Source organism: Vicia villosa, unplaced genomic scaffold (genome assembly GCF_029867415.1).
Source record: "Vicia villosa cultivar HV-30 ecotype Madison, WI unplaced genomic scaffold, Vvil1.0 ctg.000854F_1_1, whole genome shotgun sequence".
In the NCBI taxonomy this organism is placed as follows: Eukaryota; Viridiplantae; Streptophyta; class Magnoliopsida; order Fabales; family Fabaceae; genus Vicia; species Vicia villosa.
Window position 1 is genome coordinate 315,203 of NW_026705384.1, and position 72,089 is coordinate 387,291.

Sequence of the window (72,089 nt, forward strand, 5' to 3'; positions counted from 1 at the left end):
CTTGCCTTCAATGCACCTGCCTTGTCCTTCAATCCTCTGCAGAAAGATGAAGATTCTTTGAGGTGAGTCATGCTTGATTTGTAAGCTAACCTTTATCCATGCATTTTCCTTTTAATTTTAATCTTAAAGTAAGATAAAATCATGCAAAAATGGATAAAAAAAGGTATGGGCTTAGTCTTGGTCGTGGGAGGCCCATAGTAACATGGAAATGATGTTTGAATGCTGAAAACTTGGCCCCATTTGGAAAAAATACATTTTTGAGCAATGTTGATTTCATGCATTTTACCAAAATTTAGCCAACTTCAACAAGGTGTAAATCCTTCAATTTTTGTCATATGAAGAAGATCTTGCACTTTTTGGAAACCTCAAAGAGTCCTCTAACCAATGTCTTTTGTCTCATGTCAAAATTATTTTTGAAGCTCCTTGTGTGTCCTTTTGAAAAAAGTGTCTTTTTGTTGACTTTGAAAATGACCTGTAATGTCTTTGGTCATATTTTTCAAATGGTGAATCCAATGACCATGGGATCAATGGCATTTGAAAGATAATTGAATTTCCTTCAAAACAAGCTTTGGTTTGAATTTTTTGGATGAAGGATGAGAGAGTTATGATCAGTCAAAGTTGAGTTGACTTTTCAGGCAAAAACCCTAATTTTGAATCTTAGGGTTTTGTTGATTTTTGATCTTTCCTTGATGACTTATGATCATCCAATGATCAAATGATGAATCCTTTGAAAAAATATGGACTTTGACAAAAAATTTCATTTTTGACTGTCTGTTGACTTTTTTGGTCAAACGGGTCGTCTGTTGACTGTTTGAGCTGCTGACGGTGCGTCTGAGTGATTTGAAGTTTGAAAATTTGTATGATGGTACTTTGAGATATATGGATGTATATGAAATCCATTTGAGCTCTCAAAAACTTGTTGCCCCTGTAAAAACAAGAAAAACCCTGATTAGGGACTGTTTGTGTAGGAGACAGTTAAGCGTACCTGATTTTTGTGCAGTGTTGAGTCTCTGCTAATCATGTGATATTCAGAAGACTTCTTTGAACAAAAATCTTGGAATTTTGAATTGTGAAAGATTGATTTGATTGATGGTACAAAACACTGAGAATTGTACTGCCAGCAGTTTGGCTGTCGACTGACTGTTCAGGTATTGACGTAGCAGTTAGAGTGAAAAATCAACAGTCGAAGTTAATTTTCTTTTTTGTTGTTTTTTTTTGTTTTTGTTTTATGTAAAAAATGAAAGTTTATTTACATGACTTGTTAGAAAAACACAGACATAATAAATAACTAATATTTACGGTATGCGGGCAAAATTACCGATAATAACCCTGAAAATCATTTAATGCACAGAAATAGGAATATTTGACTGGCAGAAAACACACAAAATATTATCTTAGTAATTAAGCAATATTATGACAAATAGTACAACATTTAATACTGACAGTACAAATATCACATACTATATTGAACGGTACGACGAATAAACGGTACATTTAAGAAATAAGAAATACGGTAAATTTTAAGAATGACGATTAATGACCCATGCTATGAACAATAACATGTAGATGATTGGGAGTGCAACTATTGCAGGTCCACACTCCTCAGGACTATGCAGGCAGAAGAAAGTCATGATCACCGTAGCAATGGTGATGACTGTAAGAAACAGTGTCTCTATCCACTTTACCATTCTTGTTAGGGAAGAAGAGAAAATAGATATGAGATAGGAATTTGAAAGATGAATTGGAATTTGATGTGAGATTTTATGGAAGAAAATGAGAGGTATTTATAGAATGGAAAGAAGGAAAGAGACGTTGGGGAATGATGTGATTCCGTACAAAAGGAAAATTTGAGTGGAAGTAAGATTTGAAAGAAAGAGTATGATAGTGTTGGAAAAAGGAGAGATTTGATTTTTGAAAAAGAGATTTGAAAAGATTTTTGCAAATAATGGAATATAGTACAAAAATTAGTGGGAAACAAAAGATAATAATAATCTAATTGTTACCAGTACAGTCTGAGTTTCCTGATTCTGCGCCTGCAAAAAGATTTAACTCTGTACCAATTGTGTCAGTACTATTTATCTGTAAATAAATAAATAGCATGTGTGAAGTAATAAACAGTATTTGGCGTTTGCGTAAGAATAAATTCAACTGCAGGCCAAATTACCGTATACGAAAAAATTCTAAAAACTAAGTGTTTCACATGTTAGGACATTTGTTGAAATAAAAATCCATGATTATATGAGACCCTTAATTTTCAGATTGGAGTTTTCTTGAAAAATATGTGGGCAAATTTTGGGGTATAACAACAGCAGACGCTTCATGAGGAGGTAAGGGATTATTTTGCACACTAGGACCAACGTCACGAAATGAAAGCATACCAGAATGAACCAATTTTTGAACTTCAACTTTTAGAGGCACGCAATCCTCTAAACCATGCCTAGGGGTATTCTGATGAAAAGCACAAGTAGCGTCAGCTTTGTACCACCAAGGGGTCTTCTCAAGAATAGGAGGTGGTGGCCTTGTTTGAAATAAATTCTTACGAATCAAAGCAGGGAACAATTCCTTGTAGGTTATAGGGATATGATCAAAGTTAACTCGAGGATACGGATTTCGTCTGGCGGGCTATTGATTAGTAAGAGCCAAAAAAAACTGAATTCATAATGGGAGTCATTGACGCCACTTGTTGAGGTTGATAAGTAGCTTTTCCTTTAGATCGACTATTCCTTCCATAAGAGACAACATTAGCATCTGATTCCTTCTTCTTCTTTTGAAAAGATGAGCCATACCTATTTGCACTAATAGATGGATTGTCATTCTGAACCAGACGACCTTCTCTCACAGCTTCTTCAAGTCTAACACCCATACCCATCATTTTAGTGAAATCTACAGGAGCACTTGTAATCATGTTCTCATAGTAAAAAGGTCTAAGAGTCTTCAGGAAAATCTCAGTCATCTCCCTCTCTTCCATGGGAGGAATCACTTGGGCGGCTATTTCACGCCATCTCTGAGCATATTCCTTAAAGGGTTCTTTTTCTTTCTGAGCCATAGCTCTCAGCTGATCACGATCAGGTGCCATATCAACATTGTAGTTGTATTGCTTAACAAAATCCTCATCTAAGTCGTTGAAAGTGCGAATATGGGTACTATCAAGGCCCATATACCATTTGGAAGCAGCTCCAGTCAAACTATCTTGGAAATGATGGATCAACAGGCGTTGATCATTAGTGTGAGTTGACATCTTTCTCACATACATCACCAGGTGTGCGTGAGGACATAAATTTCCCTTATACTTCTCAAATTCTGGTAACTTAAATTTAGTAGGAACATTCACATTGGGAACAAGTCAAAGATCATGCATATTCTTTCCAAAAAATTCATTCCCATGAAGGGCTTTCATCTCTTTCTGCAACTCTTCGAACTCATTTTGAAAACCACCAATTATGTCATGAATCCCAAACCATCACTAGGTGCAGCATCATAAATGGGCTCTAGGACAAAAGGACTTCACGTAGCTCTCTATTCTCTTGCTCGAGTCCTTCCGTCTTCTTTTTGTAGTTAGCTCGGGTGTTATACCAGTAAGACAACTTGGTTCAGTATGAAAAACACTTAATAAGATCTTGGAGAACTCTTGAAAGCAATACCAAAATGAGACATGATGCATGAAATGAAAAATGCAAATGGTTTATTATTTTTATTATTTGTATTTCAAGGAACTTTAAGATGATAGACAATTTGAAAACATCAAAAAGGAACACAAATTAAAATAACTGAACAACTCATTTTATTAATGGATAAAAGGATTACAAATGAAGTATAATCCTATCTAAAACAAAAAGAAGTCTAAGTCCTAGCCAAATCAGGAAGACATCCTAATAGTGGTCTGCAACATCTTCTTGAGCTTCCTAATCTTGGACTCATAGTGCTCTTTCATCTTGGTCTTCTCCTTGATCAATTGTCTTAGTAATTCCACCTTCTCTACATCAGAAGGATGAAATTTTTCTTTCCACTCATCTCTCTCTGTCTTCAGTTGGTCATAAGTAGCTTGAGGATCCTCCAAGTCTTCAGTAGGAATGATAGGATGATGGGAGCAACAGGAGTAACAATAGAATCAACAAGATCCACAAGAGTAACAAGATCAACAAAAGTAACAGGTAATGGAGGATATGAAGGATATGTCATCTTTAGCTTGATTTCCCTATCAGTCATCCATTTCACATACACTTCTCTAGCTACACAATCCTTCTTTCCAAGTTCTTATCTACCCTTCCTACAGATGTTGTGCCAAGCATGAAAAATCTCCTTTCTCATCTTTCTAAATCATGGAAAAGAATCCTTCTACCAAGAGATTACCAGGTTTGTCATTCAAAGGATACCCCATCTGACGTCTAGCTAAAATAGGGTTGTAGTTGATTCCTCCTTGTGTACCAAGAAGGGGTACATTGGAGAACCTACCACAACTATCAATAATCTTAGTATAGAAGTAATCATGAGAATACCATTCAATATCATAACTAGTGAGATAAATAATCCTTTGAGACCACCTCAAACACTCTTTGTTGTCCCAGAAAGCACGAGTGTCAAGAAGGTGCGAAATAAACCACCTATACAAAAAAGATGCACAACATACAATAATCCCCTTGCGGTTATCGGTCCTCAAGTGAATGGAATGATAAGTATTACCTAGAAGAGTAAGAATAGGTTTTTTGATCATGAAAATCCAGATAGCATTAACATCAACAAAATTGTTAATGTTAGGGAACAAAACCAAACCATAGACCAAAAGAGCTAGAATATCCTCAAAAGCAGCCATACTACCAGCAGTAGCAAAGTAAGTAGCCTTCCTTATCAAAAACTCAGCATCAAAACCCTTAAGGTTTCATCCTTTAGTGATGAGATTGGAATATACCTCGGTTTTCTTCAAGTGAAGAATGCTAGCAATCTCCTTAGACTTAGGAATTTCCTCCAAACTGGTGAATGAGATTTTATTGGAAACAGGAATTCCAACCAAATTAGCATACTCCTCTAATGTAGGTAACAACTGGTAATAAGAAAATGTGAAACATCGGTAGACCATATCATAAAACTGGACCAAAGTGTTAAGAAGTCCCTCTACAACTTTGGTGGATAAGATATACAAAACTCTTCCATGACGCTTCGCGACACCATCACCATCCATAACCAAAGTGGATAACTTTCTCAACTCTTCCAACTTAGGCTCTAGGAAACTGTACTTGTGAGTAAACCTCCTTCCAGGTTCCATGGTCTCTATATCTGTTAGTTTGCAAATAGAAATTCTTAGTTCCTTGAAACTCAAATAGAAAAGATCTATTTTTATGGATTCATGAATGCATGAATGCAACCACCACAGTCAAAACCACACAAAGGCACACAAGATCACACAAGCAAGATTCATAGGTTCGACGTCACGAGCATGGAGCCATGCGTGTACCCAACCACAAGGTGTGTGCTAAGGTGTTTTTGTACTTGTAAAACGGGTTCTAAAAAGTTCCCGAGGTCTGCATTCCATCTTTAGAATATTATCGATTTAAGTAATTACTCACCAACCAATTATATTCTCAAGAGAAACTCGCCAAGTGTAGTATCGCGTGACAACTAATTAGGTCTACACCCAACTAGTCTCTGCACTACGTCCTAAAAGGCTAAGATGGGTTAAGGGGTTCTAAGGTCCTCAGCTTTACAAACCCAACTAAAAGTAACAATGCTTTCACGGCTGACTCGTTCAACACTATCACCTTTAGCCAAGCCATTTTCCACTGAGTGGTGGATCTCAAGTCATCTCATTAAGGATTAACTCCACATTAGCCAAAATGACTATACCACCTCCTATTATAAAGTACACTCAAGTCCGGGTATAAGACTTATCTGATCACAAAGGAACCACCAAGCACCCAAATAAAAAGATCAAACAAATAGACAAAACGCACAATGGTATATACAAATAATAATATACACAGATAAACAAAAATAGACTTAACACACTTAGAGGAATACTCCCTAGGGGAGTCGCCAATTTTTTCTGTAGCGGGGAAAATTTGAGATCAAAGCCATTGGATTGACTTGACTCATTATTTCAATGAAAGTCGCCACTGCGCTTTATTGTTTCCAAAGGAAATGGGAAAAGAGAGAAATAAACCCAAAAGAAGAAGTTTTTGAAACAAAAACAACAAAAAGAGATCTTAGGTGTGGGTGTTGACTATACAAGGGGAAGGTTTTAAGCACCCCTCATATTCGTGGTACTCCACGGGAACCTTTTTGAAAATCTGTGTAAAAAAAAGATGTTGTGCGCAAAAGAAAGGGTTTTGTTTGTTTTTAAAATAAGCCCAGCAAGACATTACATCTTGTGCCTACATACCTCCTCGGTGCAATGGAGAAGTCAAAACTAATGTAGTTCCACTTAAAAGTGAAAAGGTTTTTAAAAAGGAATAAACACTTTATCATCATAGGAAAGAATACTCAGCCAGTGATCTTAAACATGAAAACAAATGGATCCTTTGCATCACAAATAAAAGAAAGGCTCCAACTTTGATAAAATCAACAAGTATGCCACTAACTCTCTCAAGTGGAAAAGGTTCCATCATATCAATCAATATCAAGATCGTGGGGTATCACAACTCACCGCAACAATTAATCGTGTCTAAACTTTTAAAGAAAAGCCACTAAGGGCAAAATATATTTTTAAGAAAGGATTTAAAAGAAGTTTGCAAACATAAGAAGGTTTTAGAAAAAGGGAGAAGATTTTGAAAATCTAAGAAAGGGGAGGAGATAAAGGGACTATCCTAGAGCATAAAGTAAAAGCCAAGGAAAAGAACGATCTAACCAAGAAAGAAGCCAACACTTGACATCAAGAGTCAATGTAGATTTCCCATCCTTTGGACTACCAATATAATACTAATTGGAGATCCAGATGAACTTGATTATGTTTAACACAATTGTAAAGACAAGTCTTCTACAACTTTATTTTGATGAATACAAGCTTTCAATTGCAAAAGGAATGGATCAAGTATTTTAAAGAACAAGATTCAAGATTTCCTCAATAGTTTCAAGCTTGATTGATCTAAGGTATTAAGGTTAATGGCAAAGCAAGTCTATTAATGCATAAGAAGTGTTTTCAAACATATATACATCACCCATAAATCTTACATGCATCAAAGAACCATTCCAAACCTTTAAAACTAAGTTTTTTTTTTGGTTTTTCATACTTGGGAACCGGGTTCCACTTTAGAGGAACCGGTTCCCCAAGACCTATGGCACGTTATATTTACGTTAAAAGGGATGGGAACTGAGTTCCAACTTTTGGGAACCGGTTCCCCAGTTCAATATTTCAAAAATTTTTTAACATTGGGTTAGGGAACCCGGGTTCTGATTTATGGGAACTGGTTCCCCTGTACAAATTTTGAAAAATTCTGAATTTCTCCAATAGCTTTGTGTCATACCTCTTCACCATAAATCCTTACAACCTTCCATGGATAATGACCTTTTGTAGGGGTGTCTTAGAGGCTATAAAACCCAGTTTTTCTGAATTTGACAAATTACCTCTTTCATTCAAAAATTCAAACAATTCAATTGTCCATATCTTTCACAAAATTACCAAGTGTTTATACTTCATTTTCATTGAAACTTTGTGCATATAACCTTCATTCAAATTACCAAAGTTTCGTACCATACATCCATTAAACACTTATATATAATTAAAGGAATTGTGTGCTTAAAAGGGAATATCAATCAAGTGATTGATATATTGTTCAACTTCAAAAACTCTTGTAAAAATTCAAACGTATTGTTCTTTACTTATTTTCCAGGATTGTTGGAATTAAGTGTGTGCATTGAAGAGGATTGTTCTTCTTGCACTTAGTATTGAAGATATTAAAGGTTTTAAGAGTCTTTGATCTTTCTATAGGTTAGATAGTAAAGCATCACATTTGGTCTGGATAGGCTTGTACAATTATTCTAACTATAGTGAAATCTCTTTCATGTTGAAAGGGGATTGGAGTACTCTCGGACTATGAGGGGAACCAATATATATCGTTGTGTCTTTTATCTTTCCGCATTTTATTGCTTTATCCTCACTTAACCAAACCAGAAAATAAGAACATTCTTGTCTCTAAAACCAGAATTTTTTATTGGTTCTAATTCACCCTCCCTCTTAGGCGCACTTCACACTTACAATTGGCATCGGAGCAGGTTATAGATAACCTATTCCTAAAAGATCCAGATGGCTTCCGCAAATCAAAATCCAATTTGTAGAGATGGTGGTAGCAACAACAAACCTCCATTATTCTGTGGACAATACTTTGACTTTTGGAAAATTCGTATGAAGGCTCATTTAGAAGCACAAGGAGAAGAAGTATGGGAGGCTGTCCTAGAAGGTCCTCATATTCCTGTAATTGTCGTCATTGGTGTTGGATCAGATTAACCCTAAAGCTTCATGGGATGATAATGATAGGAAGAAGGTTCTTGTTAACAAAAATACTATCAATCTTCTTCAAGGAGCACTTAGCATGGACGAGTTCTTTCGTGTTTCGGCATGTACAACGGCTAAACAAATATGGGATACGTTAGTAGAAACTCATGAAGGTACCGTTGAAGTTAAGAGATCTCGATTAAATAATTTGAGTCAAGAATATGAGTTATTTAGAATGCAGGCCGGAGAAACCATTCTTGATTTACAAAAGAGATTTGTTCACTTTGTAAATCATCTAGACACTCTTGGAAAGAAAATATCTACCGAGGAACAAAATATTAAAGTTCTAAGATCCTTAACCAGAGGTAACGACAATATCTGAAAAGAAGACTTTAACTAAAATGACTTCCGCTACACTGTTTGGAAAACTTCAAGAATACGAAAAAGAACTCGGAAGACTTAAAAAACATGAAAGTTTAGATACAAAATACAAAGGCATCGCTTTGAAAGTAGATTCTATGTACGATGATCGACCGGTGGAAGATGAAAATTTCATGTTCCTTGTTAAAAGACTTGGTAATTTCTTTGGTAAAAATAATAAATCCTCTCATGTAAAAAGAAATAACCATTTTAGGAAAAAGGAGGCTTCCACTTCAACACAAGATGTCACATGTTATGAATGTGGCAAGCAAGGTCATATAAAACCAGATTCTCCTAAACTTTCCAAGAATGGTGGTGTCAAAGGAAAAAAGGACTTCAATAATAAAAAGGCTTATGTTTAATGGGAAGATAATGATATAAGTTCATCATCCGATTCAGATAGCGACGAAAGTGTAAATCTAGCATTGATGGCTTCACACCATTCCGATGATGAGAACGACGAGGTTAGTAATGAATTTTCCATTTATGAAATTGATGCTCAAGGTGTCAAAAACGAATTATTAAATGAATGCAAAATGCTATATAGAACCATTTCAACAAAAGAAAAACAAATCAAATCTCTTGAAGAGAAAACTGATACTATGCAAAAAGATTTCGAGGTTGAAAAGAAACAATATGTTGATAAAGAGGAACAAAAATCTACATGTGAAAATTGTGAATCACTTTCTTTTCAAATTGTCCAATTAAAAATAGTTCTTGAATGATATGAAAAAGGACAAATTGGTTTAGAGGATGTCCTTAGTCAACAAAGATATTCTAATGATAAAAGTGGGCTTGGCTATTCAAAAATATCAAAACCAAGTTCTAACAAAACTATTTTCGTTAAGGCTAGTGACCAAACATCTCAAGAGAAATTTAACAAGCCTAAAATGGTTCATCACCATCCTAAGAAAAAATTTCCTAAAAAGAAACCTTATGTTCCTAGATATAGAAGTAATTTTGTTCCTACATGTTTCTATTGTGGTATAAGTGGCCATACACCTAATGCTTGCTATGTTAGAAACTTTAGTGTAGCAAGTGGGAATGTGTGGGTAAAGAAAGGTACTAATTATGAAGGACCCAGAGCAATTTGGGTACCTAACAAAACTTAATTTGTTTTGTAGGTATGCTTGAAGACCATATCAAATCTATGGTACCTCGATAGTGGTTGTTCCAAGCATATGACGGCAGACATCAAAAAATTTTCAAATCTAAAGCTTAAGGCCAATGGTTATGTTACTTATGGAGATAACAATAAAGGAAAGATTCTTGGCATAGGCAAAGTTGGTGCACCATCTTTCACATCAATTAAAGATGTTCTTTATGTTGAAGGACTAAAGCACAATCTTCTTAGTATTAACCAACTATGTGAAAAAGAATTCAAGATCAAGTTCACTAAAGATGAATGCTTGATAGAAGACGAAGTCACACATGAGGGTAAACTTAAAGGTAAAAAAATCAATAATATATTTATGATTTCTCTTGATGACTTGTCTTTGAAGGTAAAATGTCTCATGGCGAACAATAACGACTCATGGCTTTGGCACAAAAGAATGTGGTGTCCATTACAAGGCCACTACAATTGTTACACATGGACTTGTTCGGTCCATCAAGAATAAGGAGTCTCGGAGGTAATGTATATGCTTTAGTTATTGTTGACGATTTCTCTAGATATACTTGGACATTCTTTTTAGTGTAGAAAAATGATGCATTTAAAGCATTCAAGAAATATGCAAAGCAAATTCAAAATGAGAAGTCAATAAAAATTGCCTCCATAAGAAGTGACCATGGTGGAGAATTTCAAAATGCTTCATTTGAAGAATTTTGCGAAGAACATGGAATATCTTATAATTTCTCGGCACCAAGGAATCCTCAACAAAATGGAGTAGTGGAAAGAAAGAATAGGTCACTTGTGGAACTTGCAAGAACGATGCTTAGTGATTCAAATCTTCCAAAATACTTTTGGACGGATGCGGTAAGCACAACATGTTTTGTAAGTAATAGAGTTAATATTAGACCTATCTTAAAAAAAGACTCTATATGCACTATTCAAAGGGAGGTAACCAAACTTTGCTTATTTTCACATCGTTGGATGCAAATGTTTTGTCTTATTTTCACATCTTTTGATTAAAAATCTGATGAAGGTATTTTTCTTGGTTATTCTCTTTCTAGTAAAGCCTTTAGAATATATAATAAAAGAACTTTAAAAATTGAAGAATCTATGCATGTATCTTTTGATGAATCTAACCCCTCCTAGGAGGATATTATTTATAATGACGATGATGATGATGATGACGATGATGTAGTAGTAGTCCCTCAAGAAGATTCTTCAAAGATGAATAATAAGAATCAATCGGAGAATCACGAAGATAATTAGAATTAAGTAGAACCTATTTGTAACAAAACAAGGGTTTTAGAGGAAAATAGAATTAGACGCTCATTTGGGAATTTTGGTGAAAGAAGAGAAGAGAGAAGAGAGATTAAAGGTTAGAGTTGGCTTCAATCCAAATCCTAAGGTAAGGGTGGGGTTCTTTCATGCTAAAGGGATGATAATGATGTTTAGGGTGGAGTTTTGATTATGTGTTGTACCCATGAATTTGTGTATAAAATGTTAGGGTTTATGATAAAAATGTATGAATCTTTGATTGGGAGTGTGTTTTAATTAATGTTTGATGATAGATGATGACATATTTCGTGTTTATATGTGTTTAATCGATGTTTAGAATGAGTTTTGGTTGATGGATGTGTGATTTCGCAGTTCTGTGCCTTTTGTTATTTTCTGCATAATCGCACGTCCGCTAAGTGGATGCGAGGCCGCTAAGCGGACACTGTTTGTTTTTAAAAAATTAAAAGAGCTTGCTAAGCGGAAAGATTCCGCTAAGCGGATCTCAGAAATTGCTCATTTATGTTGTGGACGCTTGAAGCGGGGTTGTTGATTTTTGCAATTGCACAAGCGCGCTTGAGGGTCGCTAAGCGGACCCTGTTGTGCAAAACTTGTTCAAACTTCGACATGATGTACCTTTTGATCTGTAACTCCTTTTTAAGCACCGTTTGAACCTCCGTGAAGCTTAAATTGATGTCTTTCTAATGAATATGATTTGAAACCCCTTTAGATACCTTTTTAATTTTTCCCTAAATGAAATGGTTTGATGTTTGTGACAAGATGAATTGTGGATGTTTGTTGTAACATGATGAATTGTGACGTTTTGTGAAGTGAAGTGATGCATTCTTATGAATGACGATGATTTGTTGTTGTTGAAGTTCGACATTATGGTGATAATGTTTGATGGTGATTTAGACGATGTTGTGACATACTGTTGTGATGTATGTTGTGTTTGTATGGATGTTGCATTCATTTAGTCACATCCATTGCATAAAAGAGACGTGGCCTTAATAGAAAATAGCGACGTGTGCCTAATGGCAAACTTTGAGATGTGGGAGTTTTACTCCAAATGGTACCACATGCATTTTCACGAGTCAAGTCACATGTGAATTGCATTTGAGTCTAAATTGATTATATTGTTATGACTTGATGAAGATATGTTTGTTGTGATGTGATGACTTGAGGATGAGATGTTTTTCATGATGTGTTGGAATCTCACTCGTGAATTGCATATATTGTCATGGTTGATTGTTGACATCGTTTCCTTTTCATAAGTGATTATGTGATGTGAATCGTTATATTAAGTGTTGTGATGAGAAGTGGTGACCAATGTATGATATATTCTCCTGCTTTGAATATTATCATATGTTTCTTTATAATGAATGATATCTCACCCCTTATGTTTGAATGTTGCCCTTTGTTGGTAACGTGTAAGTAACGACGTGGAGTAGCCGGTTACCTATTAGCTCGAGTCGGTGTGTATATGCTCTGATACGTGACACTCGGGGGATGTCTAGATTTTTTTGATTATGCCATGTTATCTTGTCGTTTTGTTGCTATATTTGGATATTGTTATCTCTCAGTGGATTATGTTGTTATGTCCTATGGAGATATGTAGGATATTTTTAGTTGCCCATGTTTGGCACGTATGATTTGAATATTGTTGTCGATGTTGTTCCGCTGCGATATTATGCAATGTTTTGGTTTAGAAGTTTAATGAAGCATGATTCCTCCATTTGTATATATTATGTATCTATGATTATGAGCATGATTTGTGATTTGTTAAGTCGATAATTTGTGACACCTCAAATGTGATGTATGTTTTGAGAATTTGCACTATGATTTTCCTGTACATTTGTAGGGTAGTTTTGGGGTGTTATAATGTCCACCTTTGAACCTCAACAAATACAACATTCAGACATATATGTATATGATGATCCCACACCAATTCCTAACCCTATCCCAACTGATTTTTCTGTATATTTGCGGGGTAGTTTTGGGGTGTTACACTATTCAACAAGAATCGAATATCAATGATCTACCTTAGAAATGGAGAACTCATAAAGACCATCCAATTGATAAAGTCATTGGTGATATTAGTCAAGGTGTTACAACAAGACTAAACCTTCAAGATGCTTGCTTAAACATGGCGCTTGTCTCTCAAATTGAAACTTCCAAAGTTGACGAAGCCTTAGGAGACAACCAATGGATAATTGCTATGGAAGAAGATTTAAACCAATTCGAAAGGAACCAAGTTTAGGAACTTGTTCCTAGACCAAGTGATAAACACATCGTAGGTACAAGATGGGTGTTTAAGAATAAGCTTGATGAGAATGGAATAATTGTTCGAAACAAAGCAAGGTTGGTGGCTCAAGGATATAATCAAGAAGAAGAAATCGACTTTGAAGAAAATTTTGCTCCGGTTGCAAGGTTAGAAGCTATTCGTCTTTTACTTGCTTATGCTTGCTCTTTAAATTTTTAGCTTTTTCAAATGGATGTCAAAAGTGCCTTCCTAAATGGATACATAAACGAAGAAGTCTATGTCAAACAACCCCCGGGCTTTGAAGACTTCAAGAATCCCTCGCATGTATTCAAGTTGAAAAAGGCTCTCTATGGCTTAAAGCAAGCACCAAGGGCATGGTATGATCGTCTTAGCAACTTTCAATGCGAAAAAGGTTTTGAAAAAGGTAAAGTTGATAAAACTTTGTTTTTAAAAAAAATTAAAAAGCATACTTTATTAGTTCAAGTCTATGTTGACAACATCATATTCAGTTCAACAAACACACAAATGTGTGAAGAATTCTCATCAATAATGCAAGGAGAATTTGGGATGTCTATGATGGGTAAGATGAACTATTTCCTTGGACTACAAATTAAACAATTAAAGGATAGCATCTTTATCAACCAATCCAAGTATTACAAAGAATTGTTGAAAAGATTCAATATGGATAATTGTAAAACAATGTCTACTCCTATGGGATCCGGTACGTATGTTGATCAAGATGAATCCGGTGTCTCAATTGATATTACGAAATATCGAGGTATGATTGGTTCACTTTTATATTTGACGGCAAGTCGTCCTGACATAATGTTTAGTGTTTGTTTGTGTGCCCGTTTTCAAGCAAACCCGAAGGAATCTTATCTCATGGCGGTAAAAAGGATCATGAAGTATATGGTATCCAAAAGGTAGTATATGTGATTTACTTGGTTATTCTGACACGGATTATGCAGGTTGCAAAACTGATTGCAAAAGTACAAGTGGAACTTGTCACATCTTAGGAAATGCTTTAGTATCATGGTCATGCAAGAAACAAGCATGTGCCTCTCTTAGCACCGCTGAAGCAGAATACTTTGCAGTCAGAAGTTGTTGCGCTCAAATCTTATGGCTAAAACAATAACTCAGTGACTACGGCTTATATCTTGGATGCATCCCTCTTCGATGCGTCAACACAAGTGCGATCAATATTTCAAAGAATCGCTCATGCATTCTCGTACCAAACACATTGACATTCGACATCATTTTCTTCGCAATCATGTGCTTAAAGGAGATGTCGAAGTTAATTTCATTGATACTCATAATTAACTAGCATATATTTTTACAAAGTCGCTTGCAAAAGAACCTTTCTTCAAAATTCGACGAGAACTCGGTATATTGGACGAACATGATATATAAATATAGACAAAAGAATGTTCCATCATATAAGGTACACATGTCATATATTCTATATTTTAATCTTTTTTTTTTCATAGTTTAAATTTTTTATATTTTTGCTTTTTGGGCTTTGGAACCCGGGTTCCCATTTAGGGAAACCGGTTCCTGCGTGTTTTTTTGGCCCAGGTTTTCATCTTTTGTGAAGGGAAACCAGGTTCCTATTTGGGGGAACCAGTTCCTACAGACCAAATTTTGAATTTTTTTCTCTAGAATCCTCCCTTTTGTTGTTTTTTGGTTAAATTATATTATTGTTTTAATATGTGTGTATCTTGGAAAGAGTTTTTGGTCAAACCTCATTCATCTCTCTTCAACCTTGGTTCTCACAAACTCTCTCTTCAACTCTGGTTCTCCCCACCATTACTCATTCTTCCATTCTCATTAAACCAGACTCATTCCAAATTTCTTCCACCAAAATTTAAAACCCACTCATCCAAACAACTATGTATCTCTTCCTAACCTCAAAAATCATATCACAAATTCCTCTACTCTCCCAAATCCGAAAATCCTCTTTCAAAAGCTTCATATCCATGGCTTCTTCCTCAAGAGCATCCAAGAAAAGAAAAAGGCTACTAATGATTTTGATGAACCCACACCAGCTCCAAAGAATATGAGGCTCAACTTTCAGAATCGACAACTTTTGTCCTTAAAGTATGGTAACCTCCAATCCTTTCCTTCTCATAGCTTTATTTTTCCGGAAAAATTACAATATCAAGGAGTGTACAACTTTGTTAGTGACTATGGAAAAATATACCCGGATTTGGTTAGGGAATTTTATGAAAATTTGAGTATTGTGTTTGGTGATGATTTTACTAAGTTGGATGAAATTAAGTTAACAACTTTGGTACATAATAAGGAAATCAGGATGGATTTAGAGTCTTTTGGAAATTGCTTAGGAATTCCTACTAACGGACAAATTTTGCTAGCCGGATATACACCCGAGTGGGAAGGCTTTAGCAAAACTCAAAGCTTTCTCGATATGATTCGACCTTTTCAAACCGTTGTTGTTGTTCGACAAAATCCTCTCATCAACAAGTTTAACATGTTTGGCTCCAACTTTCCCGTTAATGAAAGAATGCTTCACTTTATAATTTCTTATGTTTTGCTCGCAAAACATTCAAATCATTCTCGTGTAAATGAGTTGGAATTTCAAATCCTTTTTTGTATCAAAAACAACATCAAGATTAATTGGGCTTTCGCTATTTTGCATCACATGCATAGGCTACAACATTTAAGTGGTGGCTTGCCCTATAGTAGACCAACCACTCATATCTTGAAAGCTGCTGGTGTCAATCTTAAGAACCATTCCTCACAACTTATGACTACAAGGGAATGCTAAATCAATGACAAAACTGCTCTAAAAAATATCGGTATTGTCTTAGCCTTGGACAGAACTTTTATTTACAAAGACGATGGTTTAACCGATGTTCCGCCACCCATTTCGGAAGGAGGTGTTACAATGGATATTCTCTTTAACAAAATTTTCTATATAGAAACCATAATGGCCAACAACTATAGGGACCAACAAGCTGAAAAATGCCTTCTTTCTCCAACAATTTGAAAATCTCCTCAATTACCATAACCAAGCCAATGAAGAACAAGAGGATAATGGTGACCAAGGGCAAAATGAAGAAGAGAATGATGAAATGGATGATGAATGATCCTTATGTCTTTGATTAATTTCCGTTCTGTTTAATGAACTTTTCGTTTTATGCATTTCTATCTTGAACTATGTTTTATGTTATGTTATGTTTTGTTATGTTTCAATTCCTATGTTGTACGACTTATGCTATTTCTTATCATTATATATTAGTTATATTTTGTGTTATCATACATGATGCTTCATTCTTTCATTCTTGTCTCTAAAACCATAAATTTTTATTGGTCCTAATTCACCCCCTCTTAGGCGCACTTCACACTTACGATAACTTGCACCAAGCCTTTGGAATGCATCATAAACTCTTGACGAAAATCGGGCAGAGTAACGGCTGTGTACAGATGAATTCCTTATCACAATGCCTTGGAATTAACCATCAAGAACTTTCAAGGAAATACCTGCATACACAAAAAGAAAACAACCCAATGCCTTGGAGTAAACTCCAAGGACATCCAGACAGAATAACAACAATATAACAAGGTCTAGAGATATCAAGGTAACAAGCATCCTAATTCTAAGTCCAAGAGGTCCAGATCTCCAAAGTGCTCAGGATAATAACCAATAGTCCACAAAGAGCCTTAAGTCTTTTAAAGATTCAAGTTTATTATTAGTGTTTTAAGCATAAAAATAGAGTATGGTCCAAATGGACAAAAGGAAAATAGCATAAGCATAAAAAAATAAGTCCAAATGGACAAAGAAAAAAAAGGACATATACATAAAGATGATGAATGATAAATGGTAAAATAAAGCGTAAAGTGTAACAGCCCAAATTTAATTAACTGACTAATTAAATTAAATAAGGATTTATTTACTTAATTTGGACGAAGTTTGATAATTAATTGGATCGTCGGTGTTATTGAGAAACATGTTCGGATTATTAAGTGAATTTGGAATTTATTCGGTTAATCGAAGAATTAATAAAGTGGAATATGTAGAGAAATAATATTAGAAATAATATTATTATTGGATTTTTATTTAATTGAGATAAAGTCGGATTTAATTGGATTAATCGGAAAATAATATTAAGGGAAATAATATTATTTGTTGGAGCATAATTATTTATTTGAACTACTCTATTTCATCAATTAGGCCTAATTAGTTAGGAAGTGGAATTATATGGGTTAAGCCCAATATGAATAATATAGTAAGGGTTGGAAGAGTAGAAGTATCATAACTTTGTTCATTTGCAAAAGAAGAGGAGAAAGGAGGCTAAGAGAGGAGAAAGGAGAAAAAGCTAGGGGAAGAACAACAAGGGAGAAAACTAGCGTTTGAAGCACATTGAAGAGGTAAGGGGGAGAATTCCTATTATTATGGGTTAGTATGATGGGGATAGTGGGTAGATTAACATGATTAGGTTTAATTTAATTGAATCTATAATGTTGTCTTGAACTGTGTTGTATTTGATTTGTATGCTATGGTTTGCTATTGTACTCACGTAGAATGAATTAGTGAATGAAATAGGAAACAAATTGAAACTGAAACAAAATACTGTATGGTGGAAAGGAATTGAATCTGGAAAATTCAAGCGTGCTTTCACCCATTGACGATCGGTATTGAGGCCACCTTGAAGGACGTCGGGCGTATGGCAATGAAGGGTGCCGTTCGACAACCCTGTATCTCACTTTTTTCTTTTTGTTCATATACTATTTCATCAATGTGATATGCTTCTGTATTTCATAAATATGATATGCTGCTACTTGGTTCTTTACCCTTTCTCGTATATGCCATGTTCTAGCTCATGTTTACATAATGTAATAAAATATAACAACATTATAAATGAAAATGAATCATGGGATATGTAATGAAAAATATAATTGAATTGATATAACAGTAAGTTATAGAAAAATGAAATGCAAAACAGTCCCGTTTGTCCGAATAGCGGAATTAAGCGGTATAATTAGTTGTCCGGAATTTGATGAAAATCTACGTGATAGCTAAGTTAAATTAGTAGGTTAACATGGTAGTGTTATTTTGTTGAAATGGTAATATTTTACGAACCGACCGAATTTGTGTGGAATTGGATATTTTATATTAAAGTGTTGGTTTTGTAAGAGAGAATGAAGTAGTAAATTGGAATTAATATAATGGGATATTAATTGGGGTGATTAAGGTAATAGTCGAATTAGTTTCAATAAGTTTAATTGATTGGAATAACTTGGAAGTAATTAGAATTAGATCGATTATTTGGTTTATCGGTAAATTGCGGTATTTTGTGAAATGAACCGAATTTGTATTTTGGCTTAAATATTTATGTTGAGGATAAACTATTGCTATGCCAATTATGTCGTTTTGCGAATGTTCTCTGTGGGTAGCCGTATGGCGTGAATACCAGTGATTAGATGATGTTTGTGAAAACGTGTATTCATTATATTTTAGAAAACATGTTTTAAAATGAGATAGTATGATTTACTAGTGTTAATTGCATTTGTGAATCATAATTGGATATTTGGTTCTATTATGTTGATTGATGTCAATGTGTTGTGAATGTTGTGTACAATTGAATATATAATTCATAGAGTTGGATTATTGTTGGTATGCGGTAAGTTAAGATTGATGAGATAATCTTAATTGCATAGTTGGTTGGTAATTGTACATACATTCATGGCATAGTCGGCTTTATTGTGGAAGCGGTGAAACTGTGGGTTCACATGGTGATAGACAGTGATCCTTGATTGGAAATAGACGTAGCAGACGTTAATCCTTAATTTGGATTAGGCGTAGTGGCTTTGATCTTGTCCGAATCGGAAGTGTGGCTTGGATTCTAAATATTGAATCGGAAAGCGGTGAAACTTTGGGTTCACATTGAGGTACCACATGCATAGTGTCACATATCTTGCATTGAGTCACACTAGAGTTATGTGATAATTGAATATGTGAAATTGATGTTGTTGTGATACGTGTATGAGCTTGATAATTGAAATGGGTGATGTTTGGATACATACTTGGTTTAATGTGTGAATATGTGATAATTATAGTTAGGTGCATGGTTGAAAAATATCGTATTGAAATTGGAATATCACACTTTTATACTTGTTGAATGCTTAATATATGTGAATATATGGAATAGTATTCTTTTACATGATTAGGCAAGGTGTGATAGATTCCTATAATTGTTGATTTAACCATTATATCTTATAATACTTTCTTCATAATGATTTGTATTCTCACCCTTCTGTTTTAATGTTACCCTCGTTTGGCGACATGCAGGTTCTGGAGTTAGTAGCTCGCGTGTGATCTTAGTTAGACTTTCTTCCGAGTTATTTGGAGATTAGGTAATGAGTCGATGGTCTGGTCATGTAACACTGGGTAGACTAGTTATTTGAACTCATGTTTCTATTCGGTTATGTATTAAGTTTGATTTGAGAACCTGTTATGTTACTACTTGTTGTTTGATAGGCTCTTAAGCCAAATATTCTGAATTATGTTTTAATTTATGTTGATATGATTATTGAGACTTGATCATGGTATGGGACATGGATCATTTTATGAAACACACGAGTATTTAGTAGTTTCCGCTGTGAATGCATATTCTGGATAAAGTATGATTAATTGAGAAGTGTTATTTGAAATGACCAGGTGTATCATATATTGTAAGTAATTGTTGTTGGTTTTTAAAGGCTTTTAGTTTTTTGAAAACATCGATGTGACGCCCTTTTGTTATATGCATGCTTATTCCCTGATTATATGCTTATTTATTTTGGGGTATAAAAGGGGTGTTACATAAAGCGTAAAAAAAAATAAAGAACGGTATAGAAAATAGCGGAAAGCAAAGTTAATTATTAATAGTTAGTAAATGAAGATCGATGGTGAGTGAATGATGAACTCAGGTTAAATTCAATGAAAGCTCGTCAGAAGATTGATAAAATCAAAGCAACTACATGATAAGCTTTCAAAAGTCTTAAACCAACCGTAAACAATCTCTGCCATTTTTTATCTTTTTTCGATTCGGGACAAGTAATGTAGCGCTATGTTAAGCAATCGCCAAGTAACTTATATAGAAGTCACCCTACAATGAGGCTGGTCAATAACGATTTGTATGCTAATGCATGCCAGAGAAACGGTATGTAGATTGTTTTCTGAAAGCGATGCCGCACGAAAAGAAAAGAGGTAACAGTCTAATCTTCATCGAGAACTCAAAAGAATTCCAATGATATCGAAGATTTTCATCAACCAAAACAAAAGAGAAGAAAAAGATGGAATCACATTAAAGGTTCCTTCCATCTTCAAGTTCAATCACATAATATTTTGGATTAGGATTTTCATCCCATCAACACCCTAAGTCCATTGAAATTAAAGATGAATTAGACCTCTAAATTAGCAATTCGATGAAAATATCAAAAGAAGAAAGTATAAGAAAAGATATAAAAAACAAGTTAAAAAGGTAAAAAAAACAGCATTCTGCCTGCAGGAAATTAATTTACCTCTGTAGGAAATCGATTTATTGCACGCAATTTTCAAATCTGCACAAATCAGCGCAATTTTCAAAAAAACAGCATTAAAGGGTACCAAACCTTGATCAAACATATCATCAAATACCTTATGATCTTGGATACCATTATACACGAAAATACCATCTAATCACCAACATATAGCACCAAAGTAATACCATAAATGTGGCACACATAATCAACAAAGGATCACATCTTGAAGGATGGAAGTGGATCTAGATATTTACCAATTTTTGCACAAACTTTGAATCAACTTCAAGGACAACCACCAAATGCTTTGATCTACCAACAATTGATGAAGAAAAGGTGAATGGATGGAGGTTTAGCTCAAAGATTAGTAAGATTCAATGTGAATCTTACTAACTTTATGAAAAGTGAGCTTTCAGTGATTGGGTTTTGGAGAGAAAAGTTTGAGGAGAAATTCTTGCAAAGTTGAGTTTGGCTCTCAAAAGCTTGTGAAATGAAGGAGAGGAGACCTATATTTATAGAATTGGGAATGAGGGTAATGGAAAATTGGTAATTGTCCTTGGAGATTAATTTGAATTTAATTGGTAAGAAATGGGATTAAAATGGGGTTTATTGTAACAGCCCGATTTTATTAGTATTTTTATTAATTATATTTGTAATTATATTATTTGATGTTTTTAATAATTATTTATTTATTTAGTTATTATGTGATATAATATATATTTGAATATTTAATTATATGTGTTTTGTGCTAATTTGATTTATTGGACTATTAGTGAATATTAGGAGATAAGAGTTAATGGGCTTAGTTAACTAGAATGAGAGTTGGGGGAGTTAAGTCTAAATGATAAAATAAATATAGTAGAGGTTAGGTGAGGAAACCTAGAAGAGGAGAATAGAAAGAAAGAGGCTAGAGCGAAGAGGAGAGAAAGAAGAGAAGAACAAAGAGGACAGGATTGGTAGATTTCATCAAAAGGGTGGATTAAGAGCTAGAGGTAAGGGTTTGAATCCAAGTTCTTGTAGAATCTATGATTGGGTAAATATTTGTTTGTGTATGTGAATCTCTTCATCTCTCAATTTTATAGTTTTGGAAATGTTAGGGTTTATGTATCTTTTGCTCATTTTGTGAATCTCCTGTTGTTATATTGTTATGTGGTGATAAATGATGTTATTGTTACATGAATTGGGTGTTTAATGAGTTGATTTGATGATTCTAAATGCTTATGTTCGTTTGGGTAGGACTGGGTATGATTGGAAATGTGTTTTGCTTTCAAAACTATCAGGTAAGAAGAGGGAATGTCCAATGAGGTAATGTTTTGAGGATGTTTTGATTCTAAGAGTGACGATGAACATACTGAACATTAAGGATTGTGTAATGGATGTTGAAATAGAATAAGTTTGTGCGAAGCCTTCTAAATGTGAGTTATGGTTGGAAGAAGTGAACTTTCTTGGATATGAGATTCGAGATGAGGTGAGTTGATGCAGATATCGACAAGTGGTAGTTTATACTTCAAGGTAATTTTAAGTTCATGAGAAGAATTATTCGATGTATACATTGGAGTTGTTTGTCGTTGTGTATTTTTTTGGAACATAAGAGGCATTATTGTTTGGATCGAGAATTGAGGCGCGTAGTGTGTAACAGCCCGATTTTATTAGATATTTTATTTATTAGCTTATTTGTGTGTTTTGTTAATTATTTGTTTATTTAATTATCCTGTGGTATTACTAATTAATTGAAACATCTAATTATATGCATATTTGTGTTTTATGGTTTAATTAGGTTATTAGTAGTATACTATGTATTGGGCCTAATTAATAATTGGATGGGTGGATAATAACATAACTAAGCCCATTAAGAGAAAAATAGTAAGAAGAGGAAAACTAGGGTTTTAAAGATAACACAATTTAGGGGAAAGGAAGAGAAAGAAGAGAAGAGAGGAGAAAGAACATAGAAGAGAAGAAGAAGGAAATTGTAGATTTCTTGAAGAGGGTGGATTTAAGAGTTATAGGTAAGGGTTTGAATCCAAGTTCTTATAGACTATATGATTGGGTAATGTGTGTTGTTGTGATTATCTCTTCATCTTTGCAATTTCATGGAAACATAGAAAAGTTAGGGTTTATGAACAAATGCATGAATTTATGATTTAAAATGTGTTTTAATTGATGTTTGATGATGTTATGATGTTAGAAGATTCATAATATGTGTTATGTTTGTGGTTATAACATGTATTCTATTGTTGTTCGTGATGGTTGGTGTTTTTCAGCTTGATTGGGTTGAGTTTAGGGGATTTGGAATGGAATTCGTATCATGTTTTCTGAGATTTGGGATTTTCTGAATTCGGCAGTTTACGCCACGAACTATTGATCGAGCCGCGAACTGCTTGGCAGAAACTCACGAATATTTGATTCACTCAGTTCGCGCCGCGAACCCTGTTTTACAAAACTTTTTCCAAACTTTGAAAGGCCATAACTTTTGATCCGTAGCTCCGTTTTATGCGTCGTTCAAAGCGTTAGGAAGCTAATGAGATTATCTATATGATAGGGTAGATTTGGTTGATGTTGAATGGTTTAATTTTGATGTTAATATATAGATAACATGTGACTTACTTATGTGTACATGGTGAATTAATGACTTGTGATTAATATTCATAGATGTGTTAAGTGATGTGATATCCATGATATGTTAGGATGAATATATATACTATTTGAATGTGCCTCGTAGATAATTATCATTTAAAGGTGTATGTATTGAGATGTGGATTGAATACATGTAAATGCTTTTATGTGCGTTACGTTTTGCTATGTACTGAATAACAACTATTGGTAAGATGTGTGGTAATATATTCATGATGATTGTGACTGGATGTATGATGGTTGTTATGCCTTGTTGTAATTGTTAATTGTGTTGTGAATGTTGTGTACAATTGGTGGATAATTCATAGATTTGGATTATTGTGGTATGCGGTAAGTTAAGATTGATGAGATAATCTTAATTGCATAAATTGTTGGTAATTGTACATACATTCACAGCATGGTCGGATTTATGGTGGAAGCGGTGAAACTTGGGTTCACATGGTAAGAGACGCTGATCCTTGAATGGAAACAGGCGTAGCAGACGTGATCCTTAATTGGAAATAGGCGTGTTGGCTTTGATCTTGTCCGGATCGGGAGCGTGGCTTGGATTCTAGATATTGAATCGGAAGCGGTGAAATGCTGGGTTCACATTGGGTACCACATGCGTAGAGTCACATGTCTTGCATTGAGTCACATTGGTGTTATGTGATGTTTGAACGTATGGAATTATGTGATTGTTATGTGTGTATGAGATGTGATAAGTGAATTTGGTGATTCATTTGATATGAATGATTGTTGTGTTATAATTGTGATATATGTGATTGAAACATATGTGATGTAGATGTGAAATTATATGTACTTAGAATCTAGATGTTGGTGAAATATGATTATGTACATTGTTTAGTAATCATGTATGATTATGTGGAATTGAATGAACCAGGTTGTATGGCATGAACATGTGAATCTTGATTAATGGCATATGATGCATGTTTATGTGAAGAGTGATGAATTCTTGAAATGTATTCTTTTTGTGTTTTACATTTCCCATATTATGTTTATTTATAAGAAGTTGAATTCTCACCCTTCTGTTTGAATGTTATCCTTTGTTGGTAACGTGCAGGTTTTGTGGATAGTGATGCTTCGAAGGAGGTTTAGCGTCGAGATTTAGATCTCTAATAGGGTGTCGTGACTAAGTAGTCACTTGTGCTCTGGTGATATGTAACACATGGGGTTGGGTTTATATTTTATAACTTGTCGTTATGAGATAATTGTTTACTCATATTGTGTTTTGTATTTGAATACGTTATTTTGTTAATGTGTGGCCATGAGCCAAGATGTTGAGACATGGTGGATGATGTATGGGAATCATCCGACTTTACCATTTATTTGATGAGATGATTATTCCGCTGTGGTTTACATGTTGTTTTAAATCCCGTGTTATTTGGAAATTACCATTGCATGTCTAAAGATAAAATTTTTGTTTTATTTTGAATTATGTGTAACGCCCTCGTGAGATGCATGCTTCTTTACTCTGATTTACGCAAATATATGCCTTATTTGTTTAGTATAGAATTGGGGGTGTTACATAGTGGTATCAGAGCACGGTCGGTCAGTTGGTCAGGTCATTTATGTTTTCCTATCCTTTTGTATTGGATTTATGTGTCTTACACGATCGATACTGTTTGTTTTTCACTCGTTGGATGTCTTAGGACAATGGCTGCAAGAAGGAATGTTGACATTAATGTTGAGGCGGTAATGAGGTGGACTGGTGCAATTGGACAAGTGCCGTAATAGAATGCCGGTTATGGAGGAAAGGATGAGTTCTGTGCTTTTGGAGATTTCCTAAGGTGCAATCCGCCGACTTTTGAAGGAAAGTATGGACCGGACAAAGCACATGCATGGATGAGAGAAATGGAAAAGATTTTTCAAATCATGATTTGTACGGATGTATAGAAGGTGCAGTTGGGTACTTAGATGCTGACGAAAGGAGCTGACGATTAGTGGAGTAATACTATGCGGAGATTTGAAAGAGAAGGTATTGAAGTCACTTGGACTCTTTTTCGTGATACATTTTTGGAAAACTATTTTCCAGAAGATGTGCGTAGGAAGAAAGAAGTGGAGTTTCCTAAGTTGAAACGATGAAGAGGACAATCTAGTGGGAGACCGTATAATATCAAGAGAAAACTATCTGGTTTTGGCAAGAAGCTAAGTGGGGGAGGGACTCCTACTCCACTTAAGTGTTTCAGATGTGGTGTTGAAGGTCATCGTGTTGCTGAGTGTAAGAAAGAGGTTACTACTTGTTTCAAGTGTGGCAGGCCAGGCCACATAGCTACTAATTGTAGAGAGGGTTCGAGGGTGACTTGCTACAACTGTGGAGAGCAAGGTTACATTAGTACCAAGTGTGACAAACCGAAGAAGGAACAAGTGAGTGGGAGAGTACTTGCGTTGTCTGGTGCTGAGACCACTACTAAGGATAAGCTAATCTGAGGTACGTGCTTTATTGTTGATAATGGTGCAACGTATTCATTTATTTCTTTGGATTGTGCTAAGAGGTTGAATCTTGTGTTATGTGATATGCGTGGAAGTATGGTTATTGATACGCCTGCTATGAGTTTTGTTTCTATTTCTTATGTGTGTTTGAATTGTCTGTTGAGTATCTTTGGTAGAGATTTTGGGAATTGATTTGATTTAGTTTATTTTCGTTAGAGCAAGTTGATGAGAATTTTGGTATGAATTTTTTGGAGTTGAAGCAAGTAATTGTAATCTTAAGAGGAATTTTGGATCTTGTTGTTTTAAGTAATTTTGAGAGTGAGTTCTGAAGGAACACTATTATGGTTTAGTAACGATGGTTTATGTTTCATTATGATTGTCGACTGTCTATTGACAAATTGAGGACTTGATCACCCTTAATCTGTTGTTGATAGAAAACGAGATCGTATTGCACGAGATAAACTTCTCTTGCTAACTTGGTATTTTGTAAAGCAACTAAGGAGAGGTTAAAGAGTCGAATTGAGGAGTATTTGAGAAGAGGTTCATTTGTCTAAGTGTATGGTCATGGAGTTGCACTTGTTTTGTCGAGTAAGAAGAAGGAATGTCCTAATGAGGTATTGTTTTGAGGATGTTTTGATTCTAAGAATGAAGATGATCATGCTGAGCTTTTGAGAATTTTCTTGTCAGTATTGAAAGAGAAGAGATTGTTTGCTAAAATTTCGAAGTGTGAATTTTAGTTAAAGGAAGTGAGTTTTATTGGCCATGTGATCTCTAGTGGAGGTATTTCTGTTGACCCGTCGAAGATTGAAGCTATATCTCAATGGGAAGCTCCTAAGTCTGTTTCTGAGATTATAAGTTTTCTTGTTTTGGCTGGTTATTATAGGAAGTTCATTGAGGGATTTTCTAAGTTATATTTGCCGTTGACGTTGTTGACTAGGAAAGGTCAAGCTTTAATTTGGACTTCGCAATATGAAGCGAATTTTCAAGAGCTTAAGAGAAGGTTGACTTCTGCTCCTATTTTGATTTTGCCAGATCCGTTTGAACCGTTTGTGGTGTATTGTGATGCCTCATTGTTGGGTTTCGGAGGCGTTTTGATGCAAAAAGGGTAAGTGTTAGCGTATGCTTCAAGGCAACTTAAAATTCATGAGAGGAATTATCCGACGCATGATTTAGAGTTGGCCGCCGTTGTGTTTGTTTTGAAACTTTGGAGGCATTATTTGTTTGGATCAAGATTTGATGTGTATAGTGATCACAAGAGTTTTGGGTATTTGTTTGATCAAAGAGAGTTGAATATGAGGCAACGAAGATGGTTGGAATTCTTGAGAGATTATGATTCTAGTTTGAACTACCATAATGGAAAAGTGAATGTTGTAGCCGATGCATTGAATAGGAAATCGTTGCATATGTCTATGTTAATGATTCGAGAGTTGAAAATTGTTGGAAGAGTTTTCGAGATTTGAGTTTGGTTGTGAAGCGACATCTTGTGTTAAGCTTAGTATGTTAAAGCCTACGTCTGGTGTTCTTGACGAGATTAGGGAGAGTCTGAAATTGGATTGCAATTGGTTGACGAGATGACATTGATTAATCAAGGTAAAGGTAATCACTTTCGGATTGACGAGGTTAGAGTCCTAAGATGTCGTGATCGAGTTTATATTCCGGATGTTATGGATTTGAGAAAGAGAATTTTGAATGAAGGACATCGTAATGGTTTGAGTATACATCATAATGCTACTAAAATGTAACATGATTTGAGGAAAATGTTTAGTGGTAAAGTATGAAGAGGGATATAGTGGAATTATGTATTTGAGTTGGACTTGTCAGAAACCGTTTAGTTGGTACAACAGTTATCTATTCCCGTGTGGAAGTGGGATCGTATTTCTACAGATTTTGTTTCGGGTTTCTCGAGAACGTCGAGTAATTATGAAGCGATCTGGATTATTATGGATAGACGGACAAATGTGTTTATTTTATTCCGATAAGGATGGATTATTTGATGGAATGACTTGCTAAGTTGTACATCGAGAGGATTGTGTGTTTGCATGGTATTCTGTCAAGTATTGTTTTGGATAAACTCCGAGGTTTTCTTTTGGATTTTGAAGAGGTTTGCGGAGTGATTTGAGATTAGAAGAGAAGATACTTGAAGGTTGAATGAAGGATTTGTACTTGGGGTTAGTGCTTGAAGAGAATTTTCGAGGACGCAAATCTTTTAAGTGGGGGAGAGTTGTAACAGCCCGATTTTATTAGATATTTTATTTATTAGCTTATTTGTGTGTTTTGTTAATTATTTGTTTATTTAATTACTATGTGGTATTACTAATTAATTGAAACATCTAATTATATGCATATTTGTGTTTTATGGTTTAATTAGGTTATTATTAGTATACTATGTATTGGGCATAATTAATAATTGGATGGGTGGGTAATAACATAACTAAGCCCATTAAGAGAAAAATAGTAAGAAGAGGAAAACTAGGGTTTTAGAGATAACACAATTTGGGGGAAAGGAAGAGAAAGAAGAGAAGAGAGGAGAAAGAACATAGAAGAGAAGAAGAAGGAAATTGTAGATTTCTTGAAGAGGGTGGATTTAAGAGCTAGAGGTAAGGGTTTGAATCCAAGTTCTTATAGACTATATGATTGGGTAATGTGTGTTTTTATGATTATCTCTTCATCTTTGCAATTTCATGGAAACATAGAAAAGTTAGGGTTTATGAACAAATGCATGAATTTATGATTTAAAATGTGTTTTAATTGATGTTTGATGATGTTATGATGTTAGAAGATTCATAATATGTGTTATGTTTGTGGTTATAACATTTATTCTATTGTTGTTCGTGATGGTTGGTGTTTTTCAGCTTGATTGGGTTGAGTTTAGGGGATTTGGAATGGAATTCGTATGCTGTTTTTTGAGATTTGGGATTTTCTGAAATCAGCAGTTCGCACCGCGAACTATTGTTCGAGCCGCGAACTATTGTTCGAGCCGCGAACTGCTTGGCAGAAACTCAGGAATATTTGATTCACTCAGTTCGCGCCGCGAACTTTGTCGGCGCCGCGAACCCTGTTTTACAGAACTTTTTCCAAACTTTGAAAGGCCATAACTTTTGATCCGTAGCTCCGTTTTATGCGCCGTTCGAAGCGTTAGGAAGCTAATGAGATTATCTATATGATAGGGTAGATTTGGTTGATGTTGAATGGTTTAATTTTGATGTTAATATATGGATAACATGTGACTTACTTATGTGTACATGATGAATTAATGACTTGTGATTAATATTCATAGATGTGTTAAGTGATGTGATATCCATGATATGTTAGGATGAATATATATACTATTTGAATGTGCCTCGTAGATAATTATCATTTGAAGGTGTATGTATTGAGATGTGGATTTAATACATGTAAATGCTTTTATGTGCGTTACGTTTTGGTATGTACTGAATAACAACTATTAGTAAGATGTGTGGTAATATATTCATGATGATTGTGACTGGATATATGATGGTTGTTATGCCTTGTTGTAATTGTTAATTGTGTTGTGAATGTTGTGTACAATTGGTGGATAATTCATAGAGTTGGATTATTATGCTATGCGGTAAGTTAAGATTGATGAGATAATCTTAACTGAATAAATTGTTGGTAATTGTACATACATTCATAGCATGGTCGGCTTTATGGTGGAAGCGGTGAAACTTGGGTTCACATGGTAAGAGACGTTGATCCTTGAATGGAAACAGGCGTAGCAGACGTGATCCTTAATTGGAAATAGGCGTGTTGGCTTTGATCTTGTCCGGATCGGGAGCGTGGCTTGGATTCTAGATATTGAATCGGAAGCGGTGAAATGCCGGGTTCATATTGGGTACCACATGCATAGAGTCACATGTCTTGCATTGAGTCACATTGGTGTTATGTGATGTTTGAACGTATACCATTATGTGATTGTTATGTGTGTATGAGATGTGATAAGTGAATTTGGTGATTCATTTGATATGAATGATTGTTGTGTTATAATTGTGATATATGTGATTGAAACATATGTGACGTAGATGTGAAATTATATGTTTATAGAATCTAGATGTTGGTGAAATATGATTATGTACATTGTTTAGTAATCATGTATGATTATGTGGAATTGAATGAACTAGGTTGTATGGCATGAACATGTGAATCTTGATTAATGGCATATGATGCATGTTTATGTGAAGAGTGATGAATTCTTGAAATGTATTCTTGTTGTGTTTTACATTTCCCATATTATGTTTATCTATAAGAAGTTGAATTCTCACCCTTCTGTTTGAATGTTATCCTTTGTTGGTAACGTGCAGGTTTCATGGACAATGATGCTTCGAAGGAGGTTTAGCGTCGAGATTTAGATCACTAGTAAGGTGTCGTGACTAAGTAGTCACTTGTGCTCTGGTCATATGTAACACATGGGGTTGGGTTTATATTTTATAACTTGTCATTATTAGATAATTGTTTACTCGTATTGTATTTTGTATTTGAATATGTTATTTTGTTAATGTGTGGCCATGAGCCAAGATGTTGAGACATGGTGGATGATGTATGGGAATCATCCGACTTTACCATTTATTTGATGAGATGATTATTCCGTTGTGGTTTGCATGTTGTTTTAAATCCCGTGTTATTTGGAAATGACCATTGCATGTCTAAAGATAAAATGTTTGTTTTATTTTGAATTATGTGTAACGCCCTCGTGAGATGCATGCTTCTTTACTATAATTTACGTAAATATATGCCTTATTTTCTTAGTATAGAATTGGGGGTGTTACATAGTGACTACAAGAGTTAAGAATGAAGTAAAGAAGATGGTTAGATTCTTGAGAGATTAGGATTTTGGTTTGAATTACCATCTTGGAAGGGCGAACGTTGTAGCTGATGCATTGAGTAGGAAATCATTGCATATTTCTATGTTGAGGATTCAAGAGTTGGAATTGTTGGAACAATTTCGAGATTTGAGCTTGGTTGTGAAGCGACGTCTTCTTACGTTAAGTTTAGTATGTTGAAGCCTACGTGTGGTGTTCTTAACAAATTAGAGAGAGTTAGAAATTGGATTTGCAATTGGTTGTCGGGATGACATTGATTAATCAAGGTAAAGGTAATCACTTTCGGATTGACGAGATTAGAGTCATGAAAGGTCGAGTTCGAGTTTGCATTTCTGATATTTTGAAGTTGGAAAAGAGAATGTTGAATTAAGGACATCGTAATGGTTTGAGTATACATCATAATGCTACTAAAATGTATCAATATTTGAGGAAAATGTTTAGTGGTAAAGTATGAAAAGGGATATAGCGGAATTGTGTAATTGAGCTGGACTTGTCAGAAACCGTTTAGTTGGTGCAACAATTATACTATTAGAGTGGAAGTGAGACAGTATCTCTATGGATTTTATTCCGGGTTTACTGAAAACATCGAGTAGTTGTGAAGTGATTCGAGTTATTATGGATAAGTGGACAAGATGCACTTATTCTATTCCAATGAGGATGGATTATAGGATGGGGAGACATGCTAGGTTTTATGTTGAGAGAACTATGTGTTGCATGGTATTCCATTCGGGTATTGGAGTGGTATCTTTTACAGCCTTGTATAGTTGAAGACGTGGAACGTTTTGTTTTGGTGTGAATCTGGAGGAAGGAGATGTGGTTTCGGTATTGAGATGGCTGTGTCGACTGAATTTTCGAGGACGAAAATCTTTTAAGTGGAGGAGAGTTGTAACAGCCCGATTTTATTAGTATTTTTATTAATTATATTAGCAATTATATTATCTGTTGTTTTTAATAATTATTTATTTATTTAGTTACTATGTGATATAATAATTATTTGAATATTTAATTATATGCGTTTTATGCTAACTTGATTTATTGGACTATTAGTGAATATTAGGAGATAAGAGTTATTGGGATTAGTTAACTAGAATGAGAGTTGGGTGGGTTAAGTCCAAAAGATAAAATAAATATAGTAGAGGTTAGGTGAGGAAACCTAGAAGAGGAGAATAGAAAGAAAGAGGCTAGAGAGAAGAGGAGAGAAAGAAGAGAAGAACAAAGAGGAGAGGATTGGTATATTTCATCAAGAGGATGGATTAAGAGCTAGAGACAAGGGTTTGAATCCAAGTTCTTGTAGAATTTATGATTGGGTAATTGTTTGTTTGTGTATGTGAATCTCTTCATCTCTCAATTTCATAGTTTTGGAAATGTTAGGGTTTATGTAACTTTTGCTCATTTTGTGAATCTCTTGTTGTTATATTGTTATGTGGTGATAAATGATGTTATTGTTGCATGAATTGGGTGTTTAATGAGTTGATTTGATGATTCTAAATGCTTATGTTCGTTTGGGTTGGATTGGGTATGATTGGAAATGTGTTTTGTTGTCAAAACTATCAATTTTTCTGCTACTATTACGTGGGAACCGGTTCCCAGATGTGCCAACCCGGTTTCCCATAGTAAAAACCAGAAACGAGCTTTTTAGGAAGTCATAACCCGGTTCCCACATGGGGAGGAACCGAGTTCCACTGTGCATCTTGGAAAAATGTTTGTAACTTAGAATTAGCATAACTTTTGATCCGTAACTCCTTTTTAGTTGCTGTTTGAAGTATATTGAAGCTTAAATAATTGTCTATATGATACAGTAGGATTAGTTGGCAATTGTTTAATTTAATTATGATGTTAATTGGGAATAACATGTAATTTTATGTGTATGTTATGGATGGATTGTGCATGATCAATGTTCATGAATGCATTATGTGATATGATAACCGTGAATTATTTGATTGATTGCTAAATGCTAGTTGATGTGGAATAGTTTAAATTTGGTGTAAATATATGGATAAAATGTGATTACTTATGTGTGCATTATAAATTAATGACTTGTGATTAATATTCATAGATGTGTTAAGTGATGTGATATCCATGATATGTTGGAATGAATATATATATTTATATGTACTATATGAATGTATCTTATTGATAAGGATCATTTAAATGTGTATGTATCAAGATGTGGATTGAATAAATGATAATGCTAGACTTGAATACATGTGATTGATTGATGTGTGCTAGGTGATGCATTGTTTGGAAGAGAAGTCATGTTGTGTAATGTTGTGCAAAGTTGTAAAGATGTTATTGTGTAGTTTAAGAGATAGAGAGATCGTCTTAAATGCATGAGTCTTGTTTTGTTGCACACGTACACAAGCATGAGTCTTTGAAAGTGGCAATGTTGGGTAATCTCGCGAAGGTTATTTACTTGTCCCAAATCTAACGAGTATGAGGTTTGAAAGCTTAACGAGTATGGGGCTTTGAGGTGGTTATCTTGTCCATAGAGAGTGGCAATCGGCATGACCGAAAATGATAAAGGAGGGATCCACATGCATATCGCACACAGTCACACTTGAGTCACACGTGTCGGTGTGAAATGTTGTTATGTGTGATTATGTGGTATAAATGTGTGGATGAGAATTTGATTGATATGCATATATGTGGAATGATGAATCATTTGATATGGATTGGTGAATGTGATGAGAATGAGATATATGTTATTAATACATATTTGACATGGAATGTGAAATATATATATGTATGGGTGATATATGTGTATATATGTAAATCATCAATATATGAGGTTGTGAATTTGATTGTGATACTTAATTGTATTAAACATGTTAACTTTATATTGGTGATAAATGCATGTTTTGAGAAGAGTGAATAATTGTGAAATGTATGCTTACTTATGTTGCATTTTCCCATTATTATATTTTCTATTAGATTTTGAATTCTCACCCTTCTGTTTGAATGTTATCCTTTGTTGGTAATGTGCAGGTTTCGTGAATAGTGATGCTTCGAAGGAGGCTTAGCTTAGAGATTTAGATCTCTAGTAGGGTGTCGTGACTAAGTAGTCGCTTATGCTCTGGTCATATGTAACACATGGGGTTGGGTTTATATTTTCATAACTCTATGATACGAGATATTTGTTTACTCATTTTGTATTCCGTATTTGAATATGTTATTTTATTAATGAGTGGCCTTGAGCCGAGATATTGAGATATGGTGGATGATGTATGGGAATCATCCGATTTACCCTTTATTTGATGAGATGATTATTCCGCTGTGTTTTCGTATGTTGCTTTAAATCCCGTGTTATTCGGAAATGACCATTGCATGTTGTTTTATTTTGAAATATGTGTAACGCCCTCGTGAGATACACGCTTCTTTACTATGATATATGCAAATGTATGCCTTATTTTCTTAGTATAGAATTGGGGGTGTTACATAGTGGCATCAGAGCACGGTCGGTCAGTTGGCCAGGTCATTTATGTTTTCCTATCCCTTTTGTATTGGATTTGTGTACCTGACACGATTGATACTGTTTGTTTGTCGGTCGTTGGATGTCTTAGGACAATGGCTGCAGGAAGGAATGTTGACGTTAATGTTGAGGCGGTGATGACGTGGACTGGTGCGATTGGACAAGTGCCACAAGAGAATGTCGATTATGGAGGAAAGGATGAGTTTTGTGCTTTTGGAGACTTCCTAAGGTGCAATCCGCCGACTTTTGAAGGAAATTATGGACCGGACAAAGCACATGCATGGATGAGAGAAATGGAAAAGATTTTTCAAATCATGATTTGTACGGATGTACAGAAGGTGCAGTTGGGTACTCACATGCTGACGAAAGGAGCTAACGATTGGTGGAGTAATACTGTGTAGAGATTTGACAGAGAAGGTGTTGAAGTTTCTTGGACTCTTTTTTGTGATGCATTTTTAGAAACTATTTTCCAGAAGATGTGCGTAGGAAGAAAGAAGTGGAGTTTCTAAAGTTGAAACGAGGAAGAGGACAATCTAGTGGGAGACTGTATGATATCAACAGGAAACAATCTGGTTTTGGCAAGAAGCTAAGGGGGGGAGGGGCTCCTACTCCACTTAAGTGTTTCAAATGTGGTGCTGAAGGTCATCGTGCTGCTGAGTGTAAGAAAAAGGTTGCTACTTGTTTCAAGTGTGGCTGGCCAGGCCACGTAGCTGCTAATTGTAAAGCGGGTTCGAGGGTGACTTGCTACAACTGTGGAGAGCAAGGTCACATTAGTACCAAGTGTGACAAACCGAAGAAGGAACAAGCGAAGGGAAAAGTACTTGCGCTATCTGGTACTAGGACCACTACTAAGGATAAGCTAATCTGAGGTACGTGCTTTATTAGTATAATGGTGCAACGTATTCATTTATTTCTTTGGATTGTGCTAAGAGGTTGAATCTTGTGTTATCTGATATGCGTAGAAGTATGGTTATTGATACATCTGCAATGGGTTTTGTTTCTACTTCTTGTGTGTGTTTGAATTGTCTGTTGAGTATCTTTGGTAGAGATTTTGAGAATTGATTTAGTTTATTTTTGTTAGAACAAGTTGATGAGAATTTTGGTATGAATTGTTTGGAGTTGAAGCAAGTAATGGTAATCTTAAAAGGGATTTTGGATCTTAGTGTTTTAACTAATTTCGAGTGCGAGTTTTGATGGAACACTATTATGGTTTAGTAACGATGGTTTATGTTTCATTATGATTGTCGACTGTTTATTGAAAAATTGAGGACTTGATCACCCTTAATCTATTGTTGATAAAAAAAGAGATCGTATTGAACGAGATAAACTTCTCTTACTAAATTGGTATTGTGTAAAGAAACTAAGGAGAGGTTGAAGAGTCTAATTGAGGAGTTAATGAGAAGAGGTTCATTTGTCTAAGTGTATGGTCGTAGAGTTGCACTTGTTTTGTCGGGTAATAAGAAGGAATGTCCTATGAGGTAATGTTTTGAGGATGTTTTGATTCTAAGAGTGACGATGAAAATACTGAACATTAAGGATTGTGTAATGGATGTTGAAATAGAATAAGTTTGTGCAAAGCCTTCTGAATGTGAGTTTTGGTTGGAAGAAGTGAATTTTCTTGGATATGAGATTCGAGATGAGGTGAGTTAATGCAGATATCGGCAAGTGGTAGGTTATACTTCAAGGTAATTTTACGTTCATGAGAAGAATTATTCGATGTATACATTGGAGTTGTTTGTCGTTGTGTTTGTTTTGGAACACAAGAGGTATTATTGTTTGGATCGAGAATTGAGGCGCATAGTGACTACAAGAGTTAAGAATGAAGTAAAGAAGATGGTTAGATTCTTGAGAGATTAGGATTTTGGTTTGAATTACCATCTTGGAAGAGCGAACATTGTAGCCGATGCATTGAGTAGGAAATCATTGCATATTTCTATGTTGAGGATTCAAGAGTTGGAATTGTTGGAACAATTTCGAGATTTGAGCTTGGTTGTGAAGCGACGTCTTCTTGCGTTAAGCTTAGTATTTGAAGCCTACGTGTGGTGTTCTTAACGAGATTAGAGAGAGTTAGAAAATGGATTTGCAATTGGTTGACGAGATGACATTGATTAATCAAGGTAAAGGTAATCACATTAGGATTGACGAGATTAGAGTCATGAAAGGTCGTGATCGAGTTTGCATTTCTGATATTTCGAAGTTGGAAAAGAGAATGTTGAATTAAGGACATCGTAATGGTTTGAGTATACATCATAATTCTACTAAAATGTATCAAGATTTGAGGAAAGTGTTTAATGGTAAAGTATGAAGAGGGATATAACGGAATTGTGTAATTGAGTTAGACTTGTCAGAAACCGTTTAGTTGGTGCAACAATTATACTATTAGAGTGGAAGTGAGATAGTATCTCTATGGATTTTATTCCGAGTTTTTTGAAAACATCGAGTAGTTGTGAAGTGATTCGAGTTATTATGGATAAGTGGATGAGATGCACTTATTCTATTCCAATGAGGATGGATTATAGGATGGAGAGACTTGCTAGGTTTTACGTTGAGAGAACTATGTGTTGCATGGTATTCCATTCGGGTATTGGAGTGGTATCTTTTACAGCCTTGTAAAGTTGAAGACGTGGAACGTTTTGTTTTGGTGAGAATCTGGAGGGAGAAGATGTGGTTTCGGTGTTGAGATGGCTGTGTCGACTGAATTTTCGAGGACAAAAATCTTTTAAGTGGGGGAGAGTTGTAACAGCCCGATTTTATTAGTATTTTTATTAATTATATTAGTAATTATATTATTTGGTGTTTTTAATAATTATTTATTTATTTAGTTACTATGTGATATAATAATTATTTGAATATTTATTTATATGTGTTTTGTGCTAATTTGATTTATTGGACTATTAGTGATAATTAGGAGATAAGAGTTAATGGGCTTAGTTAACTAGAATGAGAGTTGGGTGGGTTAAGTCCAAATTATAAAATAAATATAGTAGAGGTTAGGTGAGGAAACCTAAAAGAGGATAATAGAAAGAAAGAGGCTAGAGAGAAGAGGAGAGAAAGAAGAGAAGAACAAAGAGGAGAGGATTGGTAGATTTCATCATGAGGGTGGATTAAGAGCTAGAGGTAAGGGTTTGAATCCAAGTTCTTGTAGAATCTATGATTGGGTAAATGTTTGTTTGTGTATGTGAATCTCTTCATCTCTCAATTTCATAGTTTTGGAAATGTTAGGGTTTATGTTACTTGTGCTCATTTTGTGAATCTCTTGTTGTTATATTGTTATCTGGTGTTAAATGATGTTATTTTTGCATGAATTGGGTGTTTAATGAGTTGATTTGATGATTCTAAATGCTTATGTCCGTTTGGGTTGGATTGGGTATGATTGAAAATGTGTTTTGCTGTCAAAACTATCAATTTTTCTGCTACTATTACGTGGGAACCGGTTCCCAGATGTGCCAACCTGGTTTCCCATTGTGAAAACCAGAAACGAGCTTTTTAGGAAGTCAGAACCCGGTTCCCACATGGGGAGGAACCGAGTTCCACTGTGCATCTTGGAAAAATGTTTGTAACTTAGAATTAGCATAACTTTTGATCAGTAACTCCTTTTTAGGTGCCGTTTGAAGCATATTGAAGCTTAAATAATTGTCTATATGATACAGTAGGATTAGTTGGCAAATGTTTAATTTAATTATGATGTTAATTGGGAATAACATGTAATTATATGTGTATGTTCTGGATGATTTGTGCATGATTAATTTTCATGGATGAATTATTTGATATGATAACCGTGAATTATGTGATTGATTGCTAAATGCTAGTTGATGTGGAATAGCTTAAATTTGATGTTAATATATGGATAACATGTGATTACTTATGTGTGCATTATGAGATTCGGGTAAGATTATAATAATCAGGTCAAGGGAAGGTGTTAGGCACCCTTAACTCTTTCATAAGGTTTTGTGTTTAAGGTGAAGGTTTTATGGTTAAAATTATTAAGGTTTATAGCTAAAGAAATGAAGAGGGCAAAAACGAGATTTGAACGAATTGAGGTTTTGGGGAAGGGGACTCGCCTTGTTACCAAGTGCCTACGTATCTCCTTAGGGAGTATACGCCTTAGAATTACTATTAACAAATAAATTAATTAGATTAAATTTATTTCTCGCCAATGCGACCAATAGGTATAGTCGGCTCGAAAAGAAAATTGATTAGGGATTAATGTTTTTGCCAAATGGCCAGTGGGATTGGACAAACCCTAATACCTCGGTAAGGTTTCTAGGTTTTTTATAATTTTTTAACAATTAAAATTAATTAAATCAATTAAGTCGAATAATCGAAATAATCGAATAATCGGGACATATTATAATCCTAACCCTAATCCTAATTTTATCTCTAACCTTATTTAAAATAAATTAATATAATAATTCAATTTACAAATAAATTAAATACATAACAAAGAATATTAAGTGTAAATAATATAAAACAAACCAAGAACCTGGTTTTGATAGTATGTGCCTGGGTTGAATGTCCATGGTACGCATCTCCATCTTGATGCGTTAGATTACCTTTAATTGAAATCTTATGGTCGTGATGATGAGGGCGCATGATGGACGAACCTTGGTTGCACGCACCAGATCTGTAGGCAAAGGAATACACACGAATGATAAAAATAAATAGTGGACAACTGGGATCGAACCCAGGTCCGTTAGGTTACCCATACGTATGCCTTGCCACTGAACCACGCGTTTTACATTGACATATAAGGAGAAAAATATCATGATAAATGAGAGACAATATCTGAATTGAAAAAGACGTGCGCTGGCTTGGACCATCTTCTTCCTCGCGATACACAGGGCTACAGCAACGGTTTTTTTTCGTAGCCATTGACCTGCTGGTTTCAAACTCACCATGCAAACACCATAAATCGCAAATAAAAGCCCAGATTGAATGTATGAAACATCCCGAATCCGTTAAACCCCTTAATTCAACCTAAAATTGACTCTACCTAAGAATCCCCAATTTGAAGAGCAAGAACCCTAACCATGGTAGATTTCGGTCCCGGTACTTAAACAACGATTAAACTACACAGGGAGCTTCGAAACAATGTCCAGAACATGAATATACAATCAAACTACAATTATCTTGCTCAAATTAACGAAAATGATCCCAAATTAAATGTGCCAAACCGTGAGTATATGAGCGATGATTCTGAACGCATGAGCCCTTGAAGATAAATCCCTATGGCTTCGGTGAATATCCAGGAAGCTGATTCTAATCTCCAAACTCCCTGAATCCGTATGTAAGATAGAAAACGAATCTTGTTTTCTCCTTGAATTTGTGAGTCCGGTTTTGGTCCTTGGAGGCCAGAAAAAACCTCCCCTAATGCCTTGGCTTCATTGTATATTTATAGAGGATTGATTAGGTTAAGAAAATTCAATCAAATCTTCATGATTTTTGGAGATTGTAATTTGATTGATTCATGATTATGGAACTTTCCAAAATAGGCCAATTCCAATCTTTCTCACTCCAAATCCTCTTTTCACGAATTTGCACTGTATATGAGGTATAAATGTCATTGGATATGGTTGGAATATGGATTTGAATCATATCTTTGCTTTTCCTTTAATTTATTTGATTTTTATTATGTTTTAAATGAATAAAAATCCACAAAAATCATAATAAAATCAACTAAATCATGGGATTGGTCTTGGAGCTTCTTGAATACTTGAGGAAAAAGTTTGGATCATAATAAGTTAGGCCCATTTGTAAAAATATCCATTTGAGCCTTATTTACTTCACCTTTTTCCTTCAAAATCGCCCAACTTTGACAAGGCATATCTCCCTCAATTTTTAAGATATGGAGGAGTTCTAGGACTTTTTGGAAACCTCAAGATGTCCTCTACAAGCCACTTTGGAACATATATTTCATTTGGAAATTTTATCTTGATATTATGGCCTTTGACAAAAAACTGCTTTTGGTTGACCTTTGAGAAGGACCTATAATATTTTGTACCATATCTCCCAAATGAAGCATTTCTGGCCTTGGCTTGTGAGAGACAAAGTTGTAGAGAATTCAATTTCCTTCAAAATAGGCTTTGGTTGGGAAATTTTTGATACTCCATGTGAAAGTTATGACTAGTCAAAGTTGAGTTGACTTTTCCTATAAAAAACCCTTAATTTGAACCTTTTGACTTTGTTCATTTCTGAGTCTTTATTAACGGATCATGATCAACCTTTGATCAAATGATGGATATAACCTCCAATACTTGATGTTGACCAAAAGTCTTGAGGTTTGACTGTATTTTGACTATAGTTGACTTTTAGGTCAAACTAGTCGACTATAGATCATCTGAGCATTTGAATGAGAAATCCTTGGGATTGAAGCTTGATAATTGACATGGAGATACCTTGAGACATATGATACACCTTGAGATCCATTTGAGGCCTTAAAGATTCGAACTCCTTTGATAAAATGCGAACCCTAATTTAGGAGACCCTCGATTAGGAGAATGTTGCTTGAATAAACCCTTGAACCTTGAGTCATTGAAGATGAAAAGAGGAGGGCAAATTTTGGGGTATGACAATATCCATGATATGTTGGAATGAATATATTTATATGTACTATTTGAATGTATCTTGTTGATAATGATCATTTAAATGTGTATGTATCGAGATGTGGATTGAATAAATGATAATGGTAGACTTGAATACATGTGATTGATTGATGTGTGTTAGGTGATGCATTGTTTGGAAGAGAAGTCATGTTGTGTAATGTTGTGCAAAGTTATAAAGATGTGATTGTGTAGTTTAAGAGATAGAGAGATCGTCTTAAATGCATGAGTCTTGTTTTGTTGCACACGTACACAAGCATGAGTCTTTGAAAGTGGCAATGTTGGGTAATCTCGCGAAGGTTAGTTACTTGTCCCAAACCTAACGAGTATGGGGTTTGAAAGCTTAACGAGTATGGGACTTTGAGGTGGTTATCTAGTCCGTAGAGAGTGGCAATCGGCATGACCGAAAATGATAATAAAGGGATCCACATGCATATCGCATACAGTCACACTTGAGTCGTACGTGTCGGTGTGAAATGTTGTTATTTGTGATTATGTGTGGATGAGAATTTGATTGATATGCATATATGTGGAATGATGAATCATTTGATATGGATTAGGGAATGTGATGAGAATGAGATATATGTGATTAATACATATTTGACATGGAATGTGATATATATATATATATATATATATGTGTGTGTGTGTGTGTGTGTGTGTGTGTGTGTGTGTGTGTGTGTGTGTGTGTATGGGTGTGTAGCATCCTGCCCTAAAAATTTAGATTTTAGAGTTGCCACCTATTTTGCCAGGACGAATAGGAAACCCTACGAAGTTTTGAGATCTGGATAAGTTATTATAATCAGGTCAAGGGAAGGTGTTAGGCACCCCTAACCCTTTCCTAAGGTTTTACTTAAGGTAAAGGTTTATGGCTAATAAAGAAAGGTGACAGAAAGTTAAATAGGGCAAACCTTAAACCTATTGAAATTTTGGGGAAGGGGACTCGCCTTGTTACCAAGTGCCTACATACCTCCTTACGGAGGATCAGAGTCGACGTAGTTTGGGGTATGTTGGTGTTTTTTAGAGGTTGTATGCCTTTGAAGGTTGAATGTTGAAGTGTATTTTAAATTACCGTACGCAGTTTGGTAATTGTCGCAGTTTTGTGTAATTCGTAGTTTGTGAAGATGTTAAAAGTTTATTATATGGCATACAACCCTTTTTAATATTTTGAAATTTTATTAATCGTGTTGCTCAATTGATTTGATAAACATAATTAACAAATTAGTACAAAAAATTACTAATTATCGTAACCGATTGATTCGATTAAAACCTTTAGTAAATTGAACTGTTTTGAATAAATTATTTAAATTAAAGTAAATTGAATAATTGATTATTAATCATCATAATCAATTGATTTGATTAAAACAATTAATAAATCGACCCTAATATAAATTAGCTTGACAAAACAATTAAGAAGGTAGCTTTGCCAAGTTTTCTACCTCAGCCCTAGGGGAAGTTAGAAACAACACTGAACAAGGGGGAGAGAAGTCCCCTACAGGGAAGGAATCGTTTGCTATTCATGGTGCTTTTGAACCAAGAAAAACACATAATCCTGCTACTGAAGCTGCTGTGAATCTTGATGAGCTATCTAACAATGACCTTATCACTACTGCGATGCCTGGCATTGCTAAGAAACTCAGGTCCAGAAAAGGAAATTTTGTGGTTACCACAACTCCTCCCAGAAGTAGGTACGGTCCTCCGAAGGCTTGGAGTAAAGAGGTTCCTCGCTCCAACAAGAGGAAGATCAGGGATAACGCTAACTCAGATGGTGATGCTGAAGTTAATGTTCAGGACATCCCCCACGAGAAGATACCTGATAGAAAGAAGAAGGATGCAGTAATGAGTGATGACTCATATTATGATGTTGAGGATGATATCGAGGACACCTTGATTATGAAAAAGTTTGGAATGAAGAAACTCCATGTCAGAGTCTTAGATGCCCCTATGAACAATGTTTCTTTTCACTATAGAGACAATCTTGAGCAATGGAAGTATGTGTACCAAAGAAGGATTGCTCTTGAAAGGGAATTGAGAAAGGATGCGGTTGAGTGCTCTAAGATAATGGAGTTGATCTTTAATACTGGCTTAAAGAAGATTGTAACCATGAGAGGAAGATGTGTCGATTTTTCTCCTACTATCATTAACATGTATATGGATAGATCAGAATATGATCAAAGTGAGTTAAAAGTAACTGATAATCAGGTGTGCACAGTTATTGCTGCAAACCAAATGAAGACCTGGCCTGTAAAAGACAAGCTCCCAGCCAGCTAATTAAGTGTCAAATATGCTATCTTGCATAGAATTGGAGCTACAAACTGGGTCCCAACCAACAACTCTTCAGTTGTATCTGTGAGCATGGGAAAATTCATTTATGCAGTTGGCACCAAAAAGAAGTTTGATTACGGTGCTTACATTTTTTATCAAACGGTGAAGCATGCTAGCCCATATGCTGTAAAGATGCCTATTGCCTTTCCTACCCTCATCTGCGGAATTATCCTTAGTCAGTATCTTGGGATTCTTCTTGGTACTGATGTGTGTTGATGTTTTTATTAGCTGATTGGCATCTATGTTTGGCTAAAACATAATAGCAGCAAAATATAATACAATGTATAAATCTTGTAAATATAAAAGAACAAAACAGGTACAAAAGCAAGATGTCGTATGGAATGTCATGACATCAACTCATGACATCGCGCCTACAGAACTGGAATGAATATTCAATTTGATTCTAAACAGATACCGAATATTATATGAATATTACGTAATCCAATGTGACGCAGATTTAAAGGTCTATAAAATCAAGTCAGAATATTGAAGAATCAAATCAGAATATTGAAGATTCAGCAGTTTCTAATTTAGGAGATAAATTAGGAAACTTGTAATTGAAGACCTTTATTTTAGCAAAAGATATTTACAGTTTTGTAACAGCTAGGAGTGCTGCAATTTGTAAGCCCAAATCCAATTGGGAATAGGTTATAAATAGAAACCGTTGTAACCTAGTTTTAGATAGAAAACCGTGTTTAGAAAAGATGTAGTCATTAGGGTTTCAATAGGTAGACCACCCAGGCCGTGGGATGGCTGCCATGTCCTTCTCGAAAATTGTAGGTAAGAGAAGTTATTGTTCTCACTCGAAACCTGTAGGTAAGAGTTGAGTATTATGTTTTTGATTGAAGCATTGAAGCAAGATCAAGTTAGTGTTATTTGTTAATTGTTTATATAGCTGTTGCAGGGTTGTACAATTAGGTATCACTAGAGAGTGAGCAGAGGTTCTCTTGTCTTAGATGGAGTTCTAAAATAAAGGTTGCATTGGTTAGTGACTAGGTAAACCAGAGGTTGTTTATCTGTAAACCAGAGGTTGTTTACATAAAATAGTACTACTTATAGTGAAATCTTTTTCCTGGCATGGTAGCCCCCAGAGTAGGTAGTTAAATCGAACTGGGTTAACAATTCACTGTGTTATTTATCTACTGCATTGTATTGTCTGTTCAGTATAGGATGTTATAACATCGCGTATAACATCAGGTTCATGTTTGATAGCTGATCCATTTACATAACCAATGAAGTGCACAATCTGGTTATGTTGACTGAACAAACATGATCTCAGTACTCATGGACTCCTTCTTAGGGGTAATTAAAATTAGGGATCTTTCTGTCCTGCCTTTGCTAAGTTAATAACAGATCAAATGTCTTGACATCGTGAGTGACATCCTGAATCTGTCATACCAGAATTTCAATTGGTATCAGTGCAGGCATCCTGTCTATTTTTGGATGAGATCCATGAGGGATACTTTCTGGTTGTGCTGAAGGCAGAAGATTGTTTGAACAAGGAGTGTTTATATTGTATGGTCCCTTGAAGTGGAGGATGGACCTATATGTAGAGGATTAGACCAACCTGACCAGAGCGGTTAATGCTGGAACAAGAAGAGCTAAATCCAAAGGCTTCATGCAGGAGTGAAGAATTTGAGTTGAACTGTTCAACCTGTATCTTTGTACAGAGAAGAAACGTATCAAAACCTTCATGCGGGAGTGAAGACATTGATAAGGTAACCTCTATTTCTATGTAAGTTTATCAGGTCAGGAAGTTGGTTAGGTCAAGCATTGTGCAGGGTTGAGTTGCAGTCAATCCTTGGATGTCATGCTTACAATTGATATTTGGAGTAAGCATTGTGTGAATTCTGTTAAAGTATGGCTATTTTCCGCTGCATAGCCTCTGGTGCAACCCCTATTGTATAAGAAAGATTCTAGGGTTATTTATATTCAACAGAATGTAAGGCAGAACCTTACAACTATAATTGAAGTGTCAAAGATACTTGAGTAATCTCTCAAGTCCACTTATAATGGCATGGTTTATTAGAGCTGTTGAATATCAACTGATCAATGATATTCATAATCATCTGCAAGTGTGAACCTTGAAGAATTTCAAGGCCGGAGTGTTCCTAGAAGGAGGAGCGGATGTCCCACCGGATGTTAGGAGGTTAGAAGCTAGTATGCAGCTACCAGCTGAAAACAAATGGTCTGGTGCTAAACTAATGTTCTTCTATTCCAAATCTCAGTTTCTGGAGGTTAGAAGTAAAAGCTCAGTGCCAAAGAAAACTCATGAAGGTATTCCTTTCTGATCCTTTATGTTTAAATCAAGATGAGCTTACATCTGGTATTTTCCTCTAATCAATGGAACCAGATATGTGAATTTCCATTCATAACCTTAGATCAGTTGTTGGAGCTGAATATTGTGTCTCAACCACAGTGAAATATGGTCAAGAATGTTTAATGCCCTAGTTGTTATCCAGAAAGGGCAGTGTTGTTTGGAATTAAGGAAGTCAGATGGCTCAGAAGAATCTGACTAATTCAGTGTTATACCATAACTGAGTCTGCTCCGGAAACCTAAGTGAGGGAATCTCCTCTATAGGTATAGACTATGGTATCCATCATCTCAAAAACAGAATGAAAGTCTGAAGAAAAGCTTATTGAGATGTTGGCTATTCTATTCCTTGATAAGTCTGGATGATGCTGATAATTGCACTGTATTGTTTCCACCCCAAGTGCTATGAATTAGATGTTAAAGATGTTAACCAAGAACCATGAAGGATGATGTCTCGTCAGATGTTACAACATCATCTTAAGATCTTAAGTTTCTTTGTATTGTGTTTGCCAAGAGAAAAATGTATAAATGTGAAGAGGTATTTAGTCAGAATGACCTAGTGTGAGTAGCAAATTCTAACTGACTAACTGGTAAGTACTTTGACGGGAGACTTAGTACTTATTGGGTGTAGAACCCGGATGCAAGACTGAGAAGAAGAAATCAGTCAAGATGAACTAGTGTGAGAAGTAAATCTTACCGAGTAACTAATAAGTATTTTGACGGGAGACTTAGTAATTATTAGATGAGAAGTCCTTCCAGTTATGTATTCAAGGACTAGTGTGAACCAAAGGTTTGTGTTCACTATTATCTTCACAAGTTAAGGAAGTGTGGCAAGAGTATCTGGTGAAGCATACTGATTCTGGTAAATATCTTGATGGGAGCTGGATATTTTGCAATGTCTGTATGAAGTGCTCAGACTTATATGCTGAAGATTGATTTATGGTTATACAATCATAGTTTCTTCTACTTCAAGGTGCAAAGTGTGGCAATCTGAATCTTATGTAGCAAGTAAACTGAGGTTTCTAAACTTGGAATACTGTGGCAAATTCCAAATGAAGGGAGCTTCAAGGACGAACATCAAAGAGGTCCTAAATTTGTATATCTCAGGGGGAGTAAGAGAGTATGAAGATCAACAAAGACAATGTTATTCTGCTTCTAATCAAATGGAAAGTCTTTCAAAGACTAATCTTTAAGCCAGAAGAACAATGTCCCACAAGATGTCAGAACATAACTCAAAACATGTTTGTTCTTAAAGACCAGCAAGGATTATTCTTTGTATTATCATCTAAAAACATGTATTGATGGTGTGTATCACTTGTTCTGACTTAGTGCATGTTCCAACCTATGCATAAGTCCACCTGATGTAGTTCTTCTTCAAATAACATCTCTTGAACAAGACTTTTGTAAAAGTCCAGGTATGTTGTTTAAATTGCTCAGGTTTCTAGAGTCTTTTCCTTTTCATATTTTTGTGTCTTGTTTGAGTCTCTCATGTTCTTCTTTCTGATATGAGGAAAGTCTAGAGTCTAGGTTATGGTTGTTAGATTGTGACAATCATAGGGTTTAAAGGGTAGTGTTCAGACATTGTTAAGTCTGAGGTCATTCTTTACAGTTGTTTTGTAAAGAGTATAATCTTGTTTCGTGTCGTGAATACAAATTATTCCTTGTGTTCTAAGTCATTCTATAGAGACGTGTTATCTCTATGGAGAGTCAGAGGTTATTTGAGTTTGGGTGTCGGACGAACTTATGTCTTGGGTGATGTCAACTTCACAATGTGCTATTATCCTGGAAGAATGTCTAGGAATGTGCATGCGAAGTTTGAAAAAGCGACATTATTGTCTAAAGTGACAGTTCAGACATAATGTGGATTAGAATGGGCAGGTTCTCATCTTGATGTTAGTAACGTGTTCTGGCAATACATAATTACTTTCATAATGAAGACTTCACTATGTGAAGATGACTATGAAGACAAAAGTTCTATGATCTGATCAATATAGCTGAAGATAAGGAGGATCCTTCTGTTCAAGATAAAGAGCATGTTAATCAGTGAGTGATATTGAGAAACATCATCAAGAAGGATTTCAAATTTTCTTAAGCATACCATGATCTGATACAAACATGGTAAGGTTATGCTCAACAAAGTACAAGAAGTGGTAGTTCTTTATGTTGAGATTGTGGCAACCTCTGTGTGTGTGCATCTAATATCAAGAGGTCATCAGTTGATCATTTCTGGTGGAGATAAGTTGGTAGACAAGGGTTTGTTGTATGAACTTTGTGGAATATACTGGTAGTACTAATGTCAGGCACAATGTTACAACATCTAATTTCTGGTGTGAGTATTTAATGTACAGGAGCAACATTGCCATAGTGAGTGTGTTCAGCAGGATATGTGAACAGAGAGTGAAGCTCTTAAAGATATGAAGATGTGTCTTATGTTTTCCATTCATCATTACAAGTTTTTTCCTTGAAGAAGCTCAGACTATCTCAGATAGGAGGAGTTACTTCTTATGTCAAGAAAAGTGTCTTGGTCAAAAATACTTTAACATCATAAAGAAAGTGTAACATTATTGTTAGTTATCTGTGAATGGATGAATCTAACCATGTGCAACTGGAATCCACAATTCTTTCTCTGAACTGATGAGGTGACTGTGTGTGAACAAGTGTTGGAAGGTTCTTCACAGTTGCGTTAAATAGTCTCAAGGTGCTCAGAACAACAGAGGTCTATGTCTATGACTAGTGAGTCAGTAGAGTAAGTAGGAGGTCTATTACTTGGTCCATAGGATGCTTTGTCTTAATCTGCTGAAGAATCTTGAGCTTTGTGCTTAATAGGTGAAAAATTGACAATATCTGACAGGATGTCATGACAAGGTTAAAGACATTGAATCTACTAAGTCAAACAAGGAAATATGTCTTGAAGTTTATCTCTACACATCAGTGGTCGGTGTAAAGTTAAATCAATGACTATGCATGCGCTGGTTTTTAAAGATAACTCCTATCAGAAAAACAGTCAAAAACTACTTTGGAAAGATTAATTATTTTTGGAACTGTTTCCTATTCAACCGTTTGACCATTGAGTAAGACCGAGAAAATTGTTATTTCCTATAATCTCAAATGGCTATATAATGGCGTCTCCACAGATTATAGAAATCAAACTCTCTCAAGATGTCATTCGTGTGTGTCCTTATAAGTCGTGTCTGGGTTTGGTATTGTGATGGGTTGCTTTGCCAAAACCTGTCCAGAAAAAGAAAAACACGGGCTGGGGATGTTGTTTGTCTCTACCATGAGTTTTTCTGCAAAAACAACAAAGATGTTCCAGCATACAAAATCCTCAGTGTAGGAACTATTTTCGTTGTGATTTGTGATCTGAGTTATGAACACAATTGTCATTTGTGTTCTGAGTTACTAGGACTGGTGGACAGTTTTCACTCAAGTTCTCTCTTAGGCTCTAAGCTAGGATTTAGTTTCTAGTTAAAGACTGAGAAAGGGTTCTCATATGCCACCATTGGTCCTCCAAGACAAAGGCCTTCTCCCATCGTCTTCTTCAAGTACATCACTGTTGCATGAAGGTGTTCCACTGCATATTATGACATCGGTCCAATCTTTGTCATATTATGGCTAAAAAGGGGGAGAGAAATATCATCTGATTTTGCTACTGTCAAAAGAAACAAAGGATTTTGTAATGTAAGGACAGTGCAGACTGAAGATGTTATGATGAGGTTTAAGACCTGAAGAGCCCAAATCTGAGAATGTAAAAGACGGTTCTTCTTTGTTGTATTGAAAGTTGAAGCATTTATGTTTTACTGCATTTTAATGTATGTATAGTTTTAGCCAAAATAGGCCAAAGGGGGGGATTGTTGATGTTTTTATTGGCTGATTGGCATCTATGTTTGGCTAAAACATAATAGCAGCAAAATATAATACAATGTATAAATATTACAAATATAAAAGAACAAAACAGGTACAAAAGAAAGATGTTGTATGGAATGTCATGACATCAACTCATGACATCGCGCCTACAGAACTGGAATGAAGATTCAGTTTGATTTTCAACAGATACAGAATATTCTATGAATATTATGTAATCCAATGTGGCGCAGATTTAAAGGTAAATAAAATCAAGTCAGAATATTGAAGAATCAAATCAGAATATTGAAGATTCAGCAGTTTCTAATTTAGGAGATAAATTAGGAAACTTGTAATTGAAGACCTTTATTTTAGCAGAAGATATCTGCAGATTTGTAACAGCCAGGAGTGCTGCGATTTGTAAGCCCAAATCCAATTGGGAATAGGTTATAAATAGAAACCGTTGTTTTTAGAACAAGATTGAGAATCTATGTTCAGAATCTGCTTTTGATGATAACGAACATATATTTTGTGAAGTAACAATTTTATTACTAATGGTTTCATTTAGTGTGCAAATACTATGTTATAAATCTTATACATGACTCGTCATAAGAAGAGAACATCGACTACATCAGAAAGAACGTCAGAAGCTTTAAAGGTAATGAACAAAAATCAGGAACATGAAGTCCTGTAGACTTAGAAGATCACACACTCTGAAGTTCTGAATATACAAGCTGAAGAACTACAACGCGGTAACTTACAAAAGATAAACAGCAACAGAGTCATATGTCAATCAGAAGATGACCTTCAGCCCAGCAAGCAAAATCAAATAAAATACAAAGGATCAGAAATAAAAAGAAATCCGTTACAAACATCATCATTAGCTAAACGGCTACAACAACTAAAAGGAGCAACTCCCAAGGATGATTGAAGAAGCAACCTAGATGCAGAACATTGAAGAAAACAAAAGCATGGTAGAAACACGTCTACATTTATTACGCTTTTTCGAAGATCAAGATAACAAACATATTTGAGAGTTATAAAAAGAAGAAAGATCTCTTATGAAGATGAGTTTTTCTTTCGCAAGGAATGATGCTTAAGAAGAAGAGAAAGAAGAATCAAAGAAGCAAATCTGAATAAGAACTAATGTTCTTAATCTGCTTAAGAAGGAGAGAAAGAAGAATCAAAGAAGCAACTCTCAATAAGAATTGATGTTCTTAATCTGATTAAGAAGAAGAGAAAGAAGAATCAAAGAAGCAACTCTCAATAAGAACTGATGTTCTTAATCTGCTTGAAGAAACGAAGATCAAAACAAGAAGAAGCCTCTAAGAGAAAACTAATAGTCTTAATCTGCTTGAAAGAAGAAGTGAAGATGAAAAACTACTTGAAGAAGCATTCTACATATAAAGCTGAAGCTCTTACTCTGCTTACCATTAAAAAGCAAAGATCCTGCTCAGAAGATGCAGACAAGTGGACTTAAAAGATTATTTACCTGCTCATGAGTGGTTACTTGTCATTGTTTCACATAAGTATGTACTTATGATAGGAGAAAATCTGCTTATCTAAGAAGCACACTTGTAATCTCCAGAAGATTGATGAACGTCATATCTCGCTGAGATCACTGAACGATTTATCATCTATAGTCAGTCACAGCAGGTAGCTGTGCAGGGAGTTAGTCACGACGTGTCATTGTGCAGGGTTAGTCACAGTATGTAGATTGTGCATGGTGCCTGGGTCAATGGACGTTATATCTCGCGGAGATCACTGAACGGGTCATTATCCAGATGGTTAGTCACAGCAGTTGGTTGTGCAGGTTGTTAGTCTCGATGGAGGATCGTGCGGATGTAATCATGATTTGGTTATAGTTGATTAAGACCTCTGTTGAGAGGCAAATCACCTGAAGAAGGTGGACTGGAGGTAGCCTTAGTTAGAAGGTGAACCAGGATAAAAATGAATGTGTCTTTTACTTTCTGCTCATGTTATTTTAACTTAGAACTTACAAGTTTCAATCTGTAGAATTGTACTGAGCCTGTCAGAAGTTCTAATATTTCTTAGAAGTTAAAATGAGCATCGTATTGGTTATGTGGTTCTACACTTCATGCTTCCGCAAAATCAAAGCATAATCCAATAGATGAGTAAACAAAAGAAAGAAAAGACGTTAATTAAAAGAAAGGGAAATTTTATTTTATAAATAACACAATTCAATCCCCCCTTTCTTGTGTTTTTCTCCACCTTCAATTGGTATCAGAGCATGGCTCTATATTGATCTCAAGATCAAACACTTAACATTGTAGAGAGATCCAAAAGGAGAAAAACAACACTGAGTTGAAATCAAAGTCAAATTCAAATACTCAGTATAATCAGAAGATGTCAAGGCCAAAATCTCAATACTTTATGCACATTATTCACTCATCATAAGAAGTTGTGTAGATAAGCATCACATCTGAAGAAGCTCAAAGACATCTAAAGTCAGAAGATAAAGGGTTCAAAAGGAGCAATATAATTATCCTCAGAAGAACTCATCAGTATTCTAGAAATCTTAAACATCAAATTTATTAAGGTGCAAGTAACAGAAGTTTCCTACCTCATCCTCTCAAGACTGAAGAAACAAGGAATCATCTCTGAACTGCTTGTCTCAGAAGTTCATATTTCAGAACTTCATCATGGAAAGTACTACTTCATCTTGGTGGCTCTAAGGTATGAACACGTGTGTAAACCTCCAAAAGACCACACGTGCCAGGTATGGTTACTCATCTCTAGATAACTGTTCAAATCATCTCAATAATCACGTTCTCCTCCTTAATCAATGATATAATTTATTAGTTATTATAATTAATTTATTTTTAATTTTATTATTCTCTATAAATAGTATTCGAAATTGCTCTTTCCCTCTTTCTCTCTCACTCATCTTCAAACCCTTCATTTCGCTCTTCCTCTTTCTCTCTCTCTCTCTCTCTCGCTAGAAACAAAACCACAACCAGTTATCAATGGCGTCTTCATCATCCAAACCCAACCCAGCAACCTTCTCCATCAACCCCCAAACCAAAGGATACACTGAACCCAAAAGAACAATGCTCCTACCCATTTATCAGATTGAAGTTCTTTGTGAGTACATGGTGGATTTGGAGAACATCAAGGAAAACAATATCGATTTACTTCCTGCCATTGAATTCCAAGGATGGAGAAACTTCTTTGACAGATTGATCGGTCCAATCTTCCCACTCTTGGTTAAAGAATTCTGGATACATGCAGAAACCACCCCAACTGCGATTCTATCAATCGTTATGGGTAAGCAAGTTGTAATAAGTGAAAATGTGATTAGAAAATTATTAAGGATTGAAAAAGATGGGTATATTGGTATCTCTGATGGAATACCAGAATGGAAGTGGTCCACGGAGAAATCTACAAGAATGGAGAATCCTTGAAAACCTCAAAGTTTAAACAACTGAAAGAATACTATCAAGTTTGGACAAAAATCTTCTGTTAGAACAAGAATTGTTCTGATCAATATTCTTAGTTTTGATGATAACAATGTTTATGAATTTTGTATAAGACAATGTGGTACTCTAATCCTATACATTTTCCATTTCAGGAAATATATGATGAGTATGCACAATTCAGCGCAAGAAGCACTGACTCAGAAGGTTCAAGTATGCAACATCAGAACATGCTATCGCAAGACATCAGAAGATGGTCAAGCAGAATCAGAACATGGTCTATTGAAGCATCAGAAGAACTTGAGTTCAGAAGCAGAAGCACTGAAGTTCTTATGGTATCACGCTAGAAGCACTTCAAAGTCAGAAGACAAGAAGATGCTCTGCACCAAGCTGAATGACTCTGATATTCAAACGTTGTATCTACAAAGATCATATCAGAAGCAAGTACAAGATGGCCGGCTACGCTGACTGACAAAAGGAACGTTAGAAGCCATTAAAGGCAAAGTCAGCTAAAGTAGAAAAAGCAAGGCTCGAGGTAGTTGACAAAAGAGTGAAACATTAAATGCAATGTTGTACGGATCATGCAATGCATTAAATGCTCCCAACGGTCATCTTCTCAAAACGCCTATAAATAGTGAAGTTTTGATCATAAGCAAGGGCAACCAATTTACGAACAACTCTTTCAATCTTGCTAAAACGCGGCTGAATCAAAAGCTATCAAACTTCATCTTCAACCTCACATTACTTTTGTAATATCTTAGTGAGATTTAAGCTTAGAACTTGAGAGAAATATCACAGTTGTGATTATAGCTTATTAAGAAGCATTGTAATACTCTTGTAAGAATTTGTTTACATTAATTTGTAAAAGGTTCCTAGAGTGATCATTGTGTGATCAGAATACTCTAGAAGACTTATAAGGTATCTAAGTGGAAAACCATTGTAATCAAGGTTGATTAGTGGATTATATCCTCAGGTGAGGTAAATCACTCTAAGGGGGTGGACTGGAGTAGTTTCGTTAACAACGAACCAGGATAAAAATCATTGTGCAATCGTTTTTATCTTAAGAGTTTTTAAAGTCACACTTATTCAAACCCCCCCCCCCTTCTAAGTGTTTTTCTATCCTTCAATTGGCATCAGAGCGCCGGTTCTAAGGTGCAAGCACTTAACCGTGTTTAGAAAAGATTCAGGAAGAAAAATACACTAAGTCAAGATGGTTGAAACTCCACCACCTACATCTACATCTGGTTCTGCTGAGCAATATAATGGAAATGGTAACAATGGCTACACTAGACCACCAGTATTCGATGGTGAAAGCTTTGAATATTGGAAAGATAAACTCGAAAGTTACTTTCTTGGATTAGATGGTGACTTATGGGATCTTCTGGTGGACGGTTACAAACATCTAGTGAAAGCTAGTGGAGTAAAGCTGACAAGACAAGAAATGAGTGATGATCAAAAGAAGCAATTCAAAAATCATCACAAGTCAAGGACTGTTTTGCTGAATGCTATATCTCACGCTGAATATGAGAAGATATCTAATAGGGAAACTGCCCATGACATGTATGAATCATTGAAAATGACTCATGAGGGAAATGCCCAAGTCAAGGAGACTAAAGCTCTTGCCTTAATCAAGAAATATGAAACCTTCAAGATGGAGGATGATGAAAACATCGAAACAATGTTCTCAAGATTTCAAACTCTAACTGCTGGATTAAGAGTTCTTGACAAGGGATACACAAAGGCTGATCACGTCAAGAAGATCATCAGAAGCTTGCCAAGAAGATAGGGTCCTATGGTGACTGCATTCAAAATTGCCAAGAATCTGAATGAAGTCTCTCTTGAAGAGTTGATCAGTGCTCTGAGGAGTCATGAAATAGAGCTGGATGCTAATGAACCTCAGAAGAAAGGTAAGTCTATTGCGTTAAAATCTAATTATAAAAAATGTACTAACGCTTTTCAGGCTGAAGAAGAAGATTCTGAAGAATCAGAATCAGAAGAAGAAGATGAACTGTCCATGATCTCCAGAAGGGTAAACAAACTCTGGAAGAGAAAGCACATGAAGATCAAGAACTTCAAAATTTCTAAGAAGCTTGAAAAAGGAGAATCTTCTGGAAGTAGAAGATATGACAAGAAGAAGGTCACATGTTTTGAATGTAATGAGCCATGACATTACAAGAGTAAGTGTCCAAAGCTTCAGAAGGAGAAGCCCAAGAAGATGTTTCATAAGAAGAAAGGTCTTATGGCAACTTGGGATGATTCAGATTCATCAGAATCAGAATCAGACTCTGAAGGCGAGCAGGCAAACATTGCGCTGATGGCCACAATTGATGACGGATCAGAATCTACATCTGAATCAGATTCTGAAGAGGTATTTTCTGAACTATCTATAGAAGAGTTAGTTTCCAGTTTAACAGAACTTCTGGAACTCAAGGCTCATCTTAGTATCAAATACAAAAAGCTGAAAAAGCTATTTGAATCTGAAACTAAGAAGCTGGAAGTAGAAAATTTTGAACTGAAGGAAAGTTTTTTAAATTTATCCAAAGATGTTGGATCTCCTTCTGACTCCGAAAAATCTATTCCTAGTCTGAACCATATTCTTAAAGAATATGACTTGAGCTTTAGGAAGTTCTTATCTAGAGGTATTGGAAGAAGTCAACTTGCCTCTATGATATATGCTGTTAGTGGAAACAAGAGAGTTGGCATAGGATATGAGGATGATACCCCATACAAACTTGAACCTGTAGATGATATGAAAATCACATACAAGGCATTGTATGATCAGTTCAAGTATGGCCACTCCTATGATATTAGGCTCACATCACATGCTAAAAGCTTTCACATTACACACACTAAGAAGCATGTGACACAACTTAGAAAATATCATGTTGCTCAACCTAAGGAATATCATGATGTACCTCCTATTAATTATAATGCTAAACCCAAGTTCAGTCAGAACTTGAGGAGAGCTAACAAGAAAGGACCCAAGTGGTAGCAGTAATTGCTATGAATACGTACTTAACCCATAAGTACGTGGATCGATTCCTGCGGGAGGCAAAAACAATATTTCCTGGGCAGCCGATAAGCGGACCTAGGGGGAGTATTGAATAAGCTGGTGACATGCTCGGTTGGCCGACACGGTTGATGTGTGCAGCGGATATCGGGGTGTTACATCTGGCACAGAAGATTAGGCCATGCTAGTTTGAGAAAGATTTCTCATATTAACAAACTAAATCTGGTCAGAGGACTCCCTAATCTGAAATACAAATCAGATGCTCTTTGCGAAGCATGTCAGAAAGGGAAGTTTTCCAAACCTGCATTCAAGTTTAAGAATGTTATTTCTTCCTATAGCCCGCTAGAACTTCTGCACATTGATCTGTTTGGCCCAGTCAAAACAGCATCTGTCAGAGGGAAGAAATATGGATTAGTCATCGTAGGTGATTATAGTCATTGGACATGGGTAAAGTTCTTGAAACACAAGGATGAGTCTCATTTAGTGTTCTTTGAATTCTGCACTCAGATCCAATATGAGAAAGAGTGTAAAATCATAAAGGTCATAAGTGATCATGGTGGTGAATTTGAGAACAGGTTCTTTAAGGTTTACTTCAAAGAAAATGGTATTGCCCATGATTTATCTTGCCCTAGAACTCCACAGCAAAATGGAGTTGTAGAGCAAAAGAATAGGACTCTACAAGAAATGGCCAGAACCATGATCAACGAAACCAATATGGCTAAGCATTTCTGGGCAGAAGCAATAAACACTGCATGTTATATTCAGAATAGAATCTCTATAAGACCTATTCTTAATAAGACTCCTTATGAATTGTGGAAGAATAGAAAGCCCAACATTTCATATTTTCATCCTTTTGGATGTGTTTGTTTTATTCTGAATACTAAAGATCATCTGAGTAAGTTTGATTCTAAGGCACAAAAGTGTTTCCTTCTTGGATATTCTGAACGTTCTAGAGGCTACAGTGTATACAATACTGAAACATTGATCGTTGAAGAATCAATCAATATCAAATTTGATGATAAGCTTGGTCTTGAAAAGCCAAAGTAGTTTGAGAATTTTGTAGATATATATATATATCTCAATTTCAGAAGCTGAAGAACCAAGAAGCAAAGTATCAGAAGCTGAAGAACCCAGAAGCAAAGGATCAGAAGATCAAGTTGCTACTTCTTTAGAGAATCTCAGAATTTCTGAAGAGCCAACTTCCAGAAAATCTTCTAGACTCATCTCTGCTCACTCATAAGATGTCATTCTTGGAAAGAAATAAGATCCTATCAGAACAAGAGCATTCCGTAAGAACAATGCAGAATGTCAATTAGGTCTTGTTTCTCTAATCGAGCCAACTTCTGTTGATCAAGCTCTAGAAGATGCAGACTGGATAATTGCTATGCAAGAAGAACTAAATCAGTTTACAAGGAATGATGTGTGGGATCTTGTTCCTAGACCAAAAGGATTTAACATCATTGGTACGAAGTGGGTCTTCAGAAACAAGCTAAGCGAAAAAGAAGAAGTTGTAAGAAACAAAGCCAGACTGGTGGCTCAGGGCTATAGTCAGCAAGAAGGTATTGACTATACAGAAACCTTTGCACCAGTGGCCAGGTTAGAATCTATTGGCTTATTGATTTCTTTTGCCACTCAACATAACATCACTCTATATCAGATGGATGTTAAGAGTGCCTTCTTAAATGGTTATATATATGAGGAAGTCTATGTCCACCAACCTCCTGGTTTTGAAGACTCTAAGTCTCCAGATCATGTTTTTAAACTAAAGAAATCATTATACGGATTGAAGCAAGCTCCTAGAGATTGGTATGAAAGATTAAGTTCTTTCCTTCTGGATAATGGTTTCAATAGAGGAAAAGTGGATACTACTCTCTTTTGTAAAACGTTTATAAAAGATCTTTTAATTTGCCAAATTTATGTTGATGATATTATATTTGGAACATCTAATGCTACACTTGGAAAGGAGTTTGCTAAGTCTATGCAGGCTGAGTTTAAAATGAGCATGATGGGAGAACTCAAGTACTTCCTTGGGATCCAGATCAATCATACATCAGAAGGAACGTAAATTCATCAAACCAAGTATGTGAAAGAACTTCTGAAGAAGTTTAATATTTTTGAAAGCAAAGAAGCAAAAACTCCTATGCATCCAACGTGTGTCTTAGGTAAGGATGAGGTAAGTAAGAAGGTAGATCAGAAGTTGTACAAAGGTATGATTGGATCTCTTCTATATCTCACTGCTTCTAGACCTGATATTTTATTCAGTGTTTGTCTGTGTGCAAGATTCCAATCAGATCCTAGAGAATCTCACTTAACAGTTATTAAGAGAATTCTGAGGTATCCGAAAGGTACTACTAATGTTGGTTTAGTCTACAGAAGATCTAAAGAATACAACTTAGTAGGATTCTGTGATGCTGATTACGCTGGAGATAGAATTGAAAGAAATAGTACTTCTGGAAGTTGTCAATTTCTTGGAAGTCATCTGATCTCCTGGTACAACAAGAAGCAAGCTACCATTGCCCTCTCTAGAACAGAAGAAGGATATGTTGCTGCTGCTGGATGTAGTACATAGATGCTCTGGATGAAGAGTCAGCTAGAAGATTATCAGATATATGAGAGTAACATTCCTATCTTCTGTGATAATACTTCTGCTATTTGTTTATCTAAGAATCCAATCTTACATTCCAAAGCTAAACATATTGAGATCAAACATCATTTCATTAGGGAATATGTTCATAAGGGTGTTCTATCTTTGAACTTTGTTGATACAGACCATCAATGGGCTGATATCTTTACAAAACCCCTTGTCGACGAAGATAGGTTTAAGTTCATTCTGAAGAATATCAGTATGGATTTATGCCCAGAATGAGAAGATGAGAAGTTCTGACGTATGAATTAGTTCTGAAATGAAGTTGTTTTATCTTCTTATCAGAAATTCTGATGTTGATCAATTAGAAGTTCTGATTCTGTTATTACCAACGTTTCATTATCTAAGTTGATTCAGAATCTCTTTTAAAGGAAAACAGCTGTCACCAGCTTTCCAGATGATTGAACACGTGTTCACTCTATTTGGACAAGTACGCGTGCAGTTGAGGAGACGCCGCCCTAGGTAACTGTGCAAATCATTTCAAATATAACGTTATCTCTCCTAACGTCATTTCTCATTAAATGTATTTGATTCTATGTTTTTCTGTAATCTTGTTCATTCAAACGCATATTGCATTTCATTTCAAATCCGTCTCTATAAAAACTCATTTTCATAACAATTCATCTCTTTACATTCTCTCTCTTCATTCATTGTCTTTTTCATTCATCTCTCTCCTTCTCGTTCTTGCATAAACCCTAGTTTCTAAACCGAATCTTAGAGTGAATTCATGCTTTCATCCTCAAGTTCTCAACACAAAATGTCTTTTGCACATCTTGTTCAACACAAACATGGATATCATCCCCTGAAGACTTGTTCTATTCCACATGAAGAACTGGAAGTTCTATGTGAAACAATGGTGGATTTTGAAAATCTGTTGGAGCATGATTTCAAAACCAAGGCTGCAATGCTGGTGCAAGGTTGGTCAAACTACTTTGAAAGATTGATTGGACCAGTTTATCCTCTTTTGGTTATGGATTTCTGGACTCATGCAACAGTTACTCCAACTGCTATCATCTCCTTCGTATTAGGGCATGAAGTTGTTGTGACTGAGAAGATGATAAGGAAGTTGTTTGGTCTTGATGACTCAGATGGAATCACAGGTGCTCTTCCTGGTAGAGTTGATTAGGAGAAAGTTGATAGAGAACTGTCTTCCTCTATATCTGCATCTCATCAAACTACTTCTTTGAAGCCTTCCTATAGAGTTTGGGCTGAGATTATTCTGGGATCCCTCTATCATAGAAAGAGATCTCTTACTGCAACATATGTAAATCAGGATCAGAAGTATGTACTTTTCTGCATTGGAAAAATTGTACAAGTTAATCTCTCTAACATTCTCTTTCAACATTTGAAGACAAATATTGAAGAATCAAGAGATGAAGAACGTAAGAAGAATCCAAGTTTCAAGTAGAACACTATTCCTCTTGCCAGAATGATTTCAGATATTCTGATAGAAAGTGACTTGATGGATCTTCTGAGAGCTGTTGGTTCGCCCAAGTTCTTAACTGTCATTCAAGGAAACATTCTGAATGCCTTTGATTTACAAAGGATGCAACTGATTCAAAAGGTAACTTCTATTCCAGAATATTTCCAGACATTCTGATTAGAAGAATCTCTGTTGAGAGTTTCTCTCACATGTTAAAAGAAGAGCTAGACAAGTCTGTTAAGCGCTATTTGAAGTCATGTGTAAAAGCTCAAACCTCTGTTGATCATGCGTGGATTCGAGGGAGAACTCTTACATCTCTGGATATAGTTTTTTTGAAAGAAAGAACAGAAGAAGAAAGAAAAGAAGTTGAAGAGAAAATCCTCAGAAGCAGGACCTAATGTTAAGCTAACTAAGAAGCCGAAGCAACTCTATGATCCTCTCAAAGTTCAATCTGATGAATACCTTGATAAGCGTCTTAAGAAAGCTTTTCGTGCAGATGCTTCTGCCTGTCCCTCTTAGAAAAAGCCTCCTCCTTCTGAACCTCAAAATTCCTTCTCTATCCCAAAAAGTTACCAACCACCTCCTTCTACACAAATTCTGAACCCTGAACCACTAAATGCCATTCCCCCAACACCTTCTGAAAATTCATCTTCATCCATCTTCACCACAGATTCTCCATCTCCTCTAACTCATTCTTTACCTTCAAGAAAATCCAAACCCTATTGCCTTCTGTACCCTGATTATCGTTTCACCTTTAATCCTCCTGAACCCTCTCTTGATGTGTGCTTTGACCTATTCTAGCTTAAGTTTAGAACAAGGATGGAAACTTTGAGAGCTGCTCATGACTCCAAGTTGGATCATGTTGCTATTCGAAGTTTATGGAAAATCTTTAAGCAGGACTTTCAAATTGATGCTATGAACATCCATAAGAGATGCGTAGCTGAGGCATCTGGTTCTTCTGGTTACTTCTTGGAGCTTGATGATGGTAAGTACTATCATCCAATCAGAAATTGGAGATCTCTTGAGGAGAAAAAGTTTGTAGATGAGCTGGAAGATGAACCATGCCATGCATTGGTTGTATGGAAGCCTCAATTCATTGTTCTGACTAGAGACTTTCAGTCATTATTCAACTGGCTAAGGGAGAATCCCATAGAGAAAGCACCAGATATGGTATATCCAGCTGTTGAATATCCTTCAGAAGTTGCTGCTCCTTCAGCTCCAAAGAATCTGGCTGAGATTCTTCAAGCTCTTGAGAATGGAGATTCTAATATCCCTACTCCAGATTATGCTGAAGATGCTTCTATGTCAGAAGCTGGTGTTGAGAAGAAAAGTGCTGAGAATCATCCTTCTGAGAAACTTCCTGTTCAGGAAAATCAAGATGATGTTCTCATGATTGATGCTGCTGTTGAGCATGCTATTCCTTTGGATGATATCTGTGAAGCTTCTTCTGATGAACCTTCTGTTCCGGTGAACGCCATGACGGCTCTTCAAAAGAATCAAGCTGATCTTGCTTCTCGTTTGGATAAGCATGAAGATACTCACAATGAGTTTCGCTCATTCATGAAGACGCAGTCTGCAAGCACTTATGAGATACAAAACCTTCTGGCCAAAATATTTTCTAAGCTAGGCTAGTCGTAGTCCTTTGGTCTTAGTTGTTTTCTTGTTTCTTGCATCTGTTTCTTGCATCTGCTTCTATCTTTGTATCTTCTGATATTTTTTTGAATCAATGAAATATTATCTTCTTCTCTCATACTGTTTGTTTTTTCATCTGAATCTTTTATATGCTTTTTGATGTTATGACAAAAGGGGGAGAAACATGATAATTGATTTTGTTTACTATATCAGTTGCTGGGATTAAGTCTCAACATTTCTAACAATATTTGCAAGTTCTATGTCTTTGAGATTTTTTTGCAGGATTGAAGATATTCTGAAAAAGCTCAACATGAGAAGCAAATACACGGGGAAAAGCAATTCTATAAAGAAACATGTTCTTGGAATTTGAAGCAAGCTTAGTGCTGTGAAGCTTCAAGATCAGAAGTAAGAAGGAAGAATGTTCTGATATTCTCGTGGCAGAATATGCTCTAACACATTCTTATCCCTCATATGTTCTGATACATATTCTTTTTAAGAACTTATCAAAGTTTGCTCTAATAGTTTTTCTAGCATTGCTCTGATACATGTTCTTTCTTAAAAGAATGTTCTGATTCATTCATGCTCTGACTTTTGTCGTCTAGTTTGTTCTGAAACATTTCAGGATGTAAAGATGCTCTGATGATGCTCTGGTACATTCAAGAATGTTCTGATACAATCAAGCATGCTATGATTCAAGAAGAAATTCAAAGCTCTGAAGATGTCCTATGGAAGCAAGAAGCAGAAGCTCTGAATGTTCTGAAGTTCTAGGCAAATGTGAACGTCTCGGCTGAAATGGAAAATACTCAGGGAAGTCTTTTATTTATAAATTCGTCCAGTATTTATTTCAGGGGGAGATTGTTAATCTCAGGGGGAGACATATTCACACACTATGTTTATATGCTAATGCTATAACTGTGTAATTGTCTTTAGTCATCTGATATTCTGATTGCAAATTCATATCAATTATATATGTTTTTGTCATCATCAAAAAGGGGGAGATTGTTAGAACAAGAATTGTTCTGATCAATATTCTTAGTTTTGATGATAAAAATGTATATAAATTTTGTATAAACAATGTGGTATTCTAATCCTATACATTTTCCATTTCAGGAAATATATGATGAGTATGCACAATTCAGCGCAAGAAGCACTGACTCAAAGGTTCAAGTATGCAACATCAGAACATGCTCTCGCAAGACATCAGAAGATGGTCAAGCAGAATTAGAACATGGTCTATTGAAGCATCAGAAGAACTTGAGTTTAGAAGCAGAAGCACTGAAGTTCTTATGGTATCACGCTAGAAACACTTCAAAGTCAGAAGACAAGAAGATGCTCTGCACCAAGATGAATGACTCTGATATTCAAACGTTGTATCTACAAAGATCAGATCAGGAGCAAGTACAAGATGGCAGGCTACGCTGACTGACAAAAGGAACGTTAGAAGCCATTAAAGGCAAAGTCAGTTAAAATAGGAAAAGCAAGGCTCGAGGTAGTTGACAAAAGAGTGAAACATTAAATGCAATGTTGTACGGATCACGCAACGCATTAAATGCTCCCAACGGTCATCTTCTCAAAACGCCTATAAATAGTGAAGTTCAGATCAGAAGCAAGGGCAACCAATTTACGAACAACTCTTTCAATCTTGCTGAAACGCTGCTGAATCAAATGCTATCAAACTTCATCTTCAACCTCACATTACTTTTGTAATATCTTAGTGAGATTTAAGCTTAGAACTTAAGAGAAATATCACAGTTGTGATTATAGCTTATTAAGAAGCATTGTAATACTCTTGTATGAATTTGTTTACATTAATTTGTAAAAGGTTCCTAGAGTGATCATGGTGTGATCAGAATACTCTAGAAGACTTAGAAGGTATCTAAGTGGAAAACCATTGTAATCAAGGTTGATTAGTGGATTAAATCCTCAGGTGAGATAAATCATTCTAAGGGGGTGGACTGGAGTAGTTTCGTTAACAACGAACCAGGATAAAAATCATTGTGCAATTGTTTTTATCTTATGAGTTTTTAAAGTCACACTTATTCAAACCCCCCCCCCCTTTCTAAGTGTTTTTGTATCCTTCATCTTCCTGGGCTGTATCTTCCACCGTAAACCTACAAGTTCATCCGACTATATAAATGCTGATCAAGAATTCTTACTGTACTGCCTTGGTAAGAATATTAAGGTTGACTTACCATTCATCCTCTTCAAACATATATTGACACATGTTAAAGAATCAATAGAAGATCGAAAGGTCAAGGCTCAGAAGAACTGGATTCCCCTCTCTAGGTTAAACTCGGACATTCTGACAGAAAATGGTTTGATTGCTCATCTAGAAGAAGCCAAACTAGTTCAAGAGTTAGAACCAACATGTGGAAAAACCCTGAGCGGGAAGAATCTGAAAAAGATGAATATCTTAAAGGAAATTGTCCAAAAGCCTGTCTCTCCAGATGCTAGCTCCATCACAAGCAGAAGGGTTCATGTTGAGGATTTTCCTATGTTCAATGCAGGAGACACTCCTCACATCATTTTGGACTTTATTAGATTAAACAACGAAGCAGGAATACCTATTGATCCAGTCTGGCTCCAAAGCAGAAATGACCCCATTCAAGAAGTTAACTAGAAAAGGAGGAAAACCAAGAAGAGATAGGCTGAAGATGAAGGAACCTTTGTTAAAGTTAAGAAGGTTAAGAAGAAAAGAACTTCAGGTAATTCCTCTATCTCTGTTTCAACTCTAAATTCTGAAAATATTGAAACTTCTGTTTTATCCGATTCCCAGACAATTAAATCCTCAACCTTAGAAAATAGTTCTACCAGTCCCTTAGAAGATCAAACACTGACACAACTATTGTCAGACATTGATAATTTTAATCCAAAAACATATGTATCTTCCAAACAAACAAAAACTCAAACCACCACTCCTCAAGTCAGTTCCAGTACTCTAGAGAATCCCAAAGAAACTTGTCCTGAAACCTCTGATCAAAGAGAAACCTCACCAAATAATGTTCCACCAGAATATCAACAAGAAAATTCTCCCATCTCTTCCGCACCATTCAATCCAAACCCGACTAAACATCCATCACCCAAAGAAACAATATCCCTCAGTCCTTCTAAAGCTGAATCTTCTCTTCAGAACACACCAATTCATGAAGAAGGCTTAGAATCTTCTGAATACAGGCCTTAATACGAAAATTCTATTCAAAAGCCTTATGAGTGGTACACAGGATCTTGGAACATTCCTGGATACACTAGCTATTAGCCACAATTATTCCTGACACCTTTGTCCAAAACATTCCTGCCTATAACTCTCTTCCTGTATCCATCACATCCACCCCTCCACACCTAATCAACACAACTTTACCTCGTTCATCTGAAGATACTGTCAGAACTTCATCTCCTGAAGTACATGTCATTCCGGCCTCCCCATCCCCACAAGATTCACCAATCTCACACCATATTATCTCAGAAGATCATATCTCCGAATCCCAATAAGTAGAAACCTCTGAACCTCAAATTGAAAAATCTCCTGAACATCAACCTGGCCATCTCACCAACCCTGAAATATTCCCTGATTCATTATCTGAACCCTCTATCGAGTCTGAACCTGACCAACCCTCTGAAAAGGAATCAGAAGCTCACCCGGAATCTCAAATTCCTGAACCAACACAAACAGAGGTTGATATATTGTTCAAGAATTTTGAAATAGAGATGCAGGAATGGATAGCAAAGCTAAAAGCTGAATGTTCAACAAACAGAAGTCCAGTGGCTTCAGAAACCCTTTGGGATGCATTCAGAAGGAGATTCAACTCTGAATCCCTTAAACTAAAAGAAGTGTGCCGCACTCATGCTAATGAGAAATTTTCTGAGTATCTAAATGTTGTTATCACTCTTGTGATGGATCTCTGGGCTCTAAAACCTCAACTGTTCATCAGCAACACCTCTGGTTCTACATCATCTGAGCATATGGAAGTTGATGATAATCAAGAAAATTCCTTGGCTTTGGTAAAGCGTATTTCAAGTGATGCGCCTAAAGACATATGTGAAGGAAGGATACCAACATGGGAAATAAATGCTGACCAAGTGACTCCTAGAGTTCTCACTGTCTCATCTGTTCTTGCAAGCATTGCAATTGACAAGTCTACTAAGAGCATCTCCAATGGTGCAACCCATTATTTGGTTCTTTGTGGGACCCATTAGTCCACATCATCTTGAAGCAACTCACTCCAATTTTCACTCCAACGGTGTAATTTTAAAGAACTCATATTGGGTCCCACAATTTTACTTTGTATATAAATATTTACTTCATACTACATTTTATTTTATTTAAAATAATAATATAAATTTTAATTAATATAACATAAATAAAATTAAACATCAAATTTAAAATTATAATTAAAATTAATCTCAAATGCATGACATATAATTAAAAACTATAAAAATATAATTAAAAACAATAAAAATAAATTACATAACAGAATTACTCAAATTTAATTTTCATCGTCCTCATGTCCAAAACGTTCCCAAATATGCTCGACTAGATCTCCTTGAAGTTGGCGATGAACTTGTTTTTCATGAAGATTTTCTCTTCTTCGTAGTCTTGTTGCAAGATTCGGATGAGGACCGTTAAATTTTTCAGTCGTTGAGTTGTTGTTACCTGCATTATCGTAAGAGTAATCAAAATCACCTTCATATGTATGTCGTTCGTCTTCGACAATCATTTTGTGCAATATGATGCAAGCGTATATGGTATGCTTGAGGGTTTCCATGTGCCAAGCACGCGCTGAACCACGTATTATTGCAAAACGAGATTGAAGCACTCCAAATGCCCGTTCCACATCCTTTCTAGCTGATTCTTGGTGTTGTGCAAATAGTTTTCTCTTTTCTCCTTCGGCATCGAAATGGTTTTGACAAATGTAGCCCAATCAGGATATATACCATCCGTTAAATAATACCCCATATTATATGGAGATCCATTGATTGTATATTGCACACTAGAAGCACGTCCTTCCAAAATACCATTAAACACACTGGATTGGTTTAACACATTAATGTCATTGTTCGAACCTGCAATACCAGAAAATGCATGTCAAATCCACAGGTCTTGTGATGCCACTGCTTCAAGCATGATCGTGGGTTTACCATGATCACCTCGACAAAACTGTCATTTCCATGCAAAGGGACAATTCTTCCATTCCCAATGCATACAATCAATGAAACCTAGCATGCCTAGAAATCCACGCGACTCCACCATTTGTAAACGATGTTCAACATCATTGTTATTAGGCCTTCTCAAATACTCGGCCCCAAATACCTCATTCACGCCCCTTACGAATCTCTCTAAGCACTCAATTGCAGTGCTTTCACCAATTCGAACATATTCGTCTACAATGTCAGTAGAAGATCCATATGTTAACATACGAATAGCAGAAGTGCACTTCTGCAATGGTGAAAGACCCATTTTACCATTTGCATCGACCCTCATTTGAAAATATTCATCATAATTTCCAAGGGTTTCTACAATTCGAAGAAATAAATGCCTATGCATTCTAAACCTTCTACGAAATTGGGCATCTGTGTATACTGGATTTTCTGAGAAGTAGTCGTTGACTAATCGCATATGCCCTTCTTCGTGATTCCGATTTATCACTGATCTTCTTTTTTTCCTTGATGAACTTCCAGATTGACGTTCCTTGTAACACCCCACTTTCCCGTATCGTAAATAAACAAGTTATAAACACATAAATAATCAGAGTAATACGAGTAGGATGTCACATCTTCCAAAATCAATTCATTAAAACAACATTTTAAGTTTATTATTCTCCATTAAAATGGAATATTCAATACTGCAGCGGAGTTCAAACGACTTAATAATTCTCATGGCGCCACGGCCTCAACAAATAAATCACATCCACTAACAGGTGGTCCAACAATAATGTCAAAATCAAGATACGTAACAATTCAACAATTAACTAAAAAGAAAATCAAAACACAGCGTGTCCCAACATCCCCGTGTTACGTATCAGAGCGACTCCTAAGACTCGATCAGGTAACACTCGAGAAATCCAAGCACTACTCTGGTACCTGGTTATCTGTACTCCCGAAGAAGCACAGACACAACAACAGAAGAGGGGTGAGAATTACATTCAATAAATATACGGTGAAATATCACATGTTTAAGGAGTAGTATCTACACCACACATAAACACAATCACAACAGATTCTCACACCATCAACCACACAACAGCATCATTACATGACGTTTACAAACAGTCAGATGAATGAAAATGTAACTATCGACTCTACATGCATGTGGTACCAACAGAGCATAAGCCCTCAACAGATGCCATTATATTGGAGGCAATAACAAGGCATAAGCCTTCAACAATGCCAATACAGGCCAACAACAGAGCATAAGCCCTCAACGACATATGTATGCAATATGAACATCCAATCAACACAATTCAACAACACAAGGCTTCAGCCTTCAACTCATTGCCATTTAGGCTATCAACCAGCTCAACAACATGCAACTATAATTATATTATTCTTAGTCACATTCACGACAATCAACACAAATTTAACACAAATTTTAGGTCCAAAGCATAACTCTTACAGTCTCTCTATGTTTACCTAAGTCTTACAGTTTTAAGTAACTCAGAAAGGTATTCATTTCACTCAAGGATCAGGAGAAAATCACAAAAATGGAAAATTCTGCACACTAGCGTAACCATACGCGTACAGCTATCCCATACGCGTATGCCCCTTTCCCCATACGCGCCCATACGCGTATCACCAGGACCAGTTTTGCACTAAAAATTCTCCCATACGCGTATCACTCTTCCATACGCGTATAGCCTTTCTTTCATACGCGTACCATACGCTTTTCACCAGAAATTGTGTTGTATTGGGACAGGGCTGCGTATCATACGCGTATAGCCCTCTGGGTATGTCCCCCATACGCGTATGGCCTCAACCCATACGCGTATCATACGCAAATTGACAGAAAAATTATCTGTCAAAGTCTGCACTCGCACCAGTTCGTCCCCACTCGTTTTCATCACTTCCAGTCTGCGATTTCAGGTCCAAAACATCATATTTTCACCTATTAACTCACTCCTTTCATCTAGATTCATTAACCTATTATACTACATCGATTTTAACATGATAATAACTCAATTCTTACTCATAAAATTGGACAGTTTTACACTCAGATTTAGTTCTTTGATGAACACAGCAACAATTCAACCCACAACCAAAACCACATCATAATTCATCAATCTAACACAGAATTTCGTCCACAATCATACCATACGTATCAGTCATGAAAACATCACACAAATCAAATCAATTCACACATCAAAAGAGAAATTAGGCATACAAATTGTGAAACCTAAAGAGGGAAAGGAACCCTCACTACCCTCTCATGTTGTAATCACCATTTAGAGAACCCATTCTCCCCCCTTACCTTAGGATTGAGCTTTGATCCTTCAACAATGGTGGAAGTCTCTTTTCTCTCTTGCCCTAGCCTCTTTCTCTGTTTCTACGTTCTTCAAATATTTTGCCAAAAAAGAAAACTATTCCTCCTAATTTTCTTTATTTTATTAATCCTTCACTAATTCTGAATTTGCTAATGGGCTTACTACACACCCTCCCAATTACTAACCACTAGTTGACCCAATTAACTAATTAATTAATTTACTACTTATAAATAATTACTAAACTAATATAATAATAATTAAAATATCAGTTTAAGCACCAAACACACCAAACAAATACATAATAAAATAAATATCGAAAATTGGGGTGTTACATTCCTTCTCGAGCATTGACAATAATAGTTCTTCATCTGTGTTGTCCATAAGTTCTTCTTCAATCACCTTCCAAAAAAGTTTGTTGAGGTTATTTGAATTGTTTGAATCCATTGAAGTGAGGGAATGGTGATAGAAAAATGAAAAAAGAATGAGAGAAGGATGATAGGAAAATGATAGAAGAATGAGAGAGGGTGATAGAAAAGTGAGAAAAGAATGAAGGTATTGTTAGCTGGAGATTTCGATTGAAGGATATGTTTCTTCAAGAATTAGAGTTCGAAGAATAAAATGGCTTTCGATGGCCATTCCTGAGAATAAATGGTTTTTTAAAGGCCATTTCCGAGAATGTTATTTATGATAAAGATGATTGAAATCTAAGCTGAATCGAGATAGATTGTCTTTAAGACTTAAGCGTTTTTCGAAATACAAGAGTACTAAAGCTTAGAGTATTTCGTTGCATTCCCGTTAAAGATCACGTTGCCACGTATCGAAAGAGGATTCAGGCGGGAGGATTTGAATTTCAAAATATTCTGTATAACCGAACAAGGACAGATGGCGCCCCAGGGATTTGAAAGGCATGCATGTGAGCAATGTGGCATTTCATTAGCGTAGGACCGGTAGGGTCGAATTAGTATAAATAAGGGTCTTAGTATCAGGATCCAGGGGGTTCATTTTGTACAAATCACTCACAAATCACTCAAGTATCAAGTGTTAAGAGAAAGAGTTCCCTGAAAAATGTACGTATGACACCATACTTTTACTATGTTTGTATTTCTATTTACAGAATCAAAGTGTCTTTAAGTTTCTTTTACTTTTTGCCTAGTTTTTCCTTCAATTCTAGCTTTCTTTTCGATAAGTCTTTACATTATTGCACTTTACATTCCTGTACTTTACGTTTCTGAAAGTTACATTCCTTTATCTTTTCGTCAAGGTTTTTACTTACATTTATAACCAGTTTATGTTTCAGTTGTGTACATTCTTTGTTAGTTTATTTCGCAAGTTATTTACATGTTCATACTATTACCAAGTTTCGAAGCAAAAGACCAACAAATATGAACCAAATTATCTTGAGAGACAACTATTTGACTATGTCCTAGGATCAATCTATTCGATCCTGCGAGTAACAAAAGTATATTTATAGTTTGGAGGACTAGCGGTTGTTTACCAGAAATCACCGTAAACAAATTGGCATGCCCAGTGGGACAGTGTCAAACAGTTTGTCATTAATTTGTTGTTTTGTTTTTGTCTAGAATATATCAAGACCTTGTATGAACCTTAGGAACGGTAAATTAACCAACAGTGCACAACCGATTCCTAAACGAAGGTACAACAAGAAAATGGTCAATTCGACCAGTGGAAGGGGAAATCAAGATCCCCCACAAGGGTCAGGAACAGTGGCAGCAAGTACTACAAATGTTGCGACTTCTACGTCAGAAGCACAGGAGACAGTCCTAGTTTCCAGTTCGACCATTGTGCCTCACTTTACAGGCACGACAGAAATACCACATTTTGCGGCAAATTTTGCAAATCAACAACAAACCCTAAGACCATCGTCATCATCATTCGAGGGTTGGAGACCTGGAAATCCTTATGGAATGTCGTTTTCAAATATGGCGGGATTACATGGTGCAGGACCTACATATACTCAACCTAGTGCGATGACATTTTCGCCTAACGCTGGTTCAGTAGGTCGAAGCGCACAAAATATAGGCCCATCGGGCCAAATGCCTCTCTTAACTACCAATAGTCAAGCAGTATTTAGACATGAGATGGATGCAAGTAACCACGATATGGTGGGTATTCTTGCTAGGGAAATGGGATCGATTTTTTCTCCCTTAGTAGCAAACATTACCAGGACTAACCAGGATAATGTAGAAACATACCAAAAAATATCTTCACAAATAGGTCGTATGGCAGATTTCTTAGGAGTCCCTCAAACATCTACTGGGCGAAGAAATAACCAGTCTACCTATCGAGAAGGTGACCCGGTCTTAGAACGTGTTCAAGATGTAGTTCAACCACCTAGGCAGGTACCCATCGAAAGAAATCAAGTAATAGATTTAGAAAATCAGAATCGAAGGACCAATAATGGTCAACAAGAAGTTCCCTAGGAACAGCCTAGGCTAGTTGTAGTGGGCAGGGATGAACATCCAGACGAAGTATTCCACAGGGTTAGGAGAGACAATATGGCGACAGAAAATAACCTAACCACCATGATAGAAAGAATTATGGCCAATAATGGCCTTAATACTGGACTTCGACGTCCAAATTACACTTCCCCTGTAACGGAGTATATTATGCAAACGGAATTACCAAGAGGTACCAAAGTACCCAAATTTACGAAATTTTAAGGGGATACTAGTGAATCGACTGTGGAACACATAGCCCGATACTTGACAGAGGCTGGTGATTTAGCAGGCAACGAAAACTTGAGAATTAAATATTTCCCTAGTTCGCTAACAAAAAATGCTTTCACATGGTTTACCACCTTAACCCCGAATTCCATAGATGCTTGGGCACACTTTGAGAGGTTGTTCCATGAGCAATTTTATATGGGCCAAACCAAGATAAGTTTGAAAGAGTTGGCCAACATTAAGAGGAAATTCCCGGAACCCATAGATGATTATTTGAATAGGTTCCGTATGCTGAAATCAAGATGCTTCATAGTTGTTCCAGAACATGA

At 35.8% G+C, this 72,089-nt stretch overlaps 3 protein-coding genes across 3 annotated transcripts; 1 reads left to right on the top strand and 2 right to left on the bottom strand.

The window, feature by feature from the left end:
* Window positions 1-4,312: 4,312 nt before the first annotated feature.
* Window positions 4,313-5,260, bottom strand: LOC131631654 (uncharacterized). Its single transcript, XM_058902425.1, has 2 exons — window positions 4,907-5,260; window positions 4,313-4,837 (listed from the first exon to the last, which is right to left on the bottom strand). Exons 1-2 carry the CDS (start codon window positions 5,258-5,260, stop codon window positions 4,313-4,315), a joined length of 879 nt encoding a protein of 292 aa, XP_058758408.1.
* Window positions 5,261-14,187: 8,927 nt separating this feature from the next.
* LOC131631655 (uncharacterized) lies at window positions 14,188-43,247 on the top strand. Its single transcript, XM_058902426.1, has 3 exons — window positions 14,188-14,266; window positions 14,457-14,588; window positions 42,421-43,247. The coding sequence occupies exons 1-3, from the start codon at window positions 14,188-14,190 to the stop codon at window positions 43,245-43,247; spliced, it is 1,038 nt and encodes a 345-aa protein (XP_058758409.1).
* Window positions 43,248-66,085: 22,838 nt separating this feature from the next.
* LOC131631656 (uncharacterized) lies at window positions 66,086-67,056 on the bottom strand. The gene is made up of 3 exons (XM_058902427.1): window positions 66,804-67,056; window positions 66,534-66,662; window positions 66,086-66,483 (listed from the first exon to the last, which is right to left on the bottom strand). The coding sequence occupies exons 1-3, from the start codon at window positions 67,054-67,056 to the stop codon at window positions 66,086-66,088; spliced, it is 780 nt and encodes a 259-aa protein (XP_058758410.1).
* Window positions 67,057-72,089: the final 5,033 nt, after the last annotated feature.

Coding starts and splice junctions, on each gene's coding strand:
- LOC131631656 (XM_058902427.1), bottom strand. CDS start 67,056: ATGGGTCTTTCACCATTGCAGAAGTGCACTTCTGCTATTCGTATGTTA. Junction 66,663..66,803: donor CATGCTAGGTTTCATTGATT/GTATGCATTGGG, acceptor CTGGTATTGCAG/GTTCGAACAATGACATTAAT. Junction 66,484..66,533: donor GGGGTATTATTTAACGGATG/GTATATATCCTG, acceptor TCGATGCCGAAG/GAGAAAAGAGAAAACTATTT.
- LOC131631654 (XM_058902425.1), bottom strand. CDS start 5,260: ATGGAACCTGGAAGGAGGTTTACTCACAAGTACAGTTTCCTAGAGCCT. Junction 4,838..4,906: donor TTCACTTGAAGAAAACCGAG/GTATATTCCAAT, acceptor TTGATAAGGAAG/GCTACTTACTTTGCTACTGC.
- LOC131631655 (XM_058902426.1), top strand. CDS start 14,188: ATGTCTACTCCTATGGGATCCGGTACGTATGTTGATCAAGATGAATCC. Junction 14,267..14,456: donor TGATATTACGAAATATCGAG/GTATGATTGGTT, acceptor CGGATTATGCAG/GTTGCAAAACTGATTGCAAA. Junction 14,589..42,420: donor AGAATACTTTGCAGTCAGAA/GTTGTTGCGCTC, acceptor TTTCTACCTCAG/CCCTAGGGGAAGTTAGAAAC.